This window comes from Balearica regulorum, chromosome Z (assembly GCF_011004875.1).
Source record: "Balearica regulorum gibbericeps isolate bBalReg1 chromosome Z, bBalReg1.pri, whole genome shotgun sequence".
Lineage (NCBI taxonomy): Eukaryota > Metazoa > Chordata > Aves > Gruiformes > Gruidae > Balearica > Balearica regulorum.
Window position 1 is genome coordinate 63,763,596 of NC_046220.1, and position 56,218 is coordinate 63,819,813.

The following is a 56,218-nucleotide window of genomic DNA, read 5'->3' on the forward strand; positions in this document are numbered from 1 at the left end:
TGGATTTGTACCAATAAGAACTCTAATATTTTTTTCAAAGGAGAAAAAGCAGACTCTTAATCCTTTGAAAGGTATAATTTTTTTTGATATATAACCTTCACTTCCTTAAGCAAATCTCTTCTGTTACATTGAAATTCTATGAATTTGCTTTGCCAAACCTTTCCAAATCTCTGAAGTGTTTTGAATCTTAAATAATGCTGTCTTTCTAGAACACCTGCCAGATCTGTTCCATAGGCAATTGCTGTTTCTGCTGTTACTGCATCTTCTCCTGACTGAAAGAGATTATTGGTTTGAATCTGGAAACAGGCGGCCAAAAGAGTGTTGCTCTTGGGATCAGCAAATTTCTCTCCTCTCCTTTCCCCTCCCCCTTGCCCCAGCTTCAGAAGCTTTATTACTTTTGTTCTAAGTTGCAGCACAGAATTAGAAGATTAAAGATTAAGATTAAAAAGCCTCTTTTCAATGCTGATAGTAATTTTTTTTTTCTTTAAGTTTTCCCAGATGTCTAAGAAATATTTTTCCAAGTTAACACAGAGAATACAGGAGCTAAGTAAATTAAAGGAAGAAAAAGCAGAGACGAATAAATGTTTATTTTCCATTGTGAAATGAGTATATGTGTAGATTACTTTTCATTTGATGGCTAAAAATGAATAAGCTATTCCTAATATGAGTGGGGGAAAAAAATCACACACTTCATATCATTAGAGTATGTTTTTGCTCTTTTCTGAATGTTTTAAACAGATCTTTTTTATTCCTAAAGAAAGCCCTCATTTGCTAAGTTTTTTTCCCTCTTAAATTTGATAAACACATTGTATTAAGTCTTGTTTCAATAAACTGTTGCTGAAGGAACTCAAAACCAGAAGAAAATTGATATTTACTAAGTCTTTGAGGAGGAAGGTATTTTTCACTCTAAATATGTTGCTATAGGAATGTTTACAGAAAACTAGAAAAAGTTGACTTTTCAATTAGCAAAATGCAAGTTGATAAGGGTATATAAAGGTATATTATATACTATAAGGGTCCTCCCTAAATAGTAGGGGATAAGATGTAAATAACAGCAAAGAAAGCACTGTAAATATAAGTATACAAACAAATTGTTATTAGTTGTCCAGGAGCAGATTCAGGCTGGAAATTGGCAGAAACATTCTACCCATCAAAGAACTGCAGTCCCAGAAGAGCAAGAAATACAACTTCTAAAAGAGGGAGCTTGGTACATATAATGGCTTAAAGGAAGATGTGGTTGCATGAGACAGCAACAAACTGGACAAATAGAACTGGATGCTCTTTTGGACTCCAGAATTCCCATTACTACTGGTACTTAAAAATGTTTTAAAAGAATGCAAGTGATATAAGTATTGCACCAAGAAAACTTACAGATAATAGGAAATAAGGTGAAGTCTCAAGCACCAATGAGGAGGAGATCAATAGTTCAAAGCTAGATGAGTTCAGACAGGAAAACGAAAAATATCTGAGACTGGCAACATGAGGCTGGATCTGGACAGCAGATTATGCATACACTGGAGGCAGGTTAAGTTGAAAAAAACACATTAGAGGGTACAACCACCAACTAAGGAGTGAAATTATACCTCTTACTTGAGATATGACTGAGGCAGTACTCGAGATTTTAAAAATACTGCAAGGAAATAGAATCTCAGGAGAAAGATTTCTAGATGTAATATAAATGGTTCAGCTGTGGAATAGTTTAAAGTCAGTCTTTCAACCTTTGCCACGCTGCGATCCCTAGAAAATGTCTCCTGTCCACCTGCATTTAGCCTGGTTCAGCTCTTTCTGAAGCAGAAAAGGAAGGTTATGCTGGTAAAGGATAAGTTTTGCTGCCTGTCAGTCACTGCCTTTAAGGTCCTGGAACTTAAATAGGATGACAAACTTCCCAAAATAGTGCTACAAATCCCTTCAGTAACTGAAGCAACTCAGGACTGAGTAGGAGAAGAAATAGATGTCTCCTTAGCTTCTTTTGCCTCTTGTCCATGAAACTGGACAACAGGTAGGATACCTTTCACGAACATAATAAGGAATCTCACTTTACACTGACATAAGATGAGTGGGCATTTTAAAAAGAGATACTAGTGCATCACTGTGCATTTATTCCTGAAATGGGATAAAAGTTGGTTATTAATCTAAACACAAAAAAGGCAAAATAGCAGTACATTACTATCACAGTTGATTAGGGAATGCTGTCCTTCTTTATAAGGAAGCTGGTGGAGGAGCTGGTTGCTGTTCTGGTGCCAAACCTCCTCTCGCCTGTGCCTAAGCAGTGTGGTGATTCTCAGTGCAATGGAAGCCCCTCAAGTATCCAAAGATGGGTACAAATCCAGGCAGTATACAAGATTTTGCCCATTGGCTTGTTTTATAGAACTCTTGAGTTACTCAGACTTCTGCAATGTGACTGCTGAAACAAAGTATTTCACCAATGTTTTTACTATTCATTCTTCCTCACAATGTGCACTACTTTCCTTATTATTTGGATATTTCTCTTCCACAAAAATACATTTATAATAGTTTTATTTTGAAGTTTTTTCAAGCTCACTCAAAATAGCAGTCCATATCAGACTAAAAGGACATATCATGGTGGCAGTGAGGTTGGTTAGTAATACATCTATTCTGTTCTCATTACTTTTGTTATCCAAGGAAAATGTAAATATGGTTGAACAGCGATGGGATCTGGGCTGATTAAAAAAAAAAAAAAAAAAAAGAGTATCAAACCTGAATTGTGTCTGTTCCATGTGACAGAAGACCTGATCCCAGATATCAAAGATGATATATTATATTACATGTTTGTTTTGTTTTTTTTTAAACTGAAATAACTAACCAAAGTCTGTATCCAGCTGGTTGGTTGATTAGAAGAAAAGACCACTAGAACAGAAAATCTTTGTAGACAATGCATAAAAATCCTGGGATCTTGGAACACAGAAATAGTCAAATGGCAGAAGACTATTCTTTGCCACACCAATGAGCATCTACATCGAATGTTACTATTCGTCTTCCACCAGGAACAGAGATTTTGGACAAGTCATGAGTAGACATAATCTCTGTAGGTTTTTTTAACAGAAGGTGTTAAAATGCTTCATCTATAAGGAATCAGATGGTAACCTTCCTTAGAAATTACCAAACCACCATGAGTTGGTAGGAACTTTGTTCAGAAATACCTCTCAATTCTCCAATACCCTGTTGTCTTCTTTTGGAAGTGGTATGCAAGTCATGTGGAAAGACCTTCCTTCAATCACAGAAATGCTTAAATTGTAATATAGAAATGAAATATGGGAAACCAGCAATAAGGAATATAGTATCATTTACTAGCAGCTACAGGGGGTTTTTATGTTGTGGCTACCTGTTACCATCCACTTGCACTGAATGAAGATAATTCACCTGAGGTTTTTTGCACAAAAGCTGATGAGGAGGTTAAAAGTGCTGAGAAATAGTATCGTAGACTTAAAATTAGATTTTGTTCTTGAGAGACGACATATAAATCCATTATATTTGATAGTTCTTCACTAGGAAAGTATTGCCGCACTAGGGCAGATTGTCCAGGGAAGCTGTGGAATTTCCATCTTCAGAGGTTTTCAGAACTCAGCTAGAAAAAGCCACTTGGAATGGGAGAACGGATTAAGTGATTAGGGTCTACAAACACCTAGCTGTAACCTTCAGCTAATCTTGCTTTCCATCTCTCAAAGGCAGCAATATGTGTGTTTCATGGCAACACTGAAAAATCATTGATGCCAATTTAAATAGTTTTTCTATTCAGACCAGAAGCTTTAGGACTAGGAGAGAGGGCAAAATTATGGGGTTTCTTTTTTAATTCAGGTAAACTGAGCTGTTACATTTGGGTTGTATTCTTTCTGTAATGAATTCACACATCAACAGTATATTCCAGCTTTCAATAGTTAGGATCCCTGCAACATTAGTAAAGGGTTAAGCTGTCTCTCCTGTCAGTGAATCAAATACTTCAGTAAAATTCAATGTGCTGCTGCACTGTCTGCCACTTGGGACTTGACAAAGATCTAGAATCTGTTGCAGTTATATTTCCCATTCTTTGGCTCAGTACAGGCTGCGAGGACACTTTCTGGAGCGGTTTTTTGTAATACTTTGGTATGGATAATCAGGTATAAATGGCTGAGCTGAGCAATGCTTACAGACTTATTCACATTCTGGCAGTTGCTTTGCAAATGATATCTAATTTAGAAGTATCTAAGAGTCCAAAATCAGAGCATAAGACATTTGCCCCATTCTCTTGTGTCTAGACCAGGTCTGAAACCAAATTTAGTGGGTCTTAGGCAAATTTAGGTGTCACAGACCAAAATTTTAATTCTGAAACTGATCACTGATTAGGCACTGAAGGCTGCAGTCTTAAACCACTTCCCATATGTCTTATGTTCTGCTTCTGTCCATGCCTACAAGTGATAGCATTAAGCAACTCGGTTCCTGTTTCATGTTACCTTCAGGCTTTGAAGCTCCGCATAGTTTATAGGGCACCTAAGTACTTATTTCCAGGATTCCAGATTCTACTTTGGGACCCAAAGGTATTGAGCTGGGAATTGCAGTATTCAGTGCTGTGAGAAACGCATCTCTTTTTGTCTCTAGTCTCATGGAAGAAAATCAGGTTAATTGTGTTTGAAAAGGAAGCAAATGAAGGTTTTACTGACTCCTTTTGAAAATACTGTGACTTGTTCTTAGCTTTCTGGAAGGCTTCAACTCACCTTCTCTTGAAGTCAATGGTTTCTTTCCATTTACTGCAATTAGAGTTTGAGTACACATACACAGAAGTGTCAGCTGCTCTCGCTCTATTAGCAATAGTAAATCAATTGAAATAAGTTTGGTGATAAAATTGTTTTATCATTAAGAATTGAAGAATGCTGCTGTTCTCTCAGCCATCTGAGTAACCCTAGGCTGTTAACAGAATAGTCTGGCCAACATTCCCCAACTGGCTCTTCCCCTCTTTGCCATTCCTCAGTCTGTAGCTGGGATTCCACCACTCTTCATATTCCAAGAGCCCATGATTAGGCACTTATGTATTCATGAATTACTAATACCAATGAACACGGGACTTTTAGCTGATTATGGTTCTAGTTATAATGTAAAACATATCAATACTTTAAAATTGATTTTGGCTTTATTAAGCCAGTATGCATTTGACACCGACTTTGTGTACTATTTGAAAAGCATCTGCACATTTTATGCTTTCAATCATGAATAATTCTGCAAAGCGTTTCTGGAGTATATGACCCTCTCATAAATGACATGTAAATAAATTTAGACTCAATTGTACCTGCATTTTTAGAATACTGATATAAAAGGTAGTATAGTTCTACTTATACCTGCCAGGTTGCATGAAAAAAATGTTGTGTTTAGAATTTCCTTGTCAATATTTGCAGAATATCACTAGGGACTTCTAAATTATTGAAGTATTTATCTCTTGGCACAGTGGGAAACTAAAAGCATTTTTTCTTTAAAGTATTATTAAAATTATTTGGATCTCATCTACTATATTCCCATTAAATTCAAAGCCGTGATCGTTTTATGTTCATGATACTTGTTCACAGGGGGAGGAGGTAGAGAAATTGTGAGTGAAGTTGAGCCCGGGAAGAAGGGAGGGGTGGGGGAAGGTGGTTTTAGATTTGTTCTTATTACTCATTATCCTACTCTGTTGTTAATTAGCAATAAATTAAATTAATTTCCCTGAGTCAAGTCTGTTTTGCCTGTGACAGTACTTGAACTGTTGAGTGATGTCCCTGTCTGTATCTCAACCCAGCAGCCTTTTGTCATACTTTTCTCCCGCTGTCTGGTTAAGGAGGGGGAGTGACAGCAGCTTGGTGTGCACCTGGCCCCCAGCCAGGGTCAACCCACCACAGTCCTCAACAAAAAGTTCCATTAAGCTTGTTGTTGTGTTCTCTGATGTTTTTCTCATACCTTCATTTTCATTTAGTTCATTGTATTCCCACTGATCTTCAGTCTTCATGCCTGTGGAGTCTCTATATTTGCTTCAGAGAAAATAAATTTTGGTCTATGTAATAGATATCTTATAGTAGTCCTAGCATTACCACAGTTTAGACAGCTCTTCAAACTCTTGAAATGCCTTTAATTCATAGTTATATATTTACCTTATATTGAAAAATCAATGTCTTTATATTGTATCTCATCTCAAGTAAGCTTGCCATGGGATAAATAGTTAATAGGTCATAGGGATAACCTTTTATATATTGCATAATTTAACATGCAGATTTTGCATGCTAACTTTTACATATTGCATGAGTTAACATGTGGCCTGCAACATGTATTTACTGTCTATTTCTGTAGGCTTGTATTTTGCTTCTGCGCTGAAAACTTTCCAATTTACACTGTACATAGATAACTGACTTTTTAGACAGGTATTTTTTGTGACATGAAATATCTGTGAAAAGAATAAAGGTACTGCAAGTGAATGACAGTTATAGAGAATTTGGTTTTGCTCTGAAAAGCCAGACCTGCACAGAGTTTTAGTAAAAAAGAGTTGGTGGAACTTGACATATTTGACAAATTCTGTTTCTGGATTCTTACCCTGCAAAAGAGTTGTGATGCCTTTATCCTATAGCATTTTCAACAAAAATGTTCAAACCCCATTAAGGATTTAGAAAGCAAGTACTGTTTTCCTCAGTATTTTCCCTAAATTGCTTGTTTCTATGCATTCAGGCATTTATCAATGTAAAGTTGTCTGTTTTTTTTAATACTTGGAAAATAAATAAAAGAATGGTTCTAAATCATCTCTAAGTGATTTGTATATAATTTTGTTGTGGCAACTTTTTAACTTTGATCCCACATCATTGCCCTGTTCCATTAAACAAAAATGTAGTAATAACATTTATCCTTCTTGGACCTACATGATGTTCTGGGACTTAAAAAGAAGTTTCTTTTGTTTCCTTTCGAATTTTAGTGAAAGATAATCCTCTGCATTCCTAACTAAGCCAGTTTATTCCTTAACACCTCTTCAATTTAGATACTTACCAGGCCTTGGTTTGTGGCCTCTATCTATTAAATGATAACCGGAGGACATTCCATTTGCCCTTAATCACCAATATTCCTTACGTGGCCGTAAAGCTTGGGAATTAAAGCATGTGTCCACTAGGATTAGTAAAAGGTATAATAAATACAAGGGGTTTGAAAGAAGCTGCAAAATTCATTAGAAGTATGGAAAGGCTTCAAAATGAGCAAAGACTGAAATTTTAGTAGTCTTTAGTTCAGGAAGAGAAGATACAGCTAAAGTTTCCAGAATAACAAAACGTACAAGGATGTGCATATTACTGTACATTTTAAAACAGTCCAAACAAAAAGAACTTTAAAGACAATATACATAAATCTGTTTCCATTGCAGTGTGCTAAAGTCGTGCAGCTCATTGTGATGAGGTATGAATGATGTCCAGAGTTTTGCATAATTAATTAACATGTATACATTTGTCTCACTAATGTATTACAATAGATGCAATAAAAATATGGAGATATAAGCTGTCATGTAACTTGGCATATTAACTTATGTGTGATGATATGTGGGCAGGTACTGCACTAGATACTCTTACTGCTTAATCTGCCTTTGAAAGTAGTTGTTGAAAAAAGACATCACACTGACTTGATACAGCAAGTTCTGTGTGTGTACTGATATAACAAGATTTTAAAAGAATTGACAGTCTGCTTGTCTGAAATTTTGTTTCTCTCTTTCTCTCTCACAGCATCGCTGCATATTCAGTCTGTGTTCACACACTGCTTTTAGCATTAATGTCTACAGTATCAGTCTTTTTAACTTACGCTGAACCAAAATTAATTGGTTAATTATAATTACAGATCATCTCCCCAGACAGCATTTTTTAATAGCCATTAGACATCAGGAGTAGTTTTTCCAAAGTTTTAACAGTTGCAAAACCTGTTTGATATCTGGGGATGGAGTCATAGAGCAAGTCTACTGGTTTGTAGACTTTTAATGAAAACGAGTTGGTGCTGCCATCTTTTGGACATTCTTTAAGTACTTATTACAGAAAACTAGGATCTGATTAACGACGACATAGTTCATGAAGGATGTGGGGAAAATGTCAAAGAATTAACTTTGAAAAAATGTCCTGCCGTGGGCTTTGATTACATTCTTCTAAAAATGCATTCGTGCTCACAAGCGCATAGCTTTGTGACTGCATAGGGATCTCCCTGCACTAAATGCCACATACACTGAACAATAGTTTGTGACCTGAAATCTTAAAATATGTTGCAGTTACCTTTTTCTGTCATGCAACCTTCAGATGGAATTAATTTTGCTTATGGAAACACACAATTTCCATGAGGGCTTTTTAGATTTATTTGTTCTCATTGCATTCAAAGTATTTATTTGGGGGCCTGTGTATTCAAAAATACATTTTCTGTCTGGGATATTGAAAGGTGAAAAATGAACAGACCAGTCCAACCTGGAAAAAACCAAAACACTCTACTTTATCTGAGTGAAAAGAAAAATGTCCTTCCAGAGAAATGCTGGAAGCTGAGTTACATGAATTCCTAAACCACGAGTGGTGTGGCTTTTCAAGAGGAAAAACTCCTGCCTTCCCTTCTTGGGAATTTGATCTGAATTTTTGGTCCTTGCTATAGACAGTGCACTAATATTTCTGACAATGTGGGTGTTTCCTTCCTTTTTCAGCAAAATATTTCAGTATTCCAAGAGAAAAACTCAGTAGAAAAATCAGTCAGCTCAAACTTTTTAGGTGCCAGATACAGTTCAGTGAATAGCTATCCCTAACAAACTGCTTTGGGAAATGTACTAATATCCCACCAAAAAACCCACGGAGAATTTAACTGTATGGGTGTTTCCTGTGACAAGGAAACAGTACCTCCTTACCCACCCCTAAACCCTTACAGAGTAAGAAGGAATTTGGTTCCTGTTGACATGCTGGGTCATGGTGGAATGTCAGAAGGGCTCATAGTCATGTTCCTCATGTATTACTGACTACAAGTCATATAAGCATAGTGACCTGCTGTACACAGTTACAGATTGTTATGGGTTTCACAGCATTGCAGTGTAGCACAGGGTTAGTTCCGGTGTCTTGTCTATCATCCTGAATTATCGGTACAATGAGTCTGACCTATTCATACCTATTGCTGCCACTAGCTGTCATTTTAGCAGTTATATATTCATTATAATTTTTTATCTGTCTTTGTAAACATACTTCTTGAAATGGAGAAATTATCAAAACTTTGTATAGTACTCTGACCACAAAATTAAAAAAAAAAAAAAAAAAGACATTCTGGCAATGTAAGTAGAAAGAAGACAAAATTTAATTTAAATAAAAAACTTTATTAACAATGTAAAATGTTTAATATCTTAGAGTCAGATAGTTCTGGCATGCCCTATAAGAGTTAATACTTAGTGATATGCAAATGCCATGCTTTGAATTCTATTGGAAACAAACTGGGTTGGTGTTGTGGTTTCCATTGTTTATTTTAATACATTTTCTTTTAATAAATTATTTATTGTTTTCCAAAAGCTTCTAGAGATACTATCAGCTTAAAAGGAAATCTGTTCCTTCTATGCATTGCACAGTATGTAGATATTATGATTTCTCTGTATTTACAAGTTCTAAGTATTTTCATATATGGTTTGTGTATCATAAATTAAGATATTTTTCCATAAAGCTTCTAAATTGAGATATAGTGGAAGATTAAATATGAATGAGAGCACAAAAAGCAACTAGAGATTTTGTGCAAATTCTGTTACAATATTGTTTAAATGTTTTAGAACTTTAACACTTTTGCTGTTAAGTAGTTTTCTATGCTTAAAGACTGCTAGAATATGATCAAATATTTTAATATGATACTAGTAAGAGTACTGTACTATGCACAAACTTTTAGCTGCAGTTCAAACAATAAAAAAACCTTTAAAATTACCTATTAACCATAATCCATGTGTGTTTTCTCTGAGTGGCTGAAAGTAAGCATGCAAAACATACTTTAAAAACTTTTAAAAACATTCTTAGTTATGCTAGATCTATTCCACAGCTGGTTTTTGACCACCATAACTTTAAACTATTAAAACCCTTATTTTCAAAAGGGGAATGGAGCAGAAGAGAAAAAGGCTAGTGTAGAAAATGTACTTTAGAATCAAGAGTAGCAATCTTCATCTTTTCAGTGATCAGATAATAATGGTTTAATCAAAGTTATGATTTTCTTGGTGCTTCTGTACTTAATCTTCTAACTTGAGACAAGACAACACAGTCCAAAGAATCTTCGCTTCCGTCTTCTTACCAATGGATATGGAGTCAAGTTTAGGAGGCTGCTATCATCTGTGATGAAAAAACATAAATTTTAATACAAGCATGTACACATACCTGCGCACACACACAAGAGTTTATATCATTTATGTGTCCTAACAGCACCTACATGATCAAGTAATACATCCCATTGTTCTAGGCACAGAGCAAATAATAACCTAAACTTTGTATGTAAGAGTCTTACAATACTAATTATCACAATTTCCATGATAATGCAATAGAAATTCTGGCAAGAAGAATACCAGTTCAATGATGAAACCTAAAGGAAATTACACCTCCAGTACTGGGACACCTAAGCCACAATATTCCTGCATGGATGAATAATGTTAGGATCCCAAATAAAACCTAAAGATAAGTAGCTTGAGATCTTGCAGACATGCAAGTTTTTGGAAATGTCAATCCTAAGGTTAAAATCCTGCTTAATTTCAATGTGAAAACCCCTACCTTTATTGGGTGGCTGTTTGTGAACATCAGGGAGAATTTCCATTTAAAACTGCAACACTGGAACATCTTGGGACATCAAGAAAACATGCACTTGTCTGGGAAAGTTAGCACAATATGCTCACCCTGTTTCTGGTTAGCTTTCTACCTTTTCTACTAACTCCTTTTAAATTCATACAAAATGTATGTATTAGTGCCTATATTTATGTTAACTCATGCACTGTCAGCAAGCTATCTCACAAAATCTTTAGCATTCACTTTGAATTTAAGCCATCTTCAGGCATGGTTTCAGGCTAAGAGCTATGTCTCATTACATTCCTATTCTGGTTACATCAGGGACCTAGTCTTGATTGCAGGCTGTAGACACTACTGTAATACAAATAATTAACATAGGTAAGAGATCATTTAATATTGTGACTCAAGCTTACAAACCACATCAACTAAATTTCTTAGCATACTAACTCTCCTGCTGTCACAGAGAATTCCATACAAAAAAAACCAGATCAGTGAGTAGTCAGTAACATTATGTAAAGCCTTTGTGGGCTTGCAACCTTAACTCCATTCCGAATGTCACTGAAATCAACAGCAAAACACTCATTTACTGAAAGCAGGATCAGGTCTTGTAAAGACCAACTCATTCAATGGCATTCATTCATCTCATGATCATTCTCTTAAACAGTAATTCATATACATGTCAAAATTACAGTTCAGACCATATTAATTACCTATAATGTTGTTTGTTTGTTCTATTTACTTATACTGTTATCTATCTATATCTTTAATTAATAAAAGGTCTTGGAATATTTCAAAAATTTTAAGGGCTGTATGAATAATGAGTATGACTGTCCATTCCTGGGGCATCCATTCTCAGAAGTCATCTGGAAACTATGATCACAGTTGGAGTCTGTGGGAGCTGCAAAAACACCATTTATGATTACCTGATCCTGGGGCATGTCTCAGAGCTTTTAAATTCTAGCTGACATGGTTACCATCCTGCTGCACAGGTGATCAGTGATTTTCTGGCCAGTGTTGAAGGGCCAGACATCTGACAGCATTATGCCATTATCTCTGTTCTGAATTCAAGTTTCTATTTGCTTTATATCCCCCAAATTTGTCTTTTCTTCCTTATTTCCATCACACTCCTTTCTTCCAGGCTAGGCATAGACTTTATGGCATTTTTCCAGTTTCTGCAGGGACACATCTGTATCCTGTATCATGACCAATTCCCTTTCTCCTTTCATATAGTTTTCCATCAAGTCACTCTGCCATAAAGTCTTCCTTGTATAATGACTTCATCCATTTTATCTTCATCTCTTATATACTATGATGAATATAAGACTGCTTACTTGGGACAAGATCTAGGATGCAATAGGCATACTTTAACAGCTGCCACTGTGCAAAGACTACACAGCATTTAAGAAATACATATTATCAAGAAGAAATCAGAAAGGAAAATTATTCTCTTTCTAATGTTGTTCACATGAAAAAAGAGAGTCCATGTAGATGTGGAGTATTTAATACTGCTGGGCCACAAAATGAAGGCCTATTGCTAAATGCATGCATAGGATGGAGATCCTGCACCCCTGTGCATTTGTAGAGGGTACCTTACAGCTGGCTACTGGGAAAAGCAAGCTGTTAGCAGACCCAAGGCAAGTATCTTTTCTGCATAGGGTCAGTGTCATGTCACAGAAGCTACAAACCTTGTAGGGGTAGAGCAAGGTGCATCACTCAGTAGGATCCCTATCACAGGCTGTGCAATTTACACGTTCATTACCTTCGAAAAAGAAAGCCTCCTGACACAGAGAATTAGTTGTGCTGCTGCCTTCATGTCGAAGTCTATTATTCCACCTATAGACACTTTATCTGTAAAATTCCAGAATACCTCATGTGAAACTTGAGAGGCCAAAGTTCACATACTAAATTCTGGCTTCACTGAATCAGTAGGGAAGAGACTTCATCTAGATTTTTCTTTTTGTAACTTCTATTAAAAACACTGAGATTTTCCAGATCTAAAAGAAGGCAAAACTTTTAATTATCTTAATTTTCCTTACATGAAGAAAATACAAAACCTACCTTGATTTTTCAGCGGTAAAGGCATAGTCTCCCTGAGTTTACTTAAAAGGTTTTTCATTTCTCTCATATCTCTGTGGAAACAAAAGTTGAAAGAGATAGGACAGAGCAGCAGTTAAAGACTGAATGGGGAATGGCTCGTAGTATAGCTTCATATACTGAAATAATGGAGCAATAAATACAAAAATCTATTAGGCAAGCATGTGGTTCACATACATGTATCAGAAGATGCATACCAAAATAAAGGGCAGTAGATTTAATAAGGGAACACTTTCAAGCCAGTCTGATATTAACTAGTCACATCTGGTCCAAATTTATGATCTATTCTGGCACCTGAGTATTCCATATTAAATGAGTCAGTGGGTACAATGTGATCCTAGTGGCAAAATACCCAATAAGCCTTAAAATTAGCATGAACTACTGCTAATGTCAACTTAGTACCCCTTATCAGCATTTTGTAGCTTGTGCCATGAATGTGTTCCATTGTTCAGAAGGAAATTATAATAGAATCATAGAATGGTTTGGGTTGGAAGGGACCTCAAAGATCATCTAGTTCCAACCCCCCTGCCATGGGCAGGGACACCCTCCACTAGACCATGTTGCCCAAAGCCTCATCCAACCTGGTCTTAAACACTTCCAGGGATGGGGCATCCACAGCTTCTCTGGGCAACCTGTTCCTGTGCCTCACCACCCTCACAGTAAAGAATTTCTTTCTAACATCTAATCTAAATCGACCCTCCTTCAGCTTGAACCCACTACCCCTTGTCCTGTCACTACACTCCCTCATAAACAGTCCCTCACCAGCTTTCCTGTAGGCCCCTTTAAGATCTCCCCGGAGCCTTCTTTTCCTCAGGCTGAACAACCCCAACTCTCTCAGCCTGTGCTCACAGGAGAGGTGTTCCAGCCCTCTGATCAGCTTCATGATCCTCTTTAGACACGTTCCAACAGCTCGATGTCTCTCCTGTACTGGGGCCCCCAGAGCTGGACGCAGTACTCCAGGTGGGGTCTCACCAGAGCAGAGTAGAGGGGCAGGATCACCTCCCTCGACCTGCTGGTCACACTTCTTTTGATGCAGCCCAGGACACGGTTGGCTTTCTGGGCTGCAAGCGCACACTGCCAGCTCATGTTGAGCTTCCCATCAATCAATACATGTAGCTAATCCATGACACTTAAGCTCCCTGCACATTAAGTGAAAATTTTAGAAACAGGGCTGTCACTCTCACCTGTCTTAGGAGGACTCTGGCATGAAATTTTCCAAAAAGCAGAAGATGGAAAATATGATAACAAAATATCATCTCACAAAGCAAGTTACTGTTGGATAAGTTTCGAGAGAGGCTAGACGTTGCAAAAAGGTTCCTGTTTACAGATAGGTGGCAGACCAGCAATTTTGTATGCAGGCTTATAATGTCTTAAGGATTTCAGGATTTAAAAACAATGTGGTCTTGCCTCATTCATCTGCATATAAAATAGTTCTTAGAAATTAAGCAGTATGACTGATAAGAAATTGCTCAGTTTTATTCTCCAAGTTACTCGTTCAGTAGAACAGAATTTCATGTTATATAAATAAACACGGTAACTACTAAAATCTCAGCAGCAGCTTAATATACAGAGCCATCAGAATAGGTATTTTTTACAAAGAAATGTTGGCCATAAGGATTATTCCCTACTAAAGGTCTCATTTTTGTCTTTCAACTGCATAGTTAAGGGGATAAGAGAAGTCCACTTTGAGAAACCTGTGTGGATAATGTCCTCTCTCTTCCTAAGGCTTCCACATTCATAACCATGGGCAGAAACAACTGCCATGCACTAGATTCTGTGCTTTCAATTTACGAATGTAGAACTGCAGGCCAGCAGATTTCAGGTAAAAAATCAGAAACCACTCAAGATGAGACAAAAGCTGCCTCTTTTGGAGAACCTGGTCCACTAGAAACATTTCCCACCCTTGGTTTTTGACAATTACCCTCTGGTAATTAGCTTAATTAAGGATGACACTTCTCTCTGCCCTTCTTTTAGGAGATGCTCTCAGATATGTTAAACGTAACAGAAATGTTAACAGGTTATTTAATTTATTAATATCTTTAATATTTGCAACACTGGCCACCTAATTAGAAAAGACTAAATAAACCCTAGACAGAAATTTGTTTTAGTTTGTACACATACCTTTCAGTGTTTTCAATATCTGTGGAAACCTGCCATAAATGCTGTTGAATATCTGTTGGTGATGAGGACGTGTCTTCTAAAATGGGAACTTCGGAACTCTCCTCCACTTTAGTATCTAGGGTCTTGGGTGGGGCACAAGGTTCTTTTCCTTTAAAATATTTAAACAAAACATATATCCCCAGTATTTAGTAATTAAAATGCATACTCAGATTATATCATTGATGTTTGACCTTGATCTTGTGCAGTATAAATGAAGAGAGAGAGTGCTGAATGCAAAACTATGAGTAAGAACTGTTCTGAAGGGGAGCAGACCACACCAATCTGCTAATCAGAATGCTGCTGTCTGTTACTCCTACCAAACAAAACTCCACAGGTGTGTGTAGAACTTAGAATTTTACGTAGTGAGTATTATGAAGGGTTTCGGTTAAACTCCAGTGTCTCACATGTGACACAAAATAAAAGCCAGAGGACAAACCAGAACAAAATAATTAAGGAAACTACAGCTTACATTCTGAAAGCAACTTCAAAAATTAACACTAAAGAATACTGCAATCCATGTATCCTAGTATTGCAGCAATACTAAGGGAAAACAAAAGACAAAAATGTGTAGTTTCGTACTTGGTGAATTTAAAAGCCATACATAGCTGCCACCACTCACAGCCCAATACACATTATAGTCTGAATTTCCATGCTTACACTTACCTAATCCATGCTCACTATATGAAAATGAAATGCAGTGTTGGAATTTAATGGGAGCTTCATGACACATCTGCCAGAACTTTTGTCAAGGAGAGAATGAGATAAAGGATGTGGACCATGATAGGGGAGCATGCTAGACAGTTAAGTACTGGTGGGAATTTTTGGTATCCTTGCAAACCTCCTGTGGACTGTCTGTTGGTATTCCTTTTCCATAATGGCAAATACAGTCCTGGCACCAAGTATATTTAAATAAGAAAATTCAAATTGGAGTGCATCCCAGACACATTATTGAGAGGTTAAAGTTTCTCCCTTCCTCTGAGGGAACTCCCTCTCAGTTCTCTCATGAAATGGAGTAAACAATTTCAGAAAGAAACAAATAAAACTTTCTAAAAATAGAGAAAAAAGTCAATGTTTAAACCAGTGGTATGAGGAGTTGAGTACAAAATGCTTTTTCATCTCATAATTTTTACAGTTTGAAAAATTTTCACATCAGTTCCTATAAAGGTTGATAAAAACCAGGAAGAATAAGAACAGCTAACAGAGTAGTGGTCATTTAGTCCATTTTTCTGGGACGTTAGAGACTAAGGTTGCAGACCATGCCATATTACTCCTCCACATCACTAATAAGCATCCCTGCTAAAAAACCCTTTTTTAAAAAAACTAGAAATTCCTGGATCTTAAGAAGCTCTTTTTGGGCAGGTTCTCTAAACTGTTGTATTCTGGTAAATTATTCCTTTGCTAAAAACAAATATAAATATTCTTAGCTACTTGTATGAATGTCAAACTAGACATCACTTATACTACAGAAAATACTTGCTTAATGTTTTCATTACTCTCTAAAGTCAGCAGAAAGCCCTTTTCCCTGCTTCCCCCCGCCAGCTAAGTCACCTATGATTCCAAGAGACCACAAGATGTGACATTACAAGTTTATCATCTATAAAAGTACGATGTTCTGTGTCCATTCTGCTGCTTACTCTGGCATCCACTGCTAACTTGTGCTCTGCCAGACCGCTCTCTGAGCCACTTTAACCCAGCAAATGGTAGAAGACTGCGCCAATAAAAGGAAAAAAAAAACCCCAAAAAGCGAAGTTTTCTGATGTTGCAGTGATTTAAGTCCAGTCAGTTAAGAACCCTACATGTTCCAGAGCAAGTGCCAGAGGAGAAGGATGACCATATAGCCAGAAGCAGTGGAAGGAAAGAAGATGTGAAAGCATGATAAGGGAGGGAAGATAGAGAGGAAGGGATCAAGATCTTTCTGGTGGTAACAAGCTATTATGCTGACTCAATTGCTTATGGAACAGCAGCCTAATCCTACTTCCCAGATTATACGCTTTACTCTGTATCACCCTGTAGGTGTAACTTTCAAATTTTTCTAGTTCTTAATTGTAGCTTATGTTGTTATTTTAAAGTAGTTCATATTATACAGTTTTAATTGTTTGTGTAAGCTTCATTATTCATTATTTTTTCCATTACAAGAAGCCCATAACACAACATACTGTTACCATTATCTCATTTACCACTTCTTTGTAAAAGAAAAACCAGGAAAACCAGCTAATTTGCCACTGATATCACAAGGTATTACTGCTGGAACTGGGTATGGGTGAATTTTCCCATTATTTTGAAGTGTTATGTTAGAACTCTGACCTGACCTTTGGTGACATGCTGTCAAGAACAACCCTGTCTATAGATGTATCCTTCAGGGATGGGAAAGGTGTTCCAATGGAAACAATAACAATACTAGATGAAATAACAGAAAAGGTTCTTTTTTGCAACTTGAGAACAGAAGCACTGAGACTGTAACGTTCTTTTTGTTAGCATAAAGGCAAGCTCTTGCAGATTTAGCAGATGAACGGCAATTTCTTTTCAACTGATAAAAGCTCTTTACCAGTAATTCTGTTGTATTCTGAACAATTCATGAAGCCTTTCTTGAATTTCAGAGCATCTGCTCAATGAGTTGAAAACAGTTGAAGAGTCAGCTAATAATAAAAGCTTTGCTTGAATAACATATATAACTCAGGCTTAACATTTCTACTACATGGCACAGCCTGTAGAGAAACGAAAGCTCTTTAATCTTCTCATCCTTCTACTGGCAGTAAGGGTATCTTTTGTATTACACATTTTTAAAATAGGGATATGAACCCTAAATTTTACTTTCAATTTAGTCAGTGGAAACACTTTCATTAATTTCAGTTGGAGTTTGATCACGCACAGTGTTTGCAGAGGTGTCCACATACACTGCTGTTCTTGCCAGCTGGCTAGACAGAGGCTCTTTTTAATGTTAAGTTTTAATATAAAGCATGATGTATTCTTTGTCTTCTAGCCTCTAATTCAGCATTTTTTTTTAATTTTAAGAAGCAGAAAATGCCTTTGCTATGAAATTAAATTCATTGAATTAAATAATGCTGAAGATCAAACTTGAGTGAGGATAAATAAGAGGGTAGAAAATGATCAGTTCAGTAAGGCTACATCCAACATCTGATTACTGTGCTTTATGCGTCTCACCTGTTGTGCTCCTTACTGCTTCTGTGGTGACCTCTTGAGTTTGCTTCTGTCATGCTAGTCTATGCACCTACTTCCCAGAGAAACTTACATAATTAAAAAAAAACATCTATTATAGGTCCATCAGAGCTAGCTAGATTTCACTGCAGATGAACCAGAAAGGTCTTTGAGAATTTAACAAAGGTGAGAGAATCCCTATCTCAATAAGAAGGAAGCACTTGCACCAGGCTTCTAACCTGGTCAGTTAAGGGTAAATGCACAAACTATAGATTATAGCTAAAGTAAATGAAAAAGAGAACATAAAAAGGGGAATAGGAAAGAATTGTTTAGGAAGTAAAAAAGATATGTGGCAAATAGGGCTAACAGCCTGATGACCTTCATTCCTGACTTACATTTGGGACATGCAGAACTCATGAGATTGTCTCACTGGAAATATTACTATTAAGGAAAATGCAGTAAGAACAGCAAGCCTGTGGTAGAAGTTGTGTTCTTCTCCTTCCATGCCTGTTTCTGTTCTATTAATTTTGGCCTCTTCACAGCATCCACATGAGAATGGGTGATTCCCTGGATTTTTTAAGTACTTGTTTCTCCACACCTGTGTGCTTCTTTTCTTTCTCACATCTTATCCTTCTTGTTTAAGTAATATGTCTAAGTAATTACACAAATCTACCAGTCTTTAAAGAGAATGCTGAGATTTTAACACCTCCATTAAACAACCCTTTCTTTCTCCTTCAAAATCCTAAAGAGCATGTAATTTAAACAAACCCAAATAAAACAAAAATCCCTTCATTAAATTGAGGGTTTCTTTTTGTAATCTGTAATATAAGCTATCACAGGCTTTTTAGGTACTATTTTAAGGAAATACATGTTGTTATCACAAAACACATACTGGAAAAACAACAATTATGCTATAAACTTCTTGTATGATACATGATACACAGTTATCTGTGATTTGGCATCCTTCTGATGTACCAACAATGCAGGAATGAGTTCAGTCTGAATTTGCATCACAAAAGCCTAATGTTTTCTGTCCATAGTATGCATACATGATTTTCCCATAAGACTCAATTCTTTCCTTTTTTCCTCAGTTATTTCCCTTTTGATTGAACTGTGATTTTTTCTTCAGGGCTTCCAAATAAGCTTGTGGTAAGAATAAACATTATGTAGGTTACAAGCATTAAAGTATTTTACATCTTATTCTGAGAAATTATTCACGTCAAAACACATCATTTAGAAAAAAGACACAGGAAAAAATAAGACTTTGAAACTATTTCATACACAAAATGGTAAGATTAACAGAATCTAATGTATACTGGACTAATTTTTTCCCATACATATTCAAATTCTTTTAAAATGACTGAGCTATGAGTAAATAACTGACACCAGGAATTATCTCTCCATGTATGTACACTTCTCTTTCAACAAGTTACCAACAATATAGCAGGTTGTACTGATTCTGGACCATAAGAATAATATATTCTTATAACTATACATGAGCAGTGACTTTTTTTGTTCAAACTCAGCATAAATGGCTACCAATTTCAAACCTGGTACTGCTTTGACAAGGTAGCTCTAATTATTTTTACAGCATGCTTTGAACTCTGGAAAACACCTTCAGTCCATTTTAACTGTCCCTTCTTGCCTTTGATTTGTTACACGGGCCTACTCCCTTAATCATGAAAATGAGTGCCTTGCTCAAATGCTGCATAGCTAGCTAATAGAATTAGTGCAATCTGCAATTTAGGATTTTTGAAAATATTATCTAATGTATGAAATTACATAACAAGTCAATTATATCTGTAGATGATCCTAAGAAATTAATAGTTTCTATGTAAACATGCATAGAGATTAAAATTTGGTAACGCACACTTCCACAGTGATTTGCTATAATGATCCAATGATAATAATATTTTACAGTTCCTTAAAAAGAAAGGAAAATATTACTATTGTGGGTATATGAATCAGTAAAGCTCTTTTATCTGTTATGTTTACATATTAAAAATGCAATGAAGTTCTTTATAAGGTATCAATGAAAACCTTTGACCCCAAAATATTTGTGGCTGAATACAGCAATGTATGCTGAAGTGTACTTAAGAACTCTCAGGTAGTTCTGGGTTTTCCCAGTGTGGGACCTTGACAACCTCAGTATTAATTTGGAAAAAGAGTAACCACATCCAGGAGCTGCCATGGGCATAAATTATGCCAACTACTTCTTCTAAGACCTTGCTAGCTAAGCCAGGATTCATTTATTTAATAAAAAGAATAGTCATTGTTGGGAACATGCAATGCCAAAAAAGAAGACATACAACGTTTCAAGGAATTAGAGCTGAATTTTGTAAACACTTCAGAGAGGTACCTAAGCAGAATATCTTACTTTCCATGAAACTCTAACTTACATTTTTAAAAGTATTACTAGTTTAAGAACTGTGATTGACACTTCTTCCTAAGGCCCAGAGCTATATAATTCAAATGATGGAGAAGAACAAAACCAAGATGAGGAGAGAAGCTGCAGGTCCTTGGTAAGTGAACTTATCTGTTGCTTGACAAAGTCTGAGAAAGATTATTCTATCCAGACAAGTTCTGCCAGAGTGTGATATGGATGCAGAAGAAAACTTGGTGAACAAATGCAGTGCGAAGTTTCAGAAGATTTCCAGAAAGAGCTGGAACATGAGCTGCCATCTGCCATATCTGCCCCAACAGGTATTTGCTATGAGAAAAGGGACAGCAAGATCCTTAAAGCCATCATGTTAGGGACTGCAGGAAGACACAAGGAGAGTTTCTCACAGTGCTGCCCTGAAAACTGGACTCTAAACCTACCCAAAGTTTTCATGTGATCCTATCTAAGTTGCTTAAACCCAGCTCCTCAAAATAGTTATTGACAAAGTATTACTAATTGCTCAACCCAGAGACTCTTTGCACCCAGCTGCAAATGAAGCTACTGAAAAATAACTCTATAAACACATACAGCACTGCATAAAGTATGCTGCAATCTCAGATTCTAAATTAGCCATCGTTAGCTTAATCTCTCTTTGTTCCTTCTTTACAAAGGGAAAAATTGCTACTACTTCACTGCTCAAGGCAGTTCTGAAGACACTCCGATCAATGTATGAGCTACTGAGAAAGGTCTGAGGAACAGGATTCTGCCTTTAGAACAGAATTGTGTGCAATAAAAACAATGTATGACACTGAACAACTAGGATGAAAGAAAGATGTATGCCTAAGTAAATATTTACATGTGTATTAGTTAGCCAGGACTCTTGGGATTGTGGAAAGGAGGAGTAATAAAACATATGATCAAGTAACCAAAAACTTAGTAACTACAAAAAGCTTGAATTAAGGCTACTTGGGCATGTTTCATTGTGCCTTTTGCAAACTTTCTGCATGCTGAACTTTGCAATCATAATGTATTTTCAACACTAGGCTTTTGTTGTTATGTATCTTACAAAAAATTTATTAGAGAACACTTACCTCAGTTTACTTACTGCATAACACAGCTGGAAATATTTATGGCTTTTGGCCGCAGTGTAACTGTTGCATCTCAAAGAAATAACAGACTATCTGACTGTTCTAGCAGAGATTGTATGACAGTGTAAGTTAATCTGAAGCACTGTAAATATGCAAGAAATTTCTGTACAGGAAGCTTCATATATACTATACAGTATATATAGGAATGTTTGTTCAGAAGAACAGAAAGATAAGGAGAGATAGAAGATCAGTGCTGAGAAAGACAGTGAAAATACCCAGAGCTCATGCCTTCAAATTGTTGTATGGTGTTTCATTAAAGAGCATCTGTTTCCCAGTAGGGAGCATTGACTGAGTTACTTTTGGGAAAAAGTGCATCAGGACTGCCTTAGCTTTATCAGTTCTATAGTTTGATAATGTCCAGTCAAGTTACCAGTACCCACATTATTATTTATTAGCTGTAGATTGCCAAGAACAGCCTGCATGTCATTCTACTTGAATCTCTGCTGGCTCCCAGGTAAGAATATAAATTGGTGAAATCTCATGAGAGATTTAAAAACCTAACAAACCACTTATGCAACAGGTAATAGGACTAGAAAATGGAAAATATTACATCCAAATGGAAAATATTACCTTCAAAAATGAGCTTCAAGACACAGCAAGAACATCAGACATACACATTTTTGAATTAAGCAAAGTTTCTAAGGGTGTTATTCTTCGTACACAAGGAAAATTACTATTTTTTATATGGTCACTCAGATGGTGAAAAAATGAACAGGTAAAAAAGTAAAAAAACTAGCAAAAGCACAGTATGTTTTACAATGGTGAAATTACTGTCTCTTCATTCCTAGAGATAAATTTATGTACTTTGACTACACTGAAGTACCATTCTCCATAAGTAAAGAAATTAAAGAAATGTATGCGTTCATTCCACTCCTTGGAAAATGGCATGTTTTGGCAGAACATGGAACAAATAGGTTGCAAGGTCATCTATTCTAACACCCTATTGAAAGCAGGGCCAACTTGCATCAGATTGCTCAGGGCTATTGGAGTTATCACTGTCTCTGAGGACAGAGATTTCACAGCCTCTTTGGGTGCCTGTTCTAATATATGACTACCTTCACTGTGAAAAAATACTTAACATGTATCCGGAATTTCCCTTGTTGCATGATGCCTTTATAATACCTCTAGGTGTTGTAAATACCGAGTGTTTAATATACAATATTCTATTGGCTAAGTTCCAAAATTCAAATTATTCAAATTCCTGTGATTATATAATTTTTGCCTATCATGAATTTTCCTCAAAGAATGTCACAGAAACTTGGAACCACGTTACTGTGGTTATCTCTGTATGGATACAGGACAAAATTTACTCTATTTGGCAATGGCAGAATAGCTACCATGACTTTCTCTATGGTGTGATGAGGAACAAATGTATATCAAAAGTACTGCCACATAGGAACTAAGCTGGCCCATATTATAATGCTGTAAATTAATTTTATTCAACTTTAGACATCTAATAGTTTGATGTTTAGTTTAAGTTATTAATGTAGATTCCATTCAGAGGCAAAATGGAGAGACAAGACATATCGGGGTTACTCAGGTCACCTCAAGCTACATTCTTTCTGCAATTACAGAAGGTGATTAAATATAATAAATAAATACAATAAAATAATTCATTTTAGCAGCCACTGGCATCTTGTTATACGATGGCTGTGTTATTCCTGTCTCTTCCTATTTTATAGATTTTAGACTTAAGAAAATCACTGAGAAGTTCAATTGAGCAGTTATAAACCTCTGATTCTTATTTTCATAATAAAAATATCGCTTTAGCTATTTCCTATAGCTAGATGTGAAAAATACATTATTAGATCTTTCAGCATGACAGAAAATACATAAGGTTCATTACAAGACCTACATTACAGTTCATTACAGGACTTTGTATTGTCTTTACCTAGTATATTCTGCTGAGATATTATCTGGGGAAAGAGTAGTTACAATGAGTACAGCTACAGTCCCAATCAGTGTGTGCCATCACTGAGTAATGAGGTTACTAAGTAACCTATTCAGTGAATTATCTGCATTTCTACATGTTCTTTTCAGTAGGTGGCTAATCAAATATGAAGTCATTAGAGAGATACATTTTCACTGAAGTAAGGACATCTCCTTGCTGTGTAAAAATAGTCTGAGGTATATTTCAATTATAAATCTAGTATCTAGTTCTAGAAAGGTGGGCAGCTTTTTAACCATATTTCTCCATCTTTTGCTATAAGCTGGCATTGCTGGATAAATAACAACAGGGATAGTAAGGGATGAGTTTAGTACTGAACCCGTGCCATATTGTTCCACCAAACACTTGCCCCCAAATATTATACCCAACAAATACCTCTAATAATATTAGTAAGATAGTTTGCTCACTGATCTGACTAACGACAGCTAAAACTTTTCGGATCATTCTTTCAAAAAATTTTCAGACTTCTAAACTACAAGGACATTAGTGATATATGCTTGATATGACACACTTCTGTAAAATGATGATAATGAAACAGAAATACAGCTTTTTTTTCAGTAGCTGAAAAGCTTCAACGTTAGTTTTACAGTTTGGTGCTTAGACTTTCATGAATACCCATGCATGCCCCAAAAGACTTCTTTTTTTTAAATCAGCCTCTGTATATTTGTGCAATTCAATACCTTTCCGATGAAACTGCAGTGATCCTAGCAGACATATGGACTTAAGCATTTCTGTTGTGTACATTTCTAAGCAACACTGCAACTGGATATATAGTCTACAGATTTCAGGATGAATTTCACCATCTTCTGGGCTGCAGTAAAAGAGAAAAAATTTAGTTAGGAATGGGACTGGAAAGATGTGTAGGGTCATCAAATCCACTTCCATACTGTTGAAAGCAACCACATTATAATCTGCTTCATAAACTATTAAGCTATGTGTATATGATAAAAAACCAGCTTCTACGAAACTGTGTTTACAAACAATTCTTTAGCTCTATAAAGCTCTAGGCTTAAAACAGCTAAACTTAGGCTTTCTTTGGTAAGATTATATGTCCTTATTTTCTTCTCTGCGTACTTTTGGAAAAGGGGTAAATAAGTGACTAAGATCTCTCTTTAAAAGCTTTAGATAACTATTTTTTGGTAGATTGAAGGGTTATTTGCCATCCAGTTTCAGTTACCCATGGACCTGGCGCAGATGCAGGAGATTGCAGGGCCATTTCCACAGTCACTGTTCAGGTTACAAATCCTGAATCAGCCATAATCAACCCTACTTTGAAGACACTCATCAGAAACAAGTCAGTTGTAGTCTTTTGGTTCTATAGTTTCTGCCTTGCGTTTCTTTCCCCCCCCCCCATGTTTAAATTAGTAGTCATGTGATACTGCACTGTGAGGAGAATGGGATGTTCAAGAATTTTTTCAGAAAAGTAGTAACAATCTTGAAAACAAAAATTGAAATCAAGAGTAATCCTACACATCCAATTAATTGCTTAGGACGTTAATAAAATAATTTACCCAGGAACCAATTTTCATGCATGGCTGTAAAATCAGACATTAAACCTCACTTTTGTAGGCTGAGAATGCTGCACGGGTGTAAACATACTTTTTTATAAACTTAACTGTTTCTGTGAGTGCTAACAAAGTAATTTACCCAATTGTACCAGAGAATTAGGTTTTCAATGCTCCTCCCAAAGGTACTTTGGATAGGACAGTAAGTGGTAAGATCGAAGAGTTAGGATTTCAGCCATTTCATGTTCAGATATTCTTGCTATTTGTTTGCTACTTAGTGATGTTAAATGGTAAGATAACTCCAAAACTGGATTTTATAACAACTAGAGGAACCTGCTTTTCTAAATAACCTGAAGCTAATGCCATATCTGAATACTGCTTCTAAGAAATGAATGTTTTTTCCAGCATGCTTTCAGATTTCTAGCCTATGAATAATATAAATGAAGCTTTCACAATACAAAAGATTGCTAGCATTCTTCACAGTGATTTAATTTCCTGTGGTTAAACTGATGGTTCAAAAGACCCTCCTGTATATGAAATTAGAATTGTGGATTTCCTCATGGGAACCAAAGCAACTTACCTGATAAATTATTTGCAGCAACATTAGATTGGGCTGCTATGGTCAAACAATTTCTTAATACCAATCTAGGCCAAAGGCTTTCAGACCTACAGTAGAGAAAGTCTACTTAAACTAATAAAACAGGTTCTTTCTGACCTAAGGCAAGAGGTCATTATTGATACCTAGATCCAGGGTCCAGTCAAAGTGTTAAATTCAGCTCTTTTGTAAGGAACAAAGCTTAAAAACTCTATTTTAAGGAAAATCCTATCAGTTTGTGCTGATACACTCCTCCTGAAGTTTAGTTCAAATGAAGACTGCATACTAAAACCTGTTAATTCGTATATTTGAAATTCACCATTATTTCTAGCAAAGTACACCATTAATTGCCTAGAAAGTGTGCACCTTCTGCCATTGGTTTCAGTGACACCAAAGAAGAATATACTTGGTAATATCCTGGGGTAAGAAAATAGGGCCAGTATAAGGTAGGCCCTGATGCATGTCTCAGTGGGGAGGAGAAAGGAGCAATCTCAAAGTAGTATTTGATGCAAGGATTTGCCACCATCTGCCCCCAGTGAGGAAGAAACTGTGTGGTTTTCCAAGGTCCTCAAGGTTTTCCGTCCCTCCAAGTGACATCAGAAACCAAATGGGACCATGAAAGGTTCACAGAATTGGTGAAGGAAAGAGCAACCTTAGCACTTCCACAGCATATGAAGGAAGACTACTAGTGTTTGTGCTGCTAATGAAAACTGGTAAGAATCACAGCAGTGGTAAGCTGTACAATCAAGACTGCTTAAACAAGCAAAAAATGCAGCCAAAAAAGCAAAAAATACAAGGTTGGAAAAGACTGAAGATTGAAAATAAATCATGCTGGACTTAGTCAGAAGGGACAAAGGGAGATCAGTCCCACCTGCCAATCCATTACAAAGCAGACCTCATGAAAAATGCAGGAAATTACTGAAGTACAAATTACAATTGCTGTGGACTGTGTTACTTCAGGAGCAATACCATACACATGATAATAAACCTGCCCATCCTAGGGGCTTTCTTTCTTTTGGCTAGGCTATAATATGTGCATTTCTCTTAAGCCACATCTACTTTTCTGCTTTTTAAAGTGAAGTCTGTGTTTGCTGAAAAATTATACCATGCACGATATGGTATTTCCTGCGCTTTATCATAAATACCGAATAAAGCTATGGTGGCAGAACAAAAAGGGTTCACCCCCAATACTCTGAAGATATCTTTTCAGATGCTTCTTATAATATTTCTTCTTATTCTCAGTGATTCCAACTTGGAAAACACTTGATAGGCTCAAGACCCTGAATGATTTCCCTGAAAAATTAGCCACCTGACAGAATTTTTTTTGTTTATTCAGAGTCAAGTCCTTAACTGTGTATGAAAACACATTCCTAGAAATTTCCTAGAAATGGATCTGTGTTGAAATCTCACATTCTTTTTAAAGGATAGGAACATAAATATTTTTAGTGACTGCATAAGCAGTAATATAACAAAATAAAGAATGCTAGTTCTGAAATGCTGAAAATTATGTTTAGGAGGCACATAGCATTACAACATACATACATGCACATGGAATTATTTTGGGATAAACTGAAATCAATTTTTTTAAAAACTGTACTTAATTGCAGACTCCTCAGACATTTGGAAGTTCTGCTTTGTATATTACAGTATTTTACACTTTTTACCTTGCATTAAGTATCTAGTACTTTTTATCTTGCATTAATCCATAGTATCTAGTCCTGGTTTAACGAGTTAAATTTTAACATTCTCTGCAGTTGTGTTTGCTCTTTCTTTCATTTTTAATCAATCTATTTGTTATATGACTTGCAGCTGTTAGATCTGTGATCACTTAGCTAATTGGAAATGGACTGTTCTCTGCATAAACAATAATCACAAGTTTGACAGCATTTCTTCTCAAATTGGCAGATGGCAAGAAGGGTTTTTAATGTAATCATATTGGTATTAACCAAAGAAGATAAAACACATATAGCCCAGATATAAATTTATTTTAGTACAAATCAGGAGCAGTTCTTCAGAAGTAGAGTATTATTTCTAAATCACATGAGCATTTTCAAGACCAGCATCTAGTTCTTCATTTCACATGTACTGCTTCTAATGATTTCACCATTTTCTGTAAGAGTTACTACAAAATAGGGTGAACATTAGAGCAGAATAGGGTGCTGATGTTTGATATAAGAGGTAGTCTCAGGAGTAAACAGAACCTTACAGATTTCATCTAATGGAATACAGCGTGAACAAGCAAGTAGCCAAATACAGCAGAAGTACAGCACACCGTGTTTTCTTCCTCTGGAATAGTATTTTAACTTTCTGAACTTTGGGTCTTATATACCTGTTTTTATTTCTCTGATAGCTAAATTTAAGAACCATATGATATATATTTAGATAAGCTTCTTGGAAGCTTTTACTATCCTGATTTGTCCTATCTTTTAGCTTACAGCTGAGATTTTTTTATACTCCTTAGTGTCATGTATTCTTACATGTGCATTGAATACTATTCCCAAGTTCAGCACCATGGAATTACTTACAGCTTATTTTTCCCCATCATCTGCATCACTTACTGTTGCAGCTTGTTTCCCCATGAACATAGATATAGTAATTTCCTTTGAGCTATACTTACCAATAGAGGCATTATAAAAACATTCAGGAGTGTAGAATTCCATTTACTTTCCATATTTAGCACTCAGGTCCAAAATTTAGCTTTTCAAAATTATTGCTTATGTCATTTAATACCTAAGTAGTGGAGCCCCACCAATATACACACAAGCACATTCAGTTTCTGCTTGAGTTTCCTAGATGCCTATACTTTTCCTTCTAGTTAGGGTTTCCTCTATCCTGAAGATGAACAGTTACACAACTAGCAATGGATGAGTCATTCATTTGCCTATTTCACCTGCAGGGTATTGCCCCATAAATGTTCATGTGCAAAGAGCAACTGCAAAAAAACAAAGCCACCACAGATGGTCACGATGACCTTTTTTCTGCTCAGTGATGAGAGCTCTTTCTGATAGGGAGATACAGATGTACTCCACTCTCTTATGCAAGTAAAGCTGAATCTGTCTAACTCTTCTGAAAGCTAATATTCTTTAACCACAGGTCTATCACCGAGGGGAGTATGGAAACTTAGATCATCAGAGGATAATTTCTGTGTAGCAGATTTGTTAAAACCGGATTATGATTGTCCTATTTTTCTCTGCATTGTTTCAAATGTTAGAAATCCTTGGATTTTGGGGGACTCATGGCCATCACAGGAACTTTATTTACAATGTTGAATGTATCTCTTCCTTTCTAGCTGTCACTAGCAAAAAGATTGAGGGTCTGCACACAGGTATAAGAAAACAGCATTTTCCTCATACAGCTATTTAATTTCTAACAAGCAAAAATGGTGAAAAACTTTCTTTAAAACTTTTTTAAAACTAGAAACATGTGTGATATATGCATGTTCTTGCTGATTCTTGTTTTTCAAGAATATGGAGCATCTGTAATTGGACTGGGGCAAAATTCTTCTTGCATTTGCAAATCCAGAGTAACAGCAGTGACATCCAAGAAAAATATTTTTAATTATCCAAAGTTTATACAACGAGAATTATTTCCAGGCCACTACCCTCACTGATTGTCTCAAACTGTGTAATTAGTGTTTAATTGTAATAATGACCACAAGAATTCCATTAGCTTGCAACCAAACAATTTTCTCCTGTGCATGTATATAGGCCTCATTTTCATCTCTGAAAGCTACATGTTCTGATGCCAAGATTTATTTTATAATTCCTGAAGTACACTCTGTGTAATGGGCTTGAAATTTCCATTTAAAGTGTAATCATCAATTTCACTTCTCTCAGTAATTTTCTATTTCTATATGTTGTGTCATGCCATGAGAAATGCTGAATAGGTGACAAGTACAGATGTAGCTTTCAGAATGCTTATTACGATATGTTTATTATTAAAAAGCTATATACCAAATTTGTGTTTATTTACAAAGAAAAGTTCATGCAAACTTGTATTATTACCCCCAAAAGTCAGCTACCTCTGTTTCAGGTGATTTCTTTATGAAGACGACTTAGATATTCAAGACAAATCTCATATAACATAATCTCATACAACTACTGTGTACATGTTCTCAATGGAGCTGTTTCAATATCTTATGTGCAGCTGGACATATGAGAGAGAGCACAGCTAGCTATTTTGCACGTTGGGTAAAGTTTATAGGTCCATACAAGCTGGCATATGGCTTAATAACTGTCAGGCTTCACTCCTGCCTGATCTTCACTAGAAAACAGTAGGCTTTGATTTTCAAATAGAACTAAGAGAATGGGTTCCTTCGTACAGAGATTTTTGGGGTTTGTTTCTAATAATAGAAACTCTGTATGAAAGAAAGCTAGACAGTTTATTACTACCAACAACCACATTTGCCATCACGAGGTCTATAGGATTACTTATTTGACTTAGAAACACCTGCTGATGTCTAGGGAAAACTGGCAGATTGTTTGGCTCTAATTTTCCTTTTTTCTCTCTCTGCTAAATTATGCTGATAGCTGTATATTAAATTGTTTCAAATATCTTGTCCCTCCCTTACTAGGAATTTCTGTAGTTGTCACATGAATACTATACCACCAGGATGCCATAACAGGTAGAAGCTCTTATTCAAAGACATGAATACTACCAGTTGATGAGAAATTTGTACTACTGTATGAGCCATACTTTTGCAGTTTGAGAGCTCTGATACCTACATGTATTAAAAGCAGTTACAAAAGAGAAAATGCTGATTTATTCTTTTATATAATAATAGCTTAAGTTACACAGTTTATCAGGCTGCTATTAAAATTAAAAGTAAAATTTTTGTAAATACAACTTAAATCTGTAACATTGCATTTTTGTACTTTAACCATTATACTTTTTATACATTTATTATTTATACATTTCATACTTTTAACCATCGTAAAATCGATGGCGTTTTTTCCATAAAATCCTCTTTATAAAAATTGGGTCATGTTGTTCAACTGATTATGTTTACGAAGCACTGACAAGAGGGGGAATTTACTTTCCTTTCTATATTCCTACGCTGATATTTGAAATAAAACCTATAGAGGGAGCTCTTATACCAACCAATTAGTACCCGGCATACATAAGAAAGGTAGCTTTTTGGACGATCATTTAAAAATGCAATAATAAACATGATTAAAATGCTCCTCCTTAACATGAAAAGGTAAGGTGCGAAATTTCCATTAAAAATTTTGATTTATTTTTCCCAAAATAGTTGACAGATTATTTTATTGTATTGCCAAAATGCTGGTTATAACTGAAAAACACTTGCAGGTTTTCCTGAATTCCCAGAGGTGTCCAGCATTCTTAGTTCCACTGAAATTAGTGAAACTTAAGACTACTAAAACTGAACAAAGATTATGGTCTAATTCTGAATTTAACTTAAAAATCTTAGTCACACATTTACAACAGAGCAGCATTTTACTTTTACTATCAATAACATTTAAAAATACATACTGATGTATTATCTCTGGTTAAAAGACCAGTTAAGTTATATGAAGTGTTTGATACACCTTTTTGTAAAAGTATTGCTTTGACAAATTCTATGCTTAACTCTAAGGAAAAGTATCATTTTTATGAACAGTATCAATAGTTCTAAAATATCTATCTAGATGTATAAAGAAGACTGCTTGTCTTCAAAAGCTAAAGGAAAATAAACCTTTCACAAATCTGATGTGAAAATGAATTCATCAAATTCTGCCTTACACCCCATAAAAGTAGTTCCCATGAAAAAGAATGTAAACTGCTTTGATAAACTGTGGAAAATCACTGTGCACAAATATTATCCCGTAGATTGTCTTTTAATTTAGTATCACAAACACTGCAGTTTAGAAATATATTATAGAATCATGGAATGGTTTGGGTTGGAAGGGACCTTAAAGATCATCTAGTTCCAACCCCACTGCCATGGGCTGTGACACCCTCCACTAGACCACGTTGCCCAAAGCCCCATCCAACCTGGCCTTGAACACTTCCAGGGACGGGGCATCCACAACTTCTCTGGGCAACCTGTTCCAGTGCCTCACCACCCTCACAGTAAAGAATTTCTTTCTAACATCTAATCTAAATCAACCCTGCTTCAGCTTAAACCCATTACCCCTTGTCCTGTCACTATACTCCCTCACAAACAGTCCCTCACCATCTTTCCTGTAGGCCCCCTTCAGGTACTGGAAGGCCGCTGTAAGGTCTCCCCAGAACCTTCTCTTCTCCAGGCTGAACAACCCCAACTCTCTCAGCCTGTCCTCATAGGAGAGGTGTTCCAGCCCTCTGATCAGCTTTGTGGCCCTCCTCTGGACTCACTCCAACAGCTCCATGTCCTTCTTATGTTGGGGCCCCCAGAGCTGGACACAGTACTCCGGGTGGGGTCTCATGAGAGCAGAGTAGAGGGGCAGAATCACCTCCCTCAACCTGCTGGTCACACTTCTTTTGATGCAGCCCAGGACACGGTTGGCTTTCTGGGCTGCAAGTGCACACTGCCGGCTCATGTTGAGCTTCTCATCAATCAATACCCCCAAGTCCTTCTCCTTGGGGAGGGCAGCTACAAAGATGATCTGGAAACAAGGCCTACCTCAGACCTTATGGTTCTTCTGCTAGAATGAAAAATGTGACACTGCCAAAGAGATACGCTTAATCCCATTAGACACTGAGGGCAAGAGGCTCCTCTGCCTATGGCTCAAGTGCAATAGCCTACTAAACCTGCCCCTGCTTTTCTATCTTAAACAAATCATTTATTTGTTATCACTTAACAACTCACTTTTAAAGGTAACAAGAGACTTCATTTTGAATATAAGTAGAAAAGTCATCCAACGACAATGTTTTCTTCTAATTCAAGAAAACATGCTTATTTGTGTTCCTCCCCTCTGCTGGGGATTTTTTTTTACTTGTATATGTTTCACACAAACTGCTGTCAGTTTCAGTATCATGTGTTGGTTTTTCTGTTCTCTACTAATGCACTATAATACTGTGATAGAGCTGCTACGCAACATCCTAGTACAGCCAGAGGAAAAGCAGGGTTAGTTCTTTCTAGTAGACCCACAAGTGGTTGCAATGTTGTTTTTATTAAATCAGATTGTTGTTTTGAAGCAGTTACTACAGTGTTCTCAATAACAGAAGATGTGATCTGATTTTGTTTAGTTAGACCAGTGTAAATCTCCAATTACTCTGATAAGGCTGATGGAGTCAATCTGGGAATATGATAATACAAGTAGAATAAAAACACAATGCAGTAACTCATATTGTAGAGACATTTCTAACTCCCAAGTTGATTGCAGTTTAGATATTTCCATGCTAGAACAATTTAGCTACAAGTGTAACAGTAAGAAATATACTTCTCTTATCCATTCAAGAAAATCTCACTGACTTCTATAGAAGGTATTTGATAAACCAAGGACCATGAATAGTATGCAAATTACAGTCACTTTGAATATGCTGTTGTTTCCTTTTTCTGGTGGGCTCCCCTCTTTCAGAAATACCCCTGAAGGAAAAAACACAGTATCGCTTATATTATTGAAGTCTTCTAATATTTTTGATGTTTAAGTTCTAAAATTCTTTTGGAAATTCACTATATAATTACCACTGATGCAGTACCCTTACCTGTAAAATGGATTAATTAATTACTAATTAATTGTGTCTGCCACACCCCTGAATGTATGTTATCAGAACAAGTACCACACACCATTTTTAAGAGCTGTGCATGCACTCAGCAGTGTATCCAGTATTTGCAGGTGCTAGTCAGAAAATATTTTTTTAAATTATCAGAACCACAGACTGGAATTTTCTAGATTTGTTCCCTCAGAAGTGAAGTTTAGTGGCTGAATTAACTCAAGTGTGGGCAAGAAGTAAATTACCAGAGGACTATCCAAACTATTCCATTAGAGGACAAAACCGATTACAATCTCTTTGTAAAGCAGCATGAATATAAGAAATTTTACTGAAACTCACTCCATTTTAGGTAAGACGTGTATTGGGTGCAGGTGACAAGGTTCTGGTAGTGGTGGCGGCTTCAGGGGGCCCTCTGTGGGCGGAGGTGAAGGGCTGTGCCAGACAGCCGGTTCCAGCCAGTCCCTGCCTGCTCTGCAAGGGACCTACGGCAGGACACAGCTCAGCCTGTGAGCCAAGTGTGTGGCACCTCTTTGAAAACTTCTTTTAAAAGAGGGCAGAAAACGCTACAGGGAGAGGGGGAACAAAAAGAGTGAGAAACACGAGAGGGAACATCAAGGCCAGAGAAAGGAGAAGGAGGTTCTCCATGGCAGAGCAGATACTCCCTTGCAGCCTGCAGAGAGGAACACACCAGAACAGATGGATATTCCTGAATGAACTGCCACCTGTAGAGAGCAGATTTTCCTGACAGGACTGCAGCCTGTGGAGGAGCCCACGCTACAGCAGAGGAAAAGCGTGAGAAGGGAGAGGGAAAGCAGAACTGTTATGGACTGGCTGTTAACCTCCTTTCTTCATCCTTCCTCCACTGCTTGGGGGGTAGGTAGAGGAGTCTGGAGTGAAGTTGACCATGGGAAAGGGGAGAGAAAAGGCGTTGTTTTAATGTTTGTCTTTATGTTTCCCATTACCCAAATTAGTAATTATTTTAATTGGCAGTAAATCAGGCTACTCTCCCCCAACTCAAGCCTGCTTTGCCTGCAGCAGTAGCTGGTGAGCAATGTCCCTGTATTTATCCTCCTGCCCTCCCCGCCCCGGCTTTCTCATTCCTGTTCTTCCTGTTTTCCTCCCATGTCCTGCTGAAGAGTGAGTGAGCAAGCAGTTGAGTGGGAGTTTGGCTGTTGGTCAAGGCTAAACCACCACACTAGCTAAGCTTAAACCCCCCGACAGGATCCTTCTAAGACTTAGAATCCCATGTGAAATTGCATGTGTCTTTATTTATGCTTTTGCATTACTGTTAAGATTTAAAAAAAATAAATGCAGGGCTTGGCCACAAAACCTTCACAGAAACTAACTCTAAGCCCCCTTTCCGTTATTCTTTCCTTCTGCTGTTGTCCCTTGCCTTTATTTGAGGGAAATCCATAAGAATTCGGATTCTTCATCAGCTGAAGATAAGCTGAACAGGGCCTTTCTCTTCGCACATTATCAGGCTCCCTGTTGAGAAGAGGTGGTGTCAGCTTAGATACAAGAAATCTTTGGGTCAGTCTGGCTTAGCTCTAGTCTCAGCTGGACAACAAATCTCACTGCCTCAAATTATATGACAGACACTAATAAATAATAAACCCAAACCACAACACAGACCTTCCAGAAAAGATCTGTGCTAACCATGAAGGAGGCAGTCATATTAGTTGCATATGCAACAATTTTTAAGTTTAAAAAAAAATTCCTATTCAGCACCCTGCCTTGTCAGCATCTGGAAGTTATCAAATGAATTTCTCTGGTAAACCAGTAGTGAGAGCACAGACAGGTCTGTGCCAGCCAACAGGCGCAAGCCCTGTGCCTCCATATTGCCTCTTATAACTTGGCTGCAGATTCATGCTGCCTATGGATTTCATCTTTGATTTTAGTTAAGCTTCTAAGTTCTTTAAAGTGTCCCTTAATCACTTATGAGGCATTAATAAATTATTTATAAGCTCTATCTTTCAAAAGACCACAAAACTTAAATGGTAAGAAGTCATACCTACACTCCTGTGTAGTTCCTTTGGTTAATAGTTGGAAAGAGAATGTTTGAAAACTATCAAAACAAGTTATCTCATGTGGAATGATCTATGAAATTTGTTCTGATCTGTGTGCAAATAGCATTAGACTTCGCAGAAAGGCTTGCAAATGAATGAAGTGCTTTGGGTATTTGGTTCTGTAGGATCTAGGTCACAACAAACTGCTAACATACGGGATTTAGAAGGAACTTTGCTGCAGGCAAGTGATGCCATCTGCTGTTGACCATCCACAGGACACTAAACCAGATCACTGCTTTGATTTATGAGACCTCTCTTTTCCATTTTTTTCAGTCTCTAGTACCTACTTTGAATAGAAATTACAATATAGATTTTTTTCCAAAGGGCATTCCATAAAGCACTTTTGTGATCTTAGTACCTGTTGTTTATTTGTAACTTAGATTTCTGGTTTTGTGTATTTCAAAATGAGAAAAACTGAGCAGATGTGACGAGATGGTAACATGATAAGCAGTAAGGAACAATGTATTTGTATTTCCTCAAAAATATGACAAAACACTTTAGTCTAAGGACTACTGAAACTAAAGGGAAAATGTTCTGTAAGCTTCACTGGGATTTGGATAAGAGCTATGTTGCATTAACTATTACTGAAAAGATCCACACATTTTCATAATTTTTTTTTTCCCTTTTAGTCAAACAATGTGACTGCTACAATTCTCAAATGGAAGGAAAACAGTCCACCAAGCAGATCATTACTAGGTTGCTCAGAATAAGGTAGTATTTGGGATTCTGGATGTATCAAATGGTTCTAGGAGTACTTTGAATAAGTCATTCTTATGCCCTGGACTGTTTTTTTATCTTTTTAAAAACAAATAGCCAAATACCTCCATTTAAAAGTATTCCAAGCAAAAAAGAAACTGTGGTGTAGTGTCAGTAGAAGTACCTTGCACAGCCCCACCAGATATTTCACAGATCAAATTTGTATGAGTAGTTAAGTTAAAAATCACAGCTGAGAGACTGTGAGAAAACTTGAACGTGTCAAAAAAAAAAAAGGAGAGAAAAAAGAAATAGATCAGCTTCCTGAAATGTTTAAATTCATATATGGAGAAAGAAATTTTTAAAACCATCTGTTGCTAAAATGTGTTCAGGAAGCAGTATTTTAGCATTAAGAACTTTGCATTTTTTTTCACTTTGGATTTTTGATTCCTGCTCTAGTCTCCACTCGACTTGTGTTACTTTTTTTTTCCTCTTTGAAATGCCTATTTCTGCTTGGGAAGCAAGAATGACTCCACAAAGTCTTCTTTGGGCATCCAGTATCCTGTATTAGCAGCTGCACAGACGTACTACTCATTTCTACATCTTGAATGATGTAAAATGAATAGCAAGGCTGTACACACACTACTTTGGGTAGGTCTGCAGCTAAATTAAATGCACAGACATTGGAATAACAACAACTTTGGGTTCTTCAACCTGCATGAAGGGACGGCTTCCTCAGCATGCAGCCTCACATTGCCTGTCTATGTACAAGGCTATGGTTGCAGTTGTCATATTATCCCAAAGTACCAATCTCTGTTGGTGTTGGGTTTTTTTTGGAAGGGACTGTAAATGCATATGGGTATACAGCTCTGCTTCACTACAATAACAGCTCCAGAACTTACGGAAATAATTGGAGGCTGCTGTATAAACAAGCACTTTTAAATATTTTGCCACTTAACCATTTGTCATGCTGACAAGGTTACCAACAGTATATTTGCAATGATCTGCCTTGCCATAATAGACAGACATACAAAATGACAGCTTTTCTTTGCTCACCCAATAAATGCAAACTCCTTTTCTTCTGCAATGGGAAAGCAGTTTCTTCAACAACTTCGAGCACATAATTTAATGTAATATGACAGTATTTGAATTCTTATGCCAAATTCCTGTGCTGACAGGAAATGTTCATGCAGAAAGTAGTCATATGAAAAATAAGAATAGCAAGGTAAAAAATGGAACATAAGAGAAGAGGAAGAACTATAGTGAATAATTGTTCATCTACAAATAACTGAGTGTATTATTTCTCTTATAGTTAAAAAATTATGTAGACAATCTAAATGTAGATCTGCAAATGTATCCAGCAGTGAGGAAACAGTATTCAATAATAGCCAGCACTTCAGTATATGTTTAATTTTAAAACATGAATTTAAACATCATTTAATTGATAGTACTGGAAGGATTCCTGATTAAGGAATGCTTAATTTAATGCTTTGTTCAGATGAGACCTTAATGCCCAGATAATGGTTTCAAATATTTAATTGTTATGAAACAGAACTATAAAGCAATCAGAAAAACTAGAACAGATTTTACACACCTTATAGTAAATTTGGATTTGGCTGGAATTTTCCCTGTGTAAGCCTGACAGATCTGTGATCTCCCTTGGTTGGAGACTGATCTTGCAAGTTACTGATGATGCTGTTGACAGCAGTTCTTCTTTGTTTTTTAGTACTCAACAGCTTACTAAAGCAAACCTCCATGCACCAAAGTTCACAATAAATAAGAAGTCTTAGATGAGTCTGCAGGAAGTCTAGCACTTAAAGGGGCATGACAGGACATAGCTCCTGAGAAGGACATGCATTTGATTGTACGGTCCTGTCCAGCTGACTTAGCAGCTTCACTGGCTGATTTCAGTAAGGAGCACAAAATCAAAACTGCTTTTTCTGATTAGAGAAAAGTGTTTCAGAATGTTGAGGACTACTGAGAATTAGTAAAAATATTTCTGTTAACGGGAAAATTTTGGTGCAAAACTTAAAAAAAGAGTTAAAAAATCAAAAGCAAAAACCCAGTATATGTGGAATTCTAAGAGCCCATGTTGAAGTGTTTTTCTAATGCCAGCTCAGGAGGACTATAAGGATGTCATGAGGTTATACAGAGAGAAAATTAGAAGAGCCAAAGCCCTTAATCTGACTTAATCTGGCTACTGCTGTAAAAGACAATAAAAAATGTTTCTATAAATACGTTAACGACAAAAGGAGGGCTAAGGAGAATCTCAATCCTTTATTGGATGGGGGGGGCGGAAACATAGTGACAAAGGATGAAGAAAAGGCTGAGGTACTTAATGCCTTCTCCGCCTCAGTCTTTAGTAGTCAGATCAGTTGTTCTCTGGGTACCCAGTCCCATGAGCTGGAAGACTGGGATGGGGAGTAGACTGAAACCCCCGTAATCCAAGGGGAAATGGTTAGTGACCTGCTACACCACTTAGACACATACAAGTCTATGCGGCCAGATGGCATCCACCCAAGGGTACTGAGGGAGCTGTTGGAAGTGCTCACCAAGCCACTTTCCATCATTTATCAGCAGTCCTGGCTAACTGGGGAGGTCCCAGTTGACCAGAGGTTAGCCAGTGACACCCATCTACAAGAAGGGCTGGAAGGAGGATCCGGGGAACTACAGGCCTGTCAGTCTGACCTTGGTGCTAGGGAAGGTTATAGAGCAGATCATCCTGAGTGCCATCACGTGGCAAGTACAGCACAACCAGATGATCAGGGCCAGTCAGAATGAGTTTATGAAAGGCAGATCCTGCTTGACCAACCTGATCTCCTTCTATGACGAGGTGACCCACTTAGTGGATGAGGGAAAGGCTGTGGATGTTGTCTATCTGGACTTTAGGAAAGCCTTTGACGCCATTTCCCACAGCATTCTCCTGGAGAAACTGGCTGCTTACAGCTTGGATGGGCGTACGCTTCGCTGGGTGAAAAACTGCCTGGATGGCTGGGCCCAAAAAGTTGTGGTGAATGGAGTTACATCCAGTTGGTGGCCAGTCACAAGTGGTGTTCCCCAGGGCTCAGTACTGGGGCCAGTTCTCTTTAATACCTATCAACGAGGGGATCGAGTGCACCCTTGGCAAGTTTGCAGATGACACCACGTTGGGCGGGAGTGTTGATCTGCTGGAGCATAGGAAGGCTTTACAGAGGGATCTGGACATCAATGGCCTGAGGCCAACTGTATGAGGTTCAACAAGGCTGAGTACTGGGTCCTGCACTTAAGTCATAACAACCCCATGCAGTGCTACAGGCTTGGGCAAGAGTGGCTGGAAAGCTGCCTGGTGGAAAAGGACCTGGGGGGTATTGGTTGATAGCCAGCTAAATATGAGCCAGCAGGACTAAGGAAGTGATCGTCCTCTTGTATTTGGCACTGGTAAGGCCACACCTCAAGTACTGTGTTCAGTTTTGGGCTCCTCACTACAAGAAAGACATTGGGGTGCTGGAGCGTGTCCAAAGAAGAGCAACGAAGCTGGTGAAGTGTCTAGAGCACAAATCTTATGAGGAGCAGCTGAGGGAACTGGGGTTGTTTAGCCTGGAGAAAAGGAGGTTGAGGGGACCTTATCGCTCTCTACAACTGCTTGGAAGGAGGTGGGTGTTGGTCTCTTCTCCCAATTAACAAGCGATAGGACAAGAGGAAACAGCCTTAAGTTGTGCCAGGGGAGGTTTAGTTTGGATATTAGGAAAAATGTCTTCACTGACAGGGTTGTGAAGCATTGGAACAGGCTGTCCAGGGAAGTGGTTGAGTCACCATCCCTGGAGGTATTTGCAAGATGTGTACACATGGTGCTTAGGGCCATGGTTTAGTGGTGGACTTGGTAGTGTTGGGTTAATGGTTGGACTCAATGATCTTAAAGGTCTTTTCCAACCTAAATGATTCTATGATTCTATGATTATCTCATGTTCTCACTTAAGATATATAAACATATTGCTAAAATAGTCTAGATTTGTAAGAACTTCAGTGAGAATCAGAAGTAATTTTCTGAAAGCAATATAACCAAAGCTATACAGAACCAAGGTAAGCAGGGTGTCTAACACAAATTGCAGCCATGTGGGATTTCTTAAACAGTATTTAAGAACATGATGAGAAAAGAAGCACTTAAAACTCATTACTAAATTCTCAGCTTTGGCCTCAGCTGTGTCTCAGTAGAAACTGAGAGGAGAAAATTGCTGGTGAGACAAATCTCAGAGCAGTGGGCCTAAATGGGATTTAAACGTACTCTTCTTGACCACTTTGTTACAGATCAGTGCAACTGCAACTTTTAATCACATCTGTGAAGCTAGGCATGAGGATTCAGTCTAAATTTTTTCAACAAATGTGTTTGTTGCAAGAATTTTGCCAAGAAAGAAATTTTCTCTCACAAGTACTGAAATGAAGAAAGTATTCTGACTTGGTCTAACATTAATTTTGAACCCATGTAGGCTTCTGTGGTACCCATAATTTTTTAAGGCATTAGCATGACTTGAAAGACTCATAATTAGCTATACTTGTACGTCTTTAAATATTTTATAAAATTTAGCTTTAAATTCCTTTTTAAAGTTCTACTTACAGATATAAGTTAGTATCATTCTGGTTTTTGCTCAGGAAGAGCTTATTCACTGATTCCACTTGTGACATGCCAAGATACGTACAGGAGTTGCTATGTACTGTTACATGTTAGGGCCTAAAATTCCAGCAAATTGACATTTAAAATCATTTTTTAAAGCAAGAATTTAGAAAAACAGTATGATAAAAATGTAATCTTCACGTGCTTTATTTAGTAAACACTATAGCAATAATAGAATATTTGAATATTATGCCTTCCCATGAAACACTGAAATATGATGTAAAAGCATTAAACAATATACACAGTATTTTTCAGAGATGAGAAGTACTGGTACATCTATTTAATTAGTGATTCACCTAAAACATCAGTCAGAGGCTGAATGAAAGATTTTTAAGACAAAAACACACCAAAAAAACCACACCAAAAAATAAATATTCAAAACATTCATTATTCTTGTCAGTTGTGCTTATTACAGTAATACCACAGATCTAAAGGTAAGTGGATTCCAGGGAGCTTGCTGTAAGTACATTCAGGTCTCTGCCCTGATGAGCTTCCAAATAGTTAATATTACAGCAGCAAATTTGATATTCATTTCATTACTATTTGGAGATGGGCTACAAGGAAAAAAGGCAAGAAACAAACACTGAAGAAAAGTGATGACAAGGGAGACAAGGGTATGAGAAAATTTGGAGTGAAGCAAAGGTAACAGGAACTGTCAAAAAAGACTCAACACTTACTTTTCTTACTGCAGGCTTTTCAAAATCCCCACATTTCCTGCTTCTATAGATGTACCTAACAGCTGGATCTTCTGGCTGATTACTCCCTAAGAAAATTGCTTTCATAGAAGAAGTCTGAAAAGCTTTTTATGTCCAACAGTGATAGCAGGTATTCTGAAGGAAGGACAAAATGGGGCAAGAGAAGGGCATGAAGTTAGGGAATGCTTGCAGAAACATTGAACTGTCTGAACAAAGTCAGCTCTTGATGTTGCAGCATTTCTAAAGGAACCCTGCCAATGTAATTCAGTCCCCAAAGCTCTCTAGCTACGTATGTTGTTTTCCCTCACTTCAATTTGTGATGTGAAAGGTTTGTATAGCTCAAAACAGGAGTGTGGCTGGAATACTCCATTATTCCCGAGTTAGATTTAGAGCAACAACCCCCACTGGAATCTAACCGTAGTGGAACTGCTGCTCATGCACAGCAGGGAAGAGCATTCCAGTGAAGGACTCAAAATACAGCAACACCTTACTTTTTGGTACCTTCTTCCAAGTTGGAGTTTGTGACCCAGAATGGAGTGCTGAATGTGGAAAGCCTGTCAAAATGGAAGCCAAACCACCCTAAACCTAGAGCTGACTCCAACCCTAGACCAACGTACTGTGTAGATGAATTTGCAGTTCACCAGGCTGAAGATGCAGAATGTTGAAGAATATTCAGCATTTATGTGAGTTCTGGATCTCCACTCCCCTGCATCTTTATGTGATTTATCTGCTTAAAACACAGAAGAAAAATCATGGGAGCAAGGACTAGAATACAAGTTCTCCTTACCAACAAGAAAGTTCTGTAAGAGTCTTCAATGTTTACCTGAACTGGCACTGCTTGAAACCCAAGTACAGTGCAGACCTCTACACTATTTTGCTCCCTTGTGCACAATATTCTGCCCACTGGGTGAGATGATGGCAATGTGGCCCCTTCTTCCCTGCAGTTACCTCACAGCTTCAGGTCATGTCACAGAGAAAAAGCTCTATGCCTGCTAGGCAAAACATGGCTATTTGTGGTGATTCCTTGAGCAGTCTGTGGCTGCTGGGCTGGGACACAGCTTCTCCTCTGTTAGAAGACCCTTCACATAATAGGCAGGCTTACCTGTCTGGCTTACCCAGCATGTGCAGTCCTTGAGTTGTCTTGGCAGTGGCAGTGCTGCACTGGGAGGTGCTGTGAATGTGCTAGTTGAGTGTGAGATGGCAAAAAGGGGCAAATAAGTGACTGACAAAGATGATGTCCACCCTACTTTTACCTCCCACTTTCCTCTGACTGTAGTCAGAGCATTTTTCTGGGATTTAAGTGCAAGTGCTCTAGAAATTAAGTTGACTCACCTTCAGCTTTGGTTTAAAAGAAAGTGGCAGGTGCCACCGTGTTTTGTGAGGAGTTCAAAATTGTCAGCGTGTGTTAGGCTCCGAGGATGCTCTGACAGCACCTATGGGATCAAGCTCGTCTGAGCTTGGACTAGCAAGAATGCCTCACTTCCGCCTGCTGATGAGGTTTACCATTAAGCAAGGTGCTAAGCTCTTCCACTTTGTCAAAACTAAGTTACACTGTGTCACTGCAGATGTAGAACTTTCAGGCTTTTCAGAATTGCTGTTTTGGACATAGAGAAGTAAATGCTGAATTAAATTTTAGGTATGTTTGTCCTTTACTGAATCTGGCTTCCAGTTATGAAAGACAGGTCTATAAAGGGATATATTAATACCTTGTATCTTCACGTCCCAACTGCCTATTACAGCACAGTTCTAAAGACAGAGGTACAAAGGAGAATCGAGTCTGTAGAGGTTAGCTATTTTGAGAACTCTAGCTTTAGTAAGTAACCTTGTTTTCTCCTCCATTATTTGCTTTCTGAATTTGCCTATTAGAACTTGAGGTATCTGACTTAAATGATTTTTCTACTTGCAACTTAAAGTCGAGTAAACAGATATTATTCTCAACAACAGAACCACCTTAACTAAGTTCCACAGAAAATGGTCTTAGCTTGTTAGTGGCCCTTTCCATCATTTTAGTTGCACATGGCTTTTATAATTAGAGATTTTTTTGCAAAGGAACCTAGTAAGAACAATGTATGTGTGTCTTACCCTCCTGAGAAAGGAGTAAGCTATGGTATACCTATTGCACTATCATGTGCTATGTATGCTTTTGTTTGTCCATAAAGGCTGTGTTCACAAAATACCTGTTTCATAGAATCATAGAATGGTTTGGGTTGGAAGGGACCTTAAAGATCATCTAGTTCCAACCCCCCTGCCATGGCCAGGGACACCCTCCACTAGACCATGTTGCCGAAAGCCCCATCCAACCTGGCCTTGAACACTTCCAGGGATGGGGCATCCAAAACCTCTCTGGGCAACCTGTTCCAGTGCCTCACCACCCTCACAGTAAAGAATTTCTTTCTCACATCTAATCTAAATCAACCCTGCTTCAGCTTAAACCCATTACCCCTTGTCCTGTCACTATACTCCCTGATAAACAGTCCCTCACCATCTTTCCTGTAGGCCCCCTTCAGGTACTGGAAGGCCGCTGTAAGGTCTCCCCAGAACCTTCTCTTCTCCAGGCTGAACAACCCCAACTCTCTCAGCCTGTCCTCATAGGAGAGGTGCTCCAGCCCTCTGATCAGCTTTGTGGCCCTCCTCTGGACTCGCTCCAACAGCTCCATGTCTCTCCTGTACTGGGGCCCCCAGAGCTGGACGCAGTACTCCAGGTGGGGTCTCATGAGAGCGGAGTAGAGGGGCAGCATCACCTCCCTTGACCTGCTGGTATCTGAGCTTACTTCCCAAAACATTCCCATGTAGACCAGATCCCATTAGTCAAAAATGGGATTTGAGTCACTGGAACAGGTGCAGTCACTGGAACAGTCTCTGATACACAGTAGTAAGTCTGGAGTCACTTCACAACTGAGAAATCAGTGAAGATATGACAAACAAAGTGGAACAAACAGAGTCAGAATTTGCCCCTAGAATTTGATATGCTTAAAATCACAAGAAAATTGTAAACATTTAAGAAAGTTACAGTAAATGTTTACAGAAGCCAAATGTAAAGGTTGAGGGAAAATGAGATTTTATATTCTAAGAATGCTCAGTAATTAATTTGCTCCAGATCCTGAAAGCTGTTCTTTGGAGGGATACAAAGATCACCCTGACTGCTCATTTTGGACAGTCCCAGTTAAGTCATCAGGACAACTTGCTGAGTAAGGTACTGTTCAGTGACTGTAAGAACTGTGGGATCTGGCCTGCCACATTGGAACAACTTATCGAGATGATGTTAGTATACAGCTGTGAGTGCAAATGGGAATTTTTATATTTCCAGCATTTTTCAGAAGGCGACAATCTCAACATTTTGTACTTAGAGGATTTTTAAGGTCTTACTGTTTTAAATACTTGCAATATTTTGGACACCGCCCCCCCCATATGAATTCAGAGGGCATTGGGCTGTTGGTATTATCATGTATAAGAGTATTGATTCTTGCAGTGAATATTGACTGCTTTCTTTGTTTTCTTACATGTCATCATATTATTTTTAATATTTAATTATACTCTCATCAGGCCATATTCGAGGTTACCATGGTGTGACCTCTGTGAAGCACTTACCTTATTCTTAACTTTCATCTGGCTGTTGAAACAATGCTGACTGTAAATAAGGTAGGATATATGGGCAGTGCCTGTAATTCAGAGCTCCAGGGATCAACGTTAATATCACTCTCCCCAACTTTGACACATAAGTTAGAGGAGTACAATGGCAGTGATTGTAAAAGCATCTAGGGAGGCCAGAGATCTCCATACATGCTGCTTGACTGGTATCCAGCTTAGGCAGAGCTCTAATTTGTCGCTCTATCTGCTGGCATTACCTTGTTTTTGATTCGTGATGATAAAAATTCTTCCCTGTTCAGCTAAGTGCTGCTGTGTTTTCTTTCTGCTCAGCCATACTGCCTGCCAGCAGTCCTTTATTTAACATCTTAAGTTAAACAGTTAAAATGGTTTCTCTTATGTCTGTCTTAATGCAGTTTTCATTAAGTTATAAGCCTGAAGTCTCCTTTTCTTTTAATTTGTAAAATATTTTGTGGCAGTCTTTTTTGTCTGCTTGTGTGCTTTAGAAAGCAGGTAATAATTTTGAAGTGTCATAATTTGGGGAAAACTCAGACATTTTAATAAAACTTTGGCCACAGATGGGTGCCAGTAGAATGTTTCAACACAATGTAAGGAACTGATATAATATTAATTAGGTCTGAGAAATTACCTTCTATTGCTTGTTAAAAACATCAGAAATCTACTGTAGATTGCAAAGGAAAAAAAAGTAGAAATTAACCTAAAACTACATGCTTAAAGCAACATGATGGTAACATGACTGTGCACTGAATAACGACAGGAATGCAATCAGGATGTGATTTTCAGGTCTACTTCCTTAACTTTTCTTGAACTCAGGGGAAGTTACATTAACAACTGTTTTATAAAAGTGACAGGTGCACCTCAATGTCAAATAAGAAAACTTTATCTTGGAATTTGCCCAATGAGAAGATTTACAGTGACTTTTGTGACAGGCTGGAAGGGACATTTAGAACTAATCTAGTCCAACTCTCCTGCTCAAAGCAGTGTCAGCTAGAGCAGGTTACTAAGGACCATGTCAAGTTCTGAGTATTTCCAAGGATGAAGACTCCACAGCCTCCCAGGGCACGTATTCCAATATTCTACCAACCTTGCAGTAAAAAAAGGAGTTTTGAAAATGTTTAAATAAAATTTTCTGTATTTCAGTTTGTGCCTGCTGCCTGCTGTCCTATCACTGGATACCACTGAAAAGAGTCTGGCTGTGTCTTCTTTAAACTATCCTCTCAGATATTTTTTTGTACACATTGGTTAAGATCCTCTTCCAAGCCTTTTCTTCTCCCTGCTAAACAATCCCAGGTCTATCAGCCTCCCTTTGTATGTCAGATGTTGCATGCTCTTAATTGCCTTCATGTCCATTGACTAGACCTGCTCCAGTATGTCCCTTTCTCTTTTCTACTACGGAGCCCAGAACTGGACACAGTACTCCAGATGTGACCTCAACGGTGCTGAGTAGAAAGGAAGGATCAACTCCCTTATCTTGCTGGCAACACTTCCTAATGTATCACAGGAGGCTGTTGGCCCTCTTTGCCACAAGGGTACACTGCTGGTTCATGTTCGACTTGGTGCTCATCAGAAGCCCCTAAGGTCCTTTTCTGTAAAGCTGCTTTCCAGGTGGGTGGTTGTACTGGTGTATGGGTTCATTCCTCCTTAGATTCAGGACTTTGCAACACCAGTCTGAACAACAGAGGACAACCACTTTCAAAGCTATGTTCACACAGGTGTACATTGCCATGTATTCCTGCACTCCTCCAGTTTCATTTCATTTAAAAAAAAAAAAAAAGAAAAAAAAAGAAAAAAAAAAAGCCAGTGTCAACATATATATCAGACAGTCACAGACATACTGCCAGTTCAGGTTTCGGTGTGCCAAGTGCACACAGAAGTACTTGCATTATGTAAGCATATCAAGTGCTTCAGAATATGAAAGGGACATTTACAAAAGTGTGTACACAGTTGTGCAGACTTGTATCTTAAAATACAGTTCTGGCTTATCTTTCCGTTTACAACCCAGAGTTAATCGATTTCACCTATAAAGCTGGCTCTGTATTTGATGACTTCTAAAATATTGCCAGTCTTTATTAACCCATAAAGTGGACCCCCTTCCAAAATAGAGATCTGCACTTTTTTTTTGTCATCTTCCTATTGTTACAAGTATTTTTCCTTTCTTTTCCTTTGGATAAAAATCATGCTGACTCATGTTCTCGCTGCTTTATTTTCTCCAGTTTTGACCATGACATCTGATACTGCAAGGGTGCACAATGTAATTAATTTGAGAGACTTAATTTCTGATAATATAGCAAAAAATGTAATGAAAGGACCAAACCTTACTCACTTTCTTCAGAAGACAGTACATTAAAAATCACTAAGAATTTTCAGTACGAGTGTGGTGAGCAGGAATTGACCTGAAGTCCTGAGAAAACCATCAATGAAAGAGAGTTTACTTTGACTTGCATTCCTAAAAGATCATCAATCAGAACTAGGATATTTCAATTTAAATTGGTTTTATTTCTAATCTTTATTGCCTTATTGCCTTTATTATAGTGTTGGTAAACTCAGGTATGCATCTGCTCTTTGATAAAGTTTCACCTATTTCTACAAGAAAAATACATAAGAGAGCAAGTTAAGAAGAGGATGTGGAAGCTATGAAGCCCTATTAAGTTACAGATTGAATCTGAAATTTCCTTTCTCAATATTTTTTTTTTTTGTAAATTGATTTGTAACATTTTAAACACACTACAGTGTAAAGATGTAATTATTCATCCTCAGCATTTTCTGAGTAGAACGCCTTCATATTTAGAGAAATCCTACTCTGATGTCTATCTAATATTCCAGAACTGATATGCCAACGATCAAAGTTTTTTCCTCCTCATGACTTCTATCCCGTTCAGTTCCTAATGCATTATCTCCACCTCAGCATTTCTTTCCTTTCCCACAATTCCCAAATTTTCTTCCAGAGCTGCCTTTCTCAGTGCTAGTGGATCTGCTCCTGTTTCTTTCCTTCCAAGTCTTTGCACCTTTCATCTTTGTTACCTTCCCTAATCTTGTTGAATAGGCGAGTTAGGAAGGGAAATGGGTGCCTCTTCTAGCTGCCTGAATCAGGAGTGCGTTTAAGAGTCTCAAATCCTGATGTGTTCAAACAGGAAGCATGAAATCAAGCTGTCTGCTAATTTTGCGAGAAAGACATAAGCACAAACAAGATTAATGAGCTTAATATTGTCCTAGACAGTGATGCCAACTTCTTGAAAGAAACTCAGAGTGCCCTGCAACAGCTCAGGTCACTTAGAGACTAACTGAGCATTATTGATGACCTTAACTAATAGAATGTTGATATGTAATGAAATTTTATAGTCTAGTAACATAATTAGGTAATTGCTATTATTCTTTCTGGCTGGGAACGCATTGGCTTTCTTTAACAAGCTTTGGAAGACGGAATTGATTGTGTTACCCAGAAGTTTGCAGAGCGCAGTGATGTGCATTTTGAACTAAAACAGTGAACTAAATGAGCCTTTATGCCATCTGCTGACTACCAGTGGTTTCTGAGCAATATACTATCCTCCTGACTACTTAATACTGAGGATCATTTACTACATTCCTATCCCTAAATATTTTTCTTCCTGATACTTTTCTTTCCTACCAAATTACGTTCCCATTCCAGATCCTATGCCATATCGACTACATCGCTTGTCCTACTGAATTAAAGACTGAACCTCTGAGACTCTTTATTACTCCTCTCATTCTATTTCTTTTCTACACTGAATCCTTGCTGCACCTTCATCTCACATCTTTCCTTACATATACACCAAACAAGTTAAGTTGGCTCATCTGGCTTTCCTCAGCTGTAGGAGGGTGAGGATGTGAAGCACATCTTGTAAAATGTCTGTCAAACCAAACAAGTAATTTCCAGAGGGTTTCTAACACCTACCAGTTGTTATGGATATCACATTATTATCACAGTTATTTAAAATAGTTTTAGATTAGCTAAATGTCAATCTCGCAGCAACTGCACAACCTTCAGGACATCTTTGTGTATATGACAGACTCCCAACTGTGAAATGATTACTTAAAAAACCTCCATACTTCTAAATGAGCATGTATTGATGATTTTCTTTATGGGAAAAAAAAAGATAAAAATATCCAAGTTAGGTTCTGCTATTCAGATGTATTATTTTGGTTTGTATTAGTCTCTCTTTTGAGTCTGAAAGTGCACAAGATCCATTTCACTACTGTTCACTTCCACATTTTCAGTGCTACAGTGTTGAGGTAGTGTACACTGGTTAAGAAGAACAGTATCTTTTCATTGGTTGGTTGGTTTGTTTGGTTTTTTTTTAAATTCTCATGGAATAACTTAAAAGCCTGTATGTAGCTTGAGGAACAAATCAGAGGTTGTAGTATCAACTTAAGAGTCTGCACAAAATCACAGCTGAAAATGTGGACAGTTCTACTAAAACGACCAACCACTGTTTTCTTCTGCTTAGTCTCTTAGTGTGGTCTTTTCTCTTTACACACTAAACCTACGACAGATTTCTCATTTGCATTACAGTAATGAAAAACCTTCAGAAGGGATTAGAAGGTAGAGCTGCAAAACAAGCAAGCTTTTTACCAGTGGCACACAATGGTTTAGGGTGGATAAAGCAGGTGCAGGAAGTTCTGACAAAGTGTGGTCAGAGCGACATGATCCAGGAGGTACATATGTTAATATAAATGGCCCAGTCACCATACTGGGAAGAACCCATAAATAATTAGACTTTATGTAAGCAGCATGAATTCATGTTTTGTGAGATACAACTATTTATCCTGTTTTATCTTGTACTGAGGCACAGTCTCAAGTGTGTGACGATACATTCTGTCACCGTGAATAGGAATGTATATAATGTAATACACTAAATCCATCAAAGACAAAATGAATATGCTGGCAAAGCTTCAATCCTCATTGCGACACAAATAAGGATTTAAAAACATGTAGAATGTAAATAGAAGTTTTCACAATAGGATTTGTATTTCCACCCCCCCGATGTAATTTTCACCTAATTTTTTTCCCTCTGATTTTGCTAAGTCTCTAGCTGAGCTGTGCTAGTTGTCTCTAACTGTTCAATTACGTATACCCAATGAAGGACTGGGGAGAAAGCTATTGCTGTTTCACCCTTGAAAGGCAAGGCTTCTCCCTTGATCTTTTTAAGCTGTTTAGTGATACAGAGTAAAATCCTGTTCATCTTACATAAAAGCAGCCAGTGAAATCAGTATGATACCATCTTGGTAAGGGGACCAGGATCTGACCCAAAATTTCACTATCACAAGGACATGAACATTCTGTAGAATTTGTGGTCATACATCTCTATGCCTAAAACAGAAAAACAAGTTAATGCTTTCGCTGAAAGTTTCCATAATGTAGTATTTAGCAAAGATGTGCATATGAATACAGCTTTAATTAAACATAAGTAGACTCCTACCCAGAAATTGCTGCTAGTTTTTGATGAGCCTGATGGGCCACCTCACATCCTCGGGTTCGAGTTTTGTGCATTTCCACATGCAGAGATGGACAGGTGACCGAGACATCCCCAATGGAAATGACGAGCTCCCGATATAGAGCCACCTGGGTATTGAACTCCTGGACAAGCTGAAAAACAAAGAGGACTTACATGAGATGTTTAACTACACTGATAAAAACAATGAAGTTTTTCAAAACATGCCAGATGTAGAGCTTGTTCCTGCTCCCAATTTCATGGCATACAGGATCAAGTGCCCAAGATTTAGTAAATGACTCTGTGTCAGCTGCCTCTTCTGTGAGCTATAAATGTTCATTTGCAGTAGAGTAGTGTTTCTGCTTTTAATCTCTGAAAGTGTTTGAGTTATTAGTCTTAAATATTTAGCAGACAAAAAAACCAGCTGTTTTACTAGTATCATGAGGTTATTTTTTGCTATCATAAAAGACAAAAATATCTCCAGAAATTATTGCCTTTGCTCCTCCTGCTTCCTGATTAACAGCACATTTAGGGATTGGAATGTAGCATTTGCTTTTACACTGGCAATTTTGCTAATTTATTTTGTAATGATTTCTGTTCTGTCACTGGCCTCTAACCCAGATTTCAGACTCAAAATTGATCTGAAGTTATTGGCTGAGAAGATGTACCAGATAGGCACTTTTCAGTTAGGATTCTAGAAAACACTTTTTCCGGGGGGGGGGGGGGGGGGGGGCAGGGGGGAAGTCAAAGGAGTAGATAAACACTTCAGCCTTTACAGAAATCTAATATCCAGCAGATACACACTATATGCACTATTGGATAAATGGGTAACTTTTACAGTGATGGAATGATCATTATTGTTTAGTTCCACTGATCACGTACGTGGGATTATATTTTAAGGAAACCAAGCATTTGCTGTCTTGTGAAAGCACATCAGACCATTTGCGGCACATGGTGGCGGGGGTGGAAGGCAAGGAGCAACAGAACAGAATATTTATTTATCTGTGTTTTGCTAATTTGACCTCAATTTCCAAACTACATAAAAACAGACAAGAGTAACTGCTCATAATTCTGCAGCCATCATTACCACCAGGAGTTCAACATATCCCAACACACAAGCATGCTGAAAACCTGGATTTTATCAGCTCTACCAAATTTTAAAGTCAAGCCCTCAAATCCTCATACTTGGAAAATAAATGAGTCACTTCTCCTGCAGTATTACATTCTGACTTCTCGTGCATCCTACTGTAATTGTGTAACTGAGAACTAGTATCAGGACCCATTTTTTGGCCATGCTTTCTTAAATTTCATTTTGAGTAGCAAATAGATTTCTCTGCCTGTGGAGCAGCAAAACAGTACCAGTGTGTTCCAGTACATCTGCACCCTCCCACCCCTAAGCCCCAAACAAAACCAAAAGCACACACCAAACAAAGCCCCAGGCATAATTTTTGCTAAACCTGGCTTCAACTCTTTCATTCCATGGCTTAAGACAATGCATGAAAGCAATGGAGAGAAAAAAAAAAAGTATTACGTGGTGTCATAGTGTAATTATTCTGCATTAAGAAAAAAAGTGTCTCACCCTGCAACTGGTAACTGGTTGCACCAGACAGATTTTGCCAGTTCTCACCTGACATCTCCTGTCTTAACAGAGGACATATTCAGCCACCTCAGCATTGCCAAGGAAAACAAAACTACACTGATGTTGCAGTAATGAGACAGAGAACAAGAAAAAAAAATACTGGCTTTTATGTCCTGAATCTTACTGCATCTTGACAACCCATCTGTAAACCATATTTTATTTCTAATCAGTGAATTCTACAAAGCTAGCACTTCTGTTTATTCTAACCATATTATGCTGTCGGGTATGAGAAAAAAGGCAGGACCCAGTAGGATCCACTTGTTGGGTATATTTATAGAGACACTGTGGCAGCTTTTGTTCCTTGGTGCACTGGGAGTTGCTCCCAATTTTGAAGTATCAGAGTGGATATCTGCCAGCACAGTTTGCAGTATTAGAGGAAAAAACCTGCCAGAATCCAGCAGAAGTAGCAGGTGCATTTCCAATGCTACTGGATAGATTTTTCAAGCAAAGTAGCAGCAAGTTTGTTTTCTATTTCTGTCATTGGTTAAAGGAGCAAACTTGGGGCCCAAAGTCCACCTGACTGTACCTCAAGGAGCCAGACGGGGTTATGTGGTGCTGGTTTGAAGGGAAGTGTTGGGATCCAAGCATTTTGAACATCAACAGAGAAAAATGTCATACCGTAATGTGACAGTCCAAAAATAACATGGATGCAGGTGCTTGACCTGAGGTTTTACAGTTGCAACCAGCTACTCCGGAGAGACTGGAAACAGGTACCACGTATGTCAGTGACAGAATTTCAGGGCCTCAAATTCTGAGTCCTGTTATAGAAGGATTTTAGGGCAAGAGAGTGGTTGCGGCACAAGACAGCAGGCAGAAAGTGCAGTGATGCAGTGGAGGCAACTATTTACCTATATAGGCTTCAGTGAGTGCAAGTCTGGGGACAGATTTGGCCGGATGTGGCAAAAAGCAACTCCAGCTGCTTGGCCGCGCCGCGCCAGCGGCGTGTGCTGAGGCTCCGGTGCCTGCCCTGACTGTCCCGCAGCACCCAGCCGGCTCCCCACGGGTCTTGTTTTCCCTCCCCTCTGGCGTTTTTGAACCGCTACGAGTTAGGCTACAGGGCAGCACCCCCGACGGGGACTGCAGTTTTAAAAATAGTGCAACTGCACGTGATGGGAATAGGCAAGCTGGCGGGAGGAGCGGCACCGCCGCCAGCGACGAGAACACTGGGAAAAGGTAAAAATTAAGGCAAGCCCATTTGTGGTACCCACCGTCTTGCAGTCATCCAGGGCTCTCTGGCTCTGGTAGGCGCTCTCGGAGCCGCTGCCCCGGCGTTCACTGTCGCGGCCGTGCGGCGAGGTCTTGCTGCCCTGGAAGATGGAGGCGGCGGAGCGGGGGCGCTTCCTGCGCCCGCTCGGTGCAGAGATCATGCACACGCATCCGCCGCGCGGAGCCGCCCGCCGCGCGGGGCCCCGCGGGCGCGGGCAGCGCCTCTCCCCCCCCCGCCGCCGCCGCCGCCTCCGCCCCGAGGAGGGGTGCGGGCCCGCGCCGCTCGTCGCGTCGGTGCGGCCGGGACCGCGCCGATCACGGCAGCGAGCGTGGGTGCTATGGGTGATAGCCTGGAGCCTGCGGGAGAGCCCGGGGAGCGCCCTGCAGCATCGTCTCCGCTACCGCGGGGAGAGGCGGAGGGACTGGTTCCTTCCCTCCTTCAGAAGCATGTCAGTCCCTGCGGAACCGCCCCGCCGGTGGCATGCTCTGCCGTCCTCCTCGCAGCCGGTGGGGGAGCGAGCGCGGCCGTGCCCGGCGGAGAAGGGCTCCCATCCAGCGGTTGCCGAAACCTGTCCGAAGCCCCCGCGGGGAGCTCGCCCCGCCGCGCCACTACGGGCTCCCCCGCGGCGGGTCTCTGTGGAGCGCCGGCATGGAGCCGCTCCGAAGGGCCAGTGGGGCTGCGGGGCCCGGCAGGATAAAGTCGTCAACAGCGCGCCGCCCCCACAGGGCGGGAAAGTGAGCGGCAGCCGCCCCCCGGGTCTCACCGCCCCCCCGCCCGCCAGCGGCGGTGCATCGTTCGCCCGCCCGGCAGCCCGCCGCGGGAGGCGGGTCAGCGCCGGGGCGAAGCGCCCTCCCGGTGCGTGCCCCAGGGAGGAGCCGGGCAGTTCCCTTCGGGTGGCCGCAGCCTCAGCGGGAGCCGGCCCCGGGCCGCCGGGGCAGTTTTCCTACGGGCGTTAGGACGTCGCCCGTCCAGCTTTTGCCGAAGTTGGTACTAATCTTCCAGAAGCTTACTTGGAAAATATTTTTCTGTTGAACAAAGACTTGGTTCACTGCTCAAGTTTCTTTTCTTTCACTAAAAAAGTCTTATTTTGGGGGTCTAAGAAAAACGTTTGGGGGGTGTGATGCAACTACGCTGTACATTGTATTTGTTCATCGTAGAAAAGATTAAATGATAATCGATTGGAGAAATTATTTCCTCTGTGCTCCAGTATGACAGTGCAGCTGCAGTTCACCAGGCTGATGCTCGCAGTTTCTCCAGGCCTTGGGGAGCAGACCTTCCAATGGAGCCGGCTGTGGGGCTGTGACCACACTTTGTCCGCAGCCGCTTTCCGGGGGTGAGCTGGTTTGGGCCACCTTCAGCTCCAGGCTGGTCCTATTCCTTTCTGTAGCCAGGTAGCTATGGCTCTTCAGCTCACTTCTGGTATAATTTTATTTCTTCAGGACTTTGTTTTTTTTTTTTATGTTTCAATAATGTTCTTGATACCAAAAGAGCACCAAACACATCATGCACAGAAACCCAGCCCTGTAAAGGAGCTTGAATATGCCAGCAACGGCTCTCTGGCATGAGGGTCCCTTTTCAGGTTGTGCTGAGCATTAATGTAACACAGACACCTTGGTATCTGCCTGAGTCCAGACATTGCCTATTACTGTATTTTGAAACTCTTTTTAGACATTTCCTGCTATTTTCCCAGAAAGAGGAGCTATTGGTTGGTTGTTAGTGTTGATGGGTTTGCAGCGCTTACAAGCACTGCCATCACTTTAGGTAAAGCTAAACCGACCTTGTAATTATACTGTTAACCGTTGTAAACAAACTACGAGATCTTCAGCATCCAGAGCAGAAAGAACTTGCACTTTGCAAGTGCTATTTTAAGGATACCTTTTTTTTTTTTTTTGTAGTAAACTTAATTCTATTTCTCATAGGAAATAAATGCTTGAATTTGGCCAGAAACATTGAGCCAGGACATCATATTGCTTCCATATACAGACAAACCATTACCTAATGACAAGGAAAATATTTTAATAGCATCAAAGAGCAAAATAAACACATCTTTTCCTCACGTCTATATAGAACAAAACATATATATTTTTAAGGGGAAATTAAAACTTTGTACTAAGCCACATTAATGCTAGTGTTTTAATAGTTGCTCATGTATTATTTTAGTCCTATGTTCTAGTCTCATTTCAGTCTATTTCAGGTCTTATGAAGAGCTACTGTAATAGCAATAATGAAATAATACTAATACTAAACCCAACAACAATGACAGTAAGTCTACCACAGAGTGCAGTGTGTTTGCTTGTACACGGCTGAAGTTCTCTTCTCTTTAAGTTAATGCTAGAAGTCCCAGAATTTAGTTCCTGGTGATATATCTGCCCTGTATAAAGCTGAGTCACAGCTGAGTTTTGCCTTTCAGCCAACATCTGGAACAGTTTTGAAGTCCCAGTGACTTACAGCGTGTTCATTCCTGATTCTTTGTATCTTGAGTATGTCCACATTTGGAAGTGGATCTGACAATTCTTTCCGTAACTTATAAGACCACATGTTTTCATAATTCTTACATCTGACCTCTGAAATCGCCGTGGAACATGATGAATTTGATGGCACGCCAGGATTATGTTGGAGAAGCAGGAGTGACAGGGAACAAGCCACTCCGGGATGCATAAGAAACAATGATTTTTATAGGCATCCCAGTTCTCGGGCTGGGGAAAAGAGCTCCCAGCTAAGCCACCAAATACTGTCACTGGGCAGGCAATGGGAGCAGTAAGACTAAGTTTGAAAATATGTATCACCAGGAAACAAAATGCTCTCTTGAGAAAACAGAGGTATATATGTTGCAACGTTTCCTGAAAAGAGA

At 38.6% G+C, this 56,218-nt stretch overlaps 1 protein-coding gene across 2 annotated transcripts; it reads right to left on the minus strand.

Annotated features, from left to right (window-relative positions):
- Positions 1–9,289: 9,289 nt before the first annotated feature.
- On the minus strand, positions 9,290–54,051 carry RGS7BP (regulator of G protein signaling 7 binding protein). Of its 2 annotated transcripts, XM_075739443.1 has the most exons (6): positions 53,369–54,051; positions 50,510–50,676; positions 24,306–24,436; positions 14,955–15,102; positions 12,798–12,868; positions 9,290–10,295 (listed from the first exon to the last, which is right to left on the minus strand). In XM_075739443.1, the coding sequence occupies exons 1-6, from the start codon at positions 53,525–53,527 to the stop codon at positions 10,204–10,206; spliced, it is 768 nt and encodes a 255-aa protein (XP_075595558.1). In that variant the 5' UTR covers positions 53,528–54,051; the 3' UTR covers positions 9,290–10,203. The 2 variants fall into 2 exon arrangements, with proteins under 2 accessions (XP_075595558.1, XP_075595559.1); XM_075739444.1 differs by lacking the exon at positions 50,510–50,676 and having other exon boundaries at positions 53,369–53,531.
- Between the last annotated feature and the right edge of the window lie 2,167 nt (positions 54,052–56,218).

Bases quoted from the DNA above. Each gene is read 5' to 3' on its own strand.
- RGS7BP (XM_075739443.1), bottom strand. From the start codon at position 53,527: ATGATCTCTGCACCGAGCGGGCGCAGGAAGCGCCCCCGCTCCGCCGCC. The intron at 15,103-24,305 runs GTATTGAATTGC...AATATTTTAAAG, and splicing joins ACTGCAGTTTCATCGGAAAG to GAAAAGAACCTTGTGCCCCA. The intron at 10,296-12,797 runs GTAGGTTTTGTA...TTTTCATCACAG, and splicing joins TTTACCGCTGAAAAATCAAG to ATGATAGCAGCCTCCTAAAC.